The following is a 71,101-nucleotide window of genomic DNA, read 5'->3' as shown; positions in this document are numbered from 1 at the left end:
GCCTTGGTCCAGTATATCTGAAGGAGCGTCTCCACCCCCATCGTTCTGCCTGGACACTGAGGTCCAGCTCCAAGGGCCTTCTGGCGGTTCCCTCACTGCGAGAGGTCAAGTTACAGGGAACCAGGCAGAGGGCCTTCTCGGTAGTGGCGCCCGTCCTGTGGAACGCCCTCCCATCAGATGTCAAAGCGATAAACAACTACCTGACATTCAGAAGACATCTGAAGGCAGCCCTGTTCAGGGAAGTTTTTAATATGTGACATTTTAGTGTATTTTTTATCTTTGTTGGAAGCCGCCCAGAGTGGCTGGGGAAACCCAGCCAGATGGGCGGGGTACAAATAATAAATTATTATTATTATTATTATTATTATTATTATTATTATTATTATTATTATTATTACCTTGGGACACGTCCACCACATGTGAAAAAAGGTACCTTCTTTCTCTCTACATTTCCAACATGTTAAACCCAGCATCTTAAGGAACAACCATCATTTTGTTTTGAATCATCTCGGAGAGCAGAGGGGGAAGAAGTAAGACCTAAACATGCAGGCGCACACCGGTAGACAGAAGGTCCCTCCCAAATGCTTGTAGTTGTTTTGTTCTCTCCAGGCTGAGGCTGTGTTCGCGTTAAAGGCAATCTCAGTCCAGCAAAGCCTTAACATGCGCCAAAACGGCTGGACCATTCTCACATAGACTGGACACCCAGCGCGATGAATCCAGCGTCGTTTCAGCCAACCTGGACTAAGGTGGCTTCCCACAGGGACCAGAAATGTACCCACCCATCGCAAAAATGACATTTCATATGAAAACGCACACAACCATCTCTGAGCTGCGGTCAGGTGGGTCATTACATACAAGCCCCTTTGAAAAGTTGTGGCGTTACTGGGTGGAATATCTCTCGCAAATTCTCTGCTGGTTTCTGCAGGAAGCTCTCACTTCCTGGCAACATCATCATCATCATCATCATCATCATTATTATTATTATTATTACTATTATTTTATATATATGTCACCCACCTGACTGGGTTACCGCAGCCGCTTTGGGCAGCTTCCAACAAACTGAAACACAATACAACATTAAACATAATAATAATAATAATAATAATAATAATAATAATAATAATAATAATAATAATAATTTATTATTTATACCCCACCCATCTGACTGGGTTTCCCCAGCCACTCAGGGCAGCTTCCAGCAGAATATTAAAATACAATGATTCATCCAGTATTAAAAGCTTCCCTAAACGGGGGGACGCAGGTGGCGCTGTGGGTAAATGCCTCAGCGCCTAGGGCTTGCCGGTCGAAAGGTCGGCGGTTCGAATCCCTGCGGCGGGGTGCGCTCCCGTCGTTCGGTCCCAGCGCCTGCCAACCTAGCAGTTCGAAAGCACCTCCGGGTGCTAGTAGATAAATAGGGACCGCTTACAAGCGGGAAGGTAAACAGCGTTTCCGTGTGTGGCTCTGGCTCACCAGAGCAGCGATGTCACGCTGGCCACGTGACCCGGAAGTGTCTCCGGACAGCGCTGGCCCCCGGCCTCTTGAGTGAGATGGGCGCACAACCCTAGAGTCTGGCAAGACTGGCCCGTACAGGCAGGGGTACCTTTACCTTAAACAGGGCTGCCTTCAGATGTCTTCTAAAAGTCTGATAGTTGTTTATTTCTTTGACATCTGAGGGTGTTCCACATGACCCGGAAAGCTCTCTGTGGACAAATGCAGGCTCCCTCGGCCTGAAAGCGAGATGAGCACCACAATCCCATAGTTGCCTTTGACTGGACTTGACCGTCCAGGGGTCCTTTACCCAGGACTGTCTTAAGCATGCGTGGCGTCGTGGTGCAAAGATCCGCCCGGTGCCCCTCCTAGGTTGCCCAGTCCCAGGTGCGCAGAAGGACGGAGCCAGCCGGCTGCCTCAGCATCTCGCTGGCTTGGTCGCCCCTGAACTCGTGGTGCAGAGCCGCCCACAGCAGAAGAGTCCGCTGCGGTGCTCTGACCAACAGGCAGGCTCTTCCCTGGACTCAACTCTCAGGCCCCGGACTCTCGGCCTGGCGCCCCTGAGAGCCCGGCACCCAGGTGCCCTGCACCCCTAGCACCTATGGGTAAGACGGCCCTGCCTTTACCTTTACCTTTTTTAGCTCTCCCTTGCCTGTTGAAGACTTCCATCCCACCCAAACAGCCTTTTAAGTGGAGATCGTTATCCCAACCTTTCTCTGTATTGGACTGGAAACAGTTTTCACATAAGAGTGTGTTTTTGTGTATATGTATGTGTGTGTTGTTCCTTTACATATGGAATTGTTTTTCGTTGTTTTTACTGTTGGCACTTCTGCTGTGAAATCTTTCCGAGATGTTTTGTGGGAAGTGTTTCATAAATAAACTGAATCAAACAAATAAAAGCAAATTCCAACCAGCCGCAGGCGATGTGGTTGCGCTGGCGAGGGAACTGTAGTACAAAACATGGAGGGTGCCAGTTTGGTGGGAATTGTAGTACAAAACATGATGGGTGACTGTTTGGGAAAGGCAGGTATGTATCTATCATCTACATACCTAACTACCTATCTAGTGTCTCTACTAACAAAACGTTACATAAACTTATTTCATTCAACCCATTCTTTAAAACCCACAGCAGAAAAATTATATAAGTTGATAAGAACAGAAAAATTGAACCAGAGAGAGAGAGAGTTATGAGTTAGATCAGCCATATTATTAAAAAGCTGATAAGCAAATCATTCCTTGATTTAGAATGATCTCTATTAATTCAATCTGCAAAACAAAAACCTTGAAAAGAGAAAATATTTTTACAAGGAGGAAAAAAATTCGTTATAATAATAGTTTATTATTTATACCACACCCATCTGGCTGAGTTTCCCCAGCCACTTTGGGCGGCTGCCAATCGATTGTTAAAAACAATACAGCATTACATATTGAAAACTTCCCTAAACAGGGCTGCATTCAGATGTCTTTTAAAAATAGGATAGCTGCTTATTTCCTTGACATGTGATGGGATGGCGTTCCACGGGGCAGGTGCCACTACCGAGAAGGCCCTCTGTCTGGTTCCCTGTAACCTCACTTCTCACAATAAGGGAACCGCCAGAAGGCACTGGATCTCAGAACAATAGAACAATAAAGTGCAATGCTCAGCTATAGACAAATATTGCTTTACTATCCCATTTACAACCCACAGCGACTTTATTTCCTGAAGCATCTTAGGATATAACGACTGCAATTCAGTCAGTAAAACGATAAAAAGTTCACCTTAGGTTAAACAACGTCAAAACATTGCGGAAGAGCTGCAGAGATTGCAAAGCACCGCTTGAAAACAGTCAGGCCGTTCATTGTTTCACAAGTCAAAAGAACTCTTGGAAACGACCAGTATAGTGGTACCTTGGTTCTCAAATGCCTTGGTACTCAAACAACTTGGAACCCAAGCACTGCAAACCTGGAAGGAAGTGTTCTGGTTTGCGAACTTTTTTCGGAAGCAAAACATGCCCTGTGTTTTGAGTGCCACACTTCCATTTTGAGTGTTATGCTGAGGTCTGCCTATTTTTGCTATTTATTTTGTGTTTTTGTGGCTCTTTGTGTGTGTGTGTGTGACTGTGTGGAACCCAGTTCAGCTACTGATTGATTGGCTGTGTGACTGCAGTACATTGTTTACTGCTTTCGTTTTATGGATCAATGGTCTCCTTAAACAGTAAAATTCATGTTAAATTGCAGTTTTAGGGCTTGTTTTTCCAAGTCTGGAACGGATGAATCCATTTTGCTTTCCTTTCTATGGGAAAGTGCGCCTTGGTTTGGGAACGCTTTGGTTTTGGAGCAGACTTCCGGAACAGATTAAGTTTGAGGACCAAGGTACCACTGTATTTGACACTTTCATCAAATCCGCAAGTTACCTGGGGCAGGTGACCCCATCTGAACAGAACTTAAGAAGAGCCTTGGTGCTGGGTCAGCCCAAATGTCCATCTAGTCTGGTGTCCTGTTTATAATAGTGGCCCAACACGTGTCTGGTTTAAAAGCGAAAATCTGATAAATGGATTACACGGGATACCATTCTTGTGGTGCAATGACCGCTCCCCGCTTAAAACGGGGGGCGCCCTTTGCGTGGACGCGTGCAGCCCTGGATCTGGAGTGGCCCCATCAGCATAGGCTTTGCCTTCCCTCAGGTGGGATACCTGGAGGTCCCCGCCTACCTCAGTGAGTTGTCCAATCCCACCTGGGGGGAGCGTTGCCAAGGTGACCAGGCCAGGTAGGGGAGGGATTACCTGCCCACACAATAGAGGGAGCATCTTACCTGGTAATCCTCACTTGGCTCCAGAGCTTCTCCCACCCTACCCACCCTCAGTTAATGTCTTCTTTTGCAGGTTAACTTTTCTTCATAGGTTTTGCAGGTTAACTTTTCTTCACAGGTATGCGGGCACTGCTACGATAAGGTCGCTGTTAAAGGGCCGGAAAGGAATTTCCCTGCATTGGCAGGTTTCGCCTTTCCCGTAGCAAAACGTCACAACTTTGGCGGTATCAGGCCTTGGGCGGAATCCTTTAGTCCATCTTCCTCTTTGCGGCGGCGATACCAGGGTTCCCCGTTAAAGGGGGTTTCTGAAGGGAGGCTTTGACCGTACGCCGAAAGGTCGTCATTGCTCTCCCCTGCGGCGGCGTAATGGGGGCGGCTATCTCTGCTTGAACATATGTTCTCCAGAGCCGGCCCATCCCCCCCACACACACTGGATAACCCTGAAGCTCCCTAGGTCCCCGGCTGGGGACTGGGGAGGGAGAACGCCCAATGCCTGAGCCAAGGTCTACCCACATTTGAAATTTAATAAAGTTGTGGCCAATTTAATCCCATAGCACGTTGTCTAGAGTCGTTATTCCACATGACGGGGGGGGGGGGACCACTCAGGATCTGGGGACTCCGCCTGTCCACGCAAAGGGATTCGAACTCAGGTCCTTCCAATCCAGCACAAAACCTCTCTGTGTTGGGCCACGGGGTCCCTTAGGCAGCTGTGTTTCTGCCTGGGAGGAATCACCATGAAACTTGGTGACTCAGTGCGATTTACTTCTGAGCAAATGCGCACAAGATTGCACTGTAAACTTATCACCATCATCGTGACTTGAGATTTCAAACAGTTGTGTGTCCTTTCCCCCTGCATTTAGTTGTGCAGCTCCTCTGAAATAAAATTCCTGCGTCTTTATTTGTGTCAGACTGCTTCACTTGTTGGCTTGTAGTTCCTCCTCGCTATCAGGGCTGGATTAACCATTAAGCCAAATAAGCTCACAGAAATTTCCCATTGCCGGATTTTGAACATTCATGGCCAGAGATTGCTCAGCTGAGCATCCATTTTCTCAGTCGAAGTATATTTAAAAAATCACAACAAAACAACTGTGCAACAAGGCAGGCTGGGCGCCTCCTCTCTACTAGGTATAGAAGCAGAAGAGTTATGTAAATTCAGTTTTCAGGATCTGATCAAATACCTGGCAATTAGAAAAAGGAGGAGAAAACATTTTCAAGTGCAAATATACAAAAATAAACTTTATTTTCCTTCTTACTTTTCTGTTTTTGCTTCATTTCGAAAATTAAAAGTTTATTTTACGGTTTATTGTTTATATTTTGAATTTGATATATATGGGGGCACCCAAAACTTTTAAGTGCATAGGGCCTATAAAGGTCTTAATCCGTCCCTATGCACTACAGTGGTACCTCGGGTTACATACGCTTTAGGTTACATACGCTTCAGGTTACAGACTCCGCTAACCCAGAATTAGTACCCCGGGTTAAGAACTTTGCTTCAGGATAAGAACAGAAATCGTGCTCCAGCAGCGCAACAGCAGCAGGAGGCCCCATTAGCTAAAGGGGTGCTTCAGGTTAAGAACAGTTTCAGGTTAAGAACGGACCTCCGGAACGAATTAAGTACTTAACCTGAGGTACCACTGTATCTAGAATGCAAATTTGCGTTCGGTTCACGTTCCCCCTTGAATTAAATTTCATTTGCTTTGACTTGATTCCCTGCTTTCTTTTTTGCAGGCAGCCCGCTGCAGATACCTTGTCCCTCTGAGTTCCATCACCCAGTACACTCGTATAATTTTCTTTCCCTCAATTTCTTCCCCAAGTACCGAAACCTGATTTCATTATTTACTGCTGTCTCTGTAGCCTAGGAGATAAATGAATGCCAATGTGATTTATGAACTGGGCATTCGGGATACTTTTTTTTTTTGGTAAGGGTTGTCCAAGTTTGGCGTAAACAAACAGAGAGGAAATTTAGGAAACGTAGGAAAATTCAGGAGCGGAAGTGGGAGGAATTAGATTGGGAGGCAGCTACTGTGTGGTTGGACCCAACTGCTACCAGCCCCAGACTGTGTGGCCAAAGGTCAGCGATGACATACCCTCCAACATTTCTCTGATGAAAATAGGGACGTCCTGTTCCATAATGATGATTTTACAATTTATACCCCACATATCTTACTGGGTTGCCCCAGCCACTCTGGGCAGCTTTCAACAGATATAGAAACATAATAAAACATTAAAACGTTTTTAAAAACTTCCCAATACAGGATTGCCTTCAGATGGCTCGGGGGTCGCATAACTTCATCCCCTCCAACATTTCTTCAAGGGGAAAAAAGGACGTCCTATTCCATCCCCTCCAACATTTCTCCAATGAAAATAGGGATGTCCTATTCCATCCCCTCCAACATTTCTCCAATGAAAATAAGGTAAAGGGACCCCTGACCATTAGGTCCAGTCGTGGCCGACTCTGGGGTTGCAGTGCTCATCTCGCTTTATTGGCCGAGGGAGCTTGCATACAGCTTCCGGGTCATGTGGCCAGCATGACTAAGCCGCTTCTGGTGAACCAGAGCAGCGCACAGAAATGCCGTTTACCTTCCTGTCAGAGCAGTACCTATTTATCTACTTGCACTTTGATGTGCTTTCGAACTGCTAGGTTGGCAGGAGCAGAGACCGAGCAACGGGAGCTCACCCCATCGCGGGGATTCGAACCGCCGACCTTCTGATTGGCAAGTCCTAGGCTCTGTGGTTTAACCCACAGCGCCACCTGTGTCCCTATTCCGTCCCCTCCAATATTTCTCCAAGGAAAATAGGGACGTCCTAAGGAAAATCGGGACATCCAGGATCAAATCAGAAACTGGGACGGCTTCTGTAGATCTGGGACTGTCCCTGGAAAATAGGGACACTTGGAGGGCCTGCAGTTTGAGGACTTATTTTTGCCCGTCAAAAGTATCTGAGGAAGGTGCAGGCCTCAGTTCACAGTGCCTGGTTTAGATGGTGATTCTTGTCTCTGAACCCATGCCTAAGAGTATGCTGGTGTGGCCGTAATCCTGTTTCCACATGGCCAAAATAATAATAATAATAATAATAATAATAATAATAATAATAATCTTTTTCACCTGTTCTACTTGCGTTCTCAGTAGTCCCTTGCTCCAAACCTGTAAGCAGAGGAGAAATGAAGTTGCATTTTTTACTTTTTATTTTTGGCCATGTGGAAGTGCCTATTTTTAATGCGAAAGCTCGGCTGTCAGGTTGAAAAGCTTGTCATGCAAATCGTCCGCAGAAGAGACTACGGCTAGATTAAAAGGACCAGAGCTCACAGCGCATGCAGAGAGACACAGATGAAAGAAGGCGCCGCAAAAATAGAGAGCTCCTGTTCTCCCCTGACTGCTTTCTTCCCGTCTCTCAGAATTGTTCTATCCCCGTCCCCGCTTTAAAATCCTTCTGCATCGTGAGTCCTGCCCTTGAGACAGAAAAATACGTTTCAGTCTTGCCTGAAATAAAGCCTTGAACTTATGGTTGATCGCACTCGGGTGACAATAACGGAGAGGGAAGGGAAGTTAAAAAGGGAAAGGGAAAAAATTAAAGCAAAATTATTAGTTCGCAGGCACAGAAGATAAAGCACAGAACTGTGTTGTGACACTTTGGGCTCGTGTGGGGCTTGAAAAGATCACATTTACAGGGTATTTACAAGGGTATTTTCAGTACAGTCCTAAAAGTGTCTGTTGTTGTTGTTTTGTCATTTAGTCGTGTCCGACTCTTCGTGACCCCCTGGACCAGAGCACGCCAGGCACTCCTGTCTTCCACTGCCTCCCGCAGTTTGGTCAAACTCATGCTGGTAGCTTCGAGAACACTGCCCAACCATCTCGTCCTCTGTCGTCCCCTTCTCCTTGTGCCCTCCATCTTCCCCAACATCAGGGTCTTTTCCAGGCAGTCTTCTCTTCTCATGAGGAGGCCAAAGTATTGGAGCCTCAGCTTCAGGATCTGTCCTTCCAGTGAGCACTCAGGGCTGATTTCCTTAGGAATGGAGAGGTTTGATCTTCTTGCAGTCCATGGGACTCTCAAGAGTCTCCTCCAGCACCAGAATTCAAAAGCATCCATTCTTCGGCGATCAGCCTTCTTTATGGTCCAGCTCTCACTTCCATACATCACTACTGGGAAAACCATAGCTTTAACTAAAAGTGTCTACTCAGAAGTAAATCCCATTTAGTTACACTTATGGAATGGCCTACAGAGATAAACCATAGAAATAAATTTGGATTCACACACCTGTTCACAAAGGCTGCACTAGTGGGGGTCAAGCCATTGTCTCTCCCTACATTTGTATATTTCTTATCTTTCCTGATAACTCGCAGGTGGTACTGAAATTGGTCACAGTCTTATTTTGAGAAAGCTAAGATATTATCTCTTATGTGTATAGGCATAAAACAACTGACAGACCAAAACCATTTCAAAGGTGCCTGAGCCTAAAACCATTAATTGGGGGTTGGTGTTTTAAATTAGTTTTAATATGCTCTGCAAGGCATTCACTGGGGGCGCAGGGAATAAAGAAAGGACCTTCAGCATTGCATCTTCGGATTTCCTGCATTAAAGAGAATTCAGATTTGAATTCATCGCCGTGTGTGAGAACTTGGAGGCCAGCCAGTTCTACTATTAGGCTGTGCTTCACCCACATCGTCAAAAAGACACCAAGAATGAGTAAAAGATTTACAGAGCAGAGTGCTCCTTCGAGCTGAACCCTCGGAGGATTGCTGCTAGACTACACACTTTATGGATTCCAGAGGTCCAACAAGACAAGGACATCGTTTGGGGTTGGACTTCAGGCTCCCCAGAGTTAGTTAATTATAGACTCTGGACTTCATACTTTTGAGGGAACTGCCATAACTCAGTGGCAGAGCAGTTGTTTGCATGCAGAAGGCTGCAGGTTGAATTCCCAGCATCTCTAGGTAGGTATGGGAGACCACCCTGCCTAAATTCCCAGAGAGACAATGCCAGTCAGGCAATACTAAGCTAGATGGTTTGACTCAGTAGAAAGCAGCTTCTTGTGCAAAGGGTCTTTAGATGGCACTGTGCATTTCTACTTTGCTTCAAAACATGGTGAGCCAGCCGGAGCTGCTGTACGGGATTTGGGGAGGGGGCTGCCATGAGGACTGGAGGTGCTGGTCAGAGCAGGATGACAGGTGGGAGGGGCTTGAGGAGCTGCCAGCGGATGATCCCAGGGTGGGTTCCAGCGGGTTGTCACTCTGCCCGTCTGCGCCGCCATCCCAGCAGTGAAAAGTCTTGTGCCAGCCACATACACACCTCTATGTCCACCTCCAGAGCCTGCCCCCCAGGTCCCGGGCCCTAACGAAGTCATATTATCCTCCACCAGGGCCAGGGCCTTCTCAGTGATGGCTCCAACCTGGTGGAATGCTCTGTCCCATGAGATCAGGGTCCTGCAGGGTTTAACTTCCTTCCACAGGGCCTGTAAGACAGAGCTATTCTGCCTGGCTTTCAATTTGAACTTAGCCTGATCTTTTATTCCCCTTCCTTCCCCCCTCCCCTTTTTTGAAGATTACCTGCTCTGGGATCCCACAGCTAATTCTCCCCTGGTCTCCTCGCTGGCCCAAATAGGACTAACTTAGCCAGCTAGCCCTGGTGATCATCTAATATTTATTGGATGGACTTTCCCCCTAAATTGATTTTTGAATTCTGAATTTATTCTTATTCACGTTTATGCTGTTTTTTGTTGCATCAATTAAGCGTTTTAAATTTGTTGTTAGCTGCCCTGAGCCCTGTTTTCTGAACTGGGAAGGGCGGGGTATAAATAAAAATTATTATTATTATTATTATTATTATTATTATTATTATTATTATTATTATTTCCAGCTGCCCACAAAGGACACACCAGATAGCCAGTTGAATTCTGAGCTGGTGTTGACATCTCCTCCTCCACTTAGGGCACAAAGATGCCAGCACTGGCTCAACCATAGAGCCATAGACTTGAAGAGCTGGAAGGGAGCCCAAGGTTCCAAACCCCTGCAATCTCAGCTAGATCATCCATAACAGATGGCCATCCAACCTCTACTTGAAAGCCTCCAATGAAGGAGAGTCCACCACCTCTCGAGGAGACCATTCCATGGTTGAACAGCTCTTATCACCAAGAAGTTCTTCCTGATGTTTAGTCGGAATCTCCCTTCTTGTAACTTGAAGCCATTGGCTTGCGTCCTACCCTCTGGAGCAGGAGAAAAACTGCCCTTTAGATATTTGAAAATGGCTATCACATCACCTCCCAGTCTCCTCTTCTCAACATACCCAGCTCCCTCAACTGTGCCTCCTAAGGCTTGGTTTCCAGGTCCTTGATCATTTGGGTTGACCCCCTCTGCACATGTTCCAGCACAGACCCAGCACACCAGGAGTTTGTTTCTACACACTTTTGGCCTCTGGCTCCGCCTAGCAGGGCATGTGACCCTCAGCCAAAAAAAAAAAAAACCATTCTCCAGCTCTGCTCTCAATGGACAATTAAAGTAAAACGGCACAGTCATACCTCGGGTTACAGACGCTTCAGGTTGTGTTTTTTTGGGGTTATGGATGTGCCGAAACCCAGAAGTACCGGAACGGGTTACTTATGGGTTTCGGTGGTGGGGCATGTGTAGAAGCACTAAATCACGCTTTGCACATGTGCAGAAGCACCGAATTGCAACCTGCGCATGTGCAGATGCGGTGCTGAGGGTTGCAAATGCTGTGGGTTGCGAACGTGCCTCCCACACAGATCACGTTGACAACCCGAGCATCCACAATACCTCGGTTTAAGAACAGTCTGGTTTAAGAACGATTTGGTTTACATGCTCCGCAAAACTGGAAATAGTGTCTTGGTTTGAGAACTTTACCTCCGTCAAAGAATGGAATCCAAGCGGTGGAAGGGCACTGGCGGCAGGAGGCCTCGTTAGGGAAAGAGTGCCTCAGTTTAATAATGGTTTTGGTTTAAGAATGGACTTCCGGAACAGATTAAGTCCATAAACCGAGGTACCACTGTATAGGGGAATGGCCAGAGGGACTTTATTCATGCCCTGAACACCACAGATTTCACAGAAGCTTTTTGGTGCTCCTATGCAAACATGGAAGTGGTTGGAGAATTGCTCACCATCGTGCTTAAATGCACCACAGGTGTATAGGAGCCCCGAGAGTCACCAACTGGAACTGTAGAGGTTGTCTGGTTGGACTATGATTCATGTCATTAGGATTGCAGCTGAGTTGGAGGAATGTGGGTTCAGATCCGCTGCTGGTGACATCATTTTTGGGGAGGGAAAGTCTAGCTCACAGCAGAAGCCGAATCTGGATTTCATTTGGAAAACGGATTTGAGTTTTGATCTTCAGTGGACCAAAGCATTAGAACATAAATTACCAAGTTTTCATCAGATGTCCAGAACTTCTCACCGGGAGCTCGTTCTTACCATTAAAAGCAGCTGGTCGAGAGTCAAAGCTTTAAGGTAGAGGCTGAACATTCCTCTGTTCCATAAGGCCTTGGCGAAAAGCCTGGGGAATCTGTTTGTGAGCCAACCCCTCCATTCTTGGCAAAGGCCTTCATTTCAGCACAGGGTAGTCCACCGCTGTGTGTAAACATAACAGTTTGATTATGATTCTGCAGCCTGCCCTATGGCTAGGCTTGATGGAAGTTGTAGTCTGATACATCTGGAGAGATGCAGTAGTCAAGGCAGTGCAAGTATGATGACGGACAACTGTCAAGAGTAAATCCAGATGAAATATACTCGGAGTCGAGAGTGGATTTCATGCTCTTTATTCAGCTCATAGTGGTGAGGAGGAATGGGAGTTCCCCCAGAATGTCTGCTTTATAGACATTATTTACACAATAGGCCCCATGTGATTGGCTAATTCTGGGATTCTCCTGTAGGCCAATCAGGTTGTGGATTTAAAGGGAGATGGGAAAGGTTTCTCTCAATATTTTCTAAGCTCTGTACTTTGTGAATACTATCTGCAGTAAATTCCTAAGTAAATCTCTGAGCTAATCTTACTTCTGCAAATTTCGGCCAGACAGTTAGCAAAGACAGCAGTTGCTTGCTATTTCTAATCAGACAGGTCAGGAGGTCATTTCCTGCCTAGTCAGCTAGCAAGAAGGTCAGGAGGTCGTTTCCTGCCTAGTCAGCTAGCAAGAAACCGCTGCTGTTAGCAGTAACTAACCAGACCTACTAAATTTGGCGGGCAGGTCAAAAGTTCATTTCCTACCCAGCTGCTTAAAGAGGCCCTTTTCCTGCCTTATGCTTACTAATGCAAAGATGAAGACACGTGTACGAAGGAAAGGGGAGGAAATGCTTAGCTAGCAGAAAGACGGGAATGTTTAGCAAGCAATAAAATGTGTTTAGCAAGCAATATAGATGTGCTATGTAAGGGAATAATTTGAGAAGGTATGGGAGGGGGGAGAGTGTTCAGAAGAGTATAAGAAGTCTGTAGATGCGTATTTCTTTACAGCCAGTGTATTTTCAGGAGCTATCTAGCTGGCTGTCTCTGTGTACAGAATGTTTCTGTGGACAGATTTCAATAAACTTTTTCTCCAAAGAAGATTTTGCTTTCCTGGTACTTTTGTTCCCTCCAAGGTCCGGGGATGGCGTGGCTGATGGATCCCTAGGTAAATAAGGCTTCATTTCTTTGGGGGCTCGTGCCGGGATCAGCCCTCTCCCCAATACGGACCGGAGGGCCAGGCTCAACCAAGGTGAACAGCTCAGCAGCGTTTGCAGGCTTCAGCGCGCACCCCACCTGTTTCGTGGGGGAAGCCGGCCACACTGTCCTGCAGTGGAGACATCTTGTTGAGGGAGAAAAACAAAGAGGACGGCGCCAAGGGGACAGGTCCGCAGCGGAAAACGGTAAGCCCAAGGGAAAGGGCGTGGGCCCCCAAGGAAAAGGGGGGCGAGGTCTGATCAAGCCTCACCTGGTTGTGCAGAGGGCCACCAGGAAGGGAAAAAAGGGCGTGGCAGTGTTATGCCACCAGTAAGGTTTGGTAAAAAGGGGACTGGTTGTGCAGGAGAGTGCCACCAGCAAAAATTTGGAACAGAAGAAGGAGGGGAAATTATTTTGGTGTGTTTTGTGTATTGCATGCTGAAGTTATTTTGGTGTGTTTTGTGTATTGCATGCTGAAGTTATTTTGGTGTGTTTAGTGTGTTACATGTTGAAATTATATTGATGTGATTTGTATGTTGTATGTTGCATGTCAAGATACTCCAGTGGCTGAATTGTTAAGTGTGGGCCAGGGCTTAGCGTTCCCCTTGGGTGATTGCAGGGTTGTGCATTTTCTGGCAGGTCTGTTGTGTGAGAGAATTTTTACTGTGAATAGTAGCGAAGGATCTGGAAGAAATGGGTTCTGGCCAAAGTAAAAGTACCCCTTTGAAATGCTTTTGGAGATTCAAGCTGATGAGAGGGGAAGATGAGGACATTGTGAATTAGATTGGCCCATCCCAAAATAACAAATTGGCCGTCCACCGGGACCCTTGATTTGCAACTCATTAATCCATTATATCAGAACATTTTGAATGTCCACCCTGATCAAATCCATGGAAGACCAATGTGGAAAAGAACCCCCCCCCCCTCCTGGCTGAAGTCATGCTGCCAAAAAGTCTCAGGCAGCCGTATTTGCTCAGTCAGGAAGACAGGAGGACAACCCCCCAGTCCTCCAGGATTCAGAGATGGAAGAAGATAAAGTTTTGATGCCCCACCGCCTTATGCCCTGGCAACAGCCCTGGCACCACCCCCGCCACAGGGAGCAGATGGCCCAGCCCCCAATCCCGTGGACAATGCATTGTTAAGACCTGGGCGAAGATGGAGAAAGGGAGGAACGAGAAGAGGATGATGAGGATGAGGCATTTGTAGGAAGATTGATTAAGTTGACAAGTGATGGAAAGATATGAACAGAGGAACAGGCAAAACGTTTGAAAAAGTATGTGGAACTTTATGAGAAGTGGATGTTAGTCCCCATATGTTAAAAACAGCGGGATGTATAGGGGAACAGAGAAGAAAGTGGCAGAAAAAGTGGGGAAAGGCAGTGAAAAGAGTGACCCTCCATAGGGCACATAAAGCACAGGAGAAGGGCGCGGCCAGAGTGATGCCTCTCCATAGAGTGTATGACCCTCCGACCCCCGCGGGACCTAATGGGGTGGTGCCCAATAGAACTCATACAGTTCAACATGTCCCCTTCTTTAGTGCAGATGTTTGTAATTGGAAGAACCAAAACCCTTCATTTGAAGAAAACCCTGCCAAAATAATTAAGCTGTTTGAGGAAATTTTTAAAACATACAACCCCACTTTTTATGATGTGTAATATTTGATGGATGCCCTGCTAGCTACAGAGGAGGATAGGCAATTTCATGCTGAAGCCCGAGCACACATGAGAGCGCAGGGGGCAGGAGATCAAGCTGTTGCAACAGGATATCCTGAAACTACACCGAATTGGGATTATCAGATCATAGAAGGGCAAAATACCCTCACCACTTATCGCCAGAATGTCTTAAATGGCATGAGGAGGGCAGCCAGAAAACTCACCAACTTCGTGAAGGCCAGAGAAATAGTACAAGGGACAGAGGAGGCCCCTGGAGCCTACTTAAAGAGGCTGAAGGAAGCCTACCGCCAGTATATCCCTGTGGACCCAGATGAGGCTGCCAATGCCCCTATCATAAAAACTGCCTTTGTAGCCCAAGCGGCGCCCGATATCCACCAAGAAAAATGAAGGTTTTTATGGGCCACACCCTTGAATGGATGTTAGAAATAGCCCAAACCACTTATAATCAGAGGGAAAAAGAGACCCAGAAGAAAAAAGGAGAAGTACCAGGCAGAGAAGTTGATGGCCCTGAAGACGGGAAGTCCACCGTTAGGAGAAGAAGAGGAGGGCAAGGCTGCTTAGGAAAGAGCAACAGCATGCCTTCAAGGATTTGAAAAAGGCATTGCAGCAAGCACCAGCGCTGGGCATCCCAAATCCTGAGAAGCCTTTCTCCCTGTTTGTGGATGAAGACCAGGGAACAGCAAAGGGAGTGCTATGCCAAAAATTGGGAAGCTGGCAGCAGCCCGTGGCATACCTATCTGAACGCCTGACGCCTACAGAACAAGGTTTACCGCCATGCATGAGAGCAGTTGTGGCAGTAGCTACCCTACTGAACAAAGCAGACAAATTTACTTTTGGCCAAGACACTGTTTGTGTAACCCCGCATGCAGTCCCAGCTCTGCTTGACATGAAGGGTACCTATTTCCTCTCCTAGGCTAGAATGAGGAAATGTCAGATGCTACTACTACATCCGCGTTAAAAATTCCAAGTCACCACAGCCCTCAACCCAGCTGCCCTATTACCGGTAGGAGTAGGTGAGGAGCCCACGCATGACTGCATTGAAGTAATGGATGAGGTGTACTCTAGCAGACCTGACCTTAAAGATGAAGCAGACCCCTAGTGGCCATCATGGTTTATGGATGGAAGCAGCTTCATTGAGGTTGGACACCGGAAAGCAGGCTATGCAGTGGTAGCCCTGGAAGACCAGGTGGTCGAAGCAAAGTCACTCCCGCCTGGAACATCGGCCCAGCTGGCAGAGCTAACTGCGCTTACCAGAGCCCTGAGCCTGGCAAAGGGACAGAAGATAAACATTTATACAGACTCTAAGTATGCATTCCTGACTTTACATGCCCATGGAGCCTTATGGAAAGAAAGAGGTTTGCTTACCTCCAGAGGAAGCCAGGTGGCCCACCCACAAGCCTTATTGAACCTTCTGGATGCTGTATGGGAGCCCGAGGCAGTGGCAGTTATCCATTGTTATGGACACAAGACTGGACCAGGAGAAGTGGCCAGAGGAAATCGATTGGCAGACAAAGTGGCCAAAGAAGCAGCCCGGGAACTGGCCCCCGCCTTGGTTATTGGAGCACTGGTCCCAGAAGAGATCTTAAGCACCACTGACAAGCCAGCTTACACGAAGCAGGAAAGGGACACTGCCGATGCTCAGGAGCTGACATTGTCCAAAGAAGGATGGTACCTTACCCCTGATGACAGGATATGGATTCCAGAGTCTCTTTCTCGGCAGGTAATTCAGAGATACCATGATTCAACCCACATAGGACCAGATGCTACAACCAAGCAGCTGGAGAAGTGCTTCTATATAGCCCACCTCTATCAACTGGCAGCCCAGATTTCCAGGAAATGCCTGCTGTGTCAAAAGAATAATCCCAGAGCCGGACCACTGGCTCCCCCAGGGATTCAGCATAGTGGAACTGCACCTATGGAAGATCTTGTCGTGGACTTCACTGAATTACCCCGTTGTGGACTACACCGCTACCTGCTGGTGGCAGTGTGCACCTACACCGGAGGGCCGAAGCATGGCCAACAAAGACTGAAAAGGCATTTGAAGTAACCAGGTGCCTGCTTAGGGAAATCATCCCTCGCTATGGATTGCCAAGGTCCATAGGATCTGACAATGGACCAGCATTTGTTCATGCGGTCCTACAGGGACTGGCAAAAGCGCTCCAGATCAACTGGAAGCTGCATACTGCTTATAGACCCCAGAGTTCTGGAAAGGTAGAGAGAATGAACAGGACTCTAAAGAATCAGCTGTCCAAGCTGACGCAGGAAACCAGGTCTAATTGGGTGACCATGTTACCTCTGGCATTACTCAGGGTCCGCAGTCTCCCGTCAAAGCGAACCCACCTGTCACCTTTTGAAATTCTGTTTGGAAGACCAGTTCCATATGTTAGAATGTTAACTCCATATGCTAGCCAAGATGTGCAATTGAATAACTATGTACAGTCACTCTCCCAAGTTTTCTTTTGTCTCGACAGGTGGACCCAGGCTCGCAACCCCTGTGTGTTGGCTGCATCAGTTCGAGCCAGGTGATGAAGTGTGGGTAAACGATTAGGCACGGACGCAGCTACAACCGTGCTGGAACCTTATATCGTCCTGCTCTCCACACCCACCGCCGTGAAATTCGCCGGCATCACCCCTTGGGTCCACCACACCAGAGTGACCACTACAGATTGGACTGTGCAGTTAAATCCTGATTAACCCCTTCGGCTGACCATCTCTAGACCCTCCGCTGACGACCGCCCTGCTGGTATCACTCCGGAGGCTGATACCTCCGGCTGAAGAATTGGATGGGAGGGGCGCCCGCAGGCAGCGCTCCCAACGTACCTGTTCTACGAACTCACCCACCTGAGAATATCCTACCACAATATAGGGACAGAGCGAGACTTACAATAATTTGGGAAGAGGACCACCCCATTGGGCATTTGACTCCTCACCAGGCTAGAGTTTTAGCAGCAGTCTATTCTTGTGGGTGTGTTGCTTTTTATTTCTCACCAAACCCCCCTCCAGGAGGTGCTTCTCTTTCTCCCACTCATCGAAGTACCATACACCCAGTGGGCCTTAGAGGTAGTTACACACATACCCTTGAGTGACTGACACGATACCCACCATGACTGAATATTGGTGGGAGGAACCATGGAGATATTGGGGATGGTGGGTAGGACTGATATGTACCGGCCTGCTTGTTTGGATGCTCCTGTATTTTTGTTGGCATGAACGGTACCGTATTTGTGGGAGGAAACGTAATCCATCTATACCTTTGATGATTCTCCTTTTCTTTTTAGTTGGAGAGCCCACATGTGTATTGGCACAGCCAAGGAAAAGTCCCCCGACCTCCCTTGCCGACATTTCCCGTTTGATGACTGAGTGGGGTGCCCATAACCCCTACAATAGGTGGTTACAAATGGCTGAAATGGAGCATGTTGCTTCAACATTTCAGACCATGGCGAGGCTATCCGTGATCTGGCAGCAAGCATTGAAAAGGTAGCACATGTCCCTGTACAAACTTGGGAGGGCTGGGATATGTCTTGGTTGGATAGCATCTTCCCAGGTGGATGGATGGGGAGGATATTTACTATGGTGATAGGCCCAATAATGCTTCTATTGCTTTTCTGCTTTTGTATTCCCTGCTTGATGCAATGCTTGCAGAATATGATGGGAAAGATGATGTCTCGCATGATGGGACCTCACGTGACTGCTGTAATGAGAAACTATAGACCCCTACCCCAGAACGAATCTAAGTAATAGATTGTTCAAAAGAAGAGGAGGGAGTAAAGGGAGATGGGAAAGGTTTCTCTCAATATTTTCTAAGCTCTGTACTTTGTGAATACTATCTGCAGTAAATTCCTAAGTAAATCTCTGAGCTAATCTTACTTCTGCAAATTTCGGCCAGACAGTTAGCAAAGACAGCAGTTGCTTGCTATTTCTAATCAGACAGGTCAGGAGGTCATTTCCTGCCTAGTCAGCTAGCAAGAAGGTCAGGAGGTCGTTTCCTGCCTAGTCAGCTAGCAAGAAACCGCTGCTGTTAGCAGTAACTAACCAGACCTACTAAATTTGGCGGGCAGGTCAAAAGTTCATTTCCTACCCAGCTGCTTAAAGAGGCCCTTTTCCTGCCTTATGCTTACTAATGCAAAGATGAAGACACGTGTACGAAGGAAAGGGGAGGAAATGCTTAGCTAGCAGAAAGACGGGAATGTTTAGCAAGCAATAAAATGTGTTTAGCAAGCAATATAGATGTGCTATGTAAGGGAATAATTTGAGAAGGTATGGGAGGGGGGAGAGTGTTCAGAAGAGTATAAGAAGTCTGTAGATGCGTATTTCTTTACAGCCAGTGTATTTTCAGGAGCTATCTAGCTGGCTGTCTCTGTGTACAGAATGTTTCTGTGGACAGATTTCAATAAACTTTTTCTCCAAAGAAGATTTTGCTTTCCTGGTACTTTTGTTCCCTCCAAGGTCCGGGGATGGCGTGGCTGATGGATCCCTAGGTAAATAAGGCTTCAGATTCACTTCCACCTGGAGTTGGATTGGGTGGCTCCTGTGGACCAATCAGACTGCTGTATTCTGAAGCCTATTGTTCTAGGACCAATCAGAATGCTGCATTTTGGATCCTATTCAACTCAGTACATAACACCAGGAGTGATGTCAGATCTGATCTGATCATCAGAACAGGGAGAGTCAGAAGCAGAAGAAGAGCGCCGACTGGATGAGGTCAATGGCCCATTCAGTCCAGCATTCTGTTCTGACAGTGGCCAAGCCAGGAGTCACCACTGATTGGCATGTGAGTCAGGAAGAGGATTGCCCCCAGTGTTCCAGCTCAAACAGGAAGCCAGTCTTAGTGGATGGAGCAAGGCTGAAGCCTAAGGACACTACTCAAGGATCTGCACCCAACTACAGCCCTGGGGGGCAACCATGAGGGTTAGAGGATCCCCACATCTCTGGGCCTGATAACTCCTGATGTATACTACCAGATAAAGAGTCAATAAGATAACCCTCCTTCTCTCTTTCCTTTAATATATATTTTTATTAATTTTTACATATCATTCCCAACAACCATATAACATAATTTCTTATATTATACAATTGTTTTGGATTTCCATCAACCACACCTGAAGATTTTTCAGTCTTTATCACTTAATCTACATTTCTTAATTTCCTTATTACTTTTAATTGTCCTTAACTAACAATTCTCTTTATAATCTTCTCAGCAATATTTCGCCTAATCCTCCTTACAAAACTTCTTGCAGTCCTACTAGCGTAATCTGTTTATTACAATTGCTTTTCAAATAGTTCAAATATTTACTCCAGTCCTCTGAGAATCTCTGGTCCCGCAGGTTTTGGATCCTTGCTGTCATCTTATCTAGTTCTGCATAGTCCATTAATTTCGTCTGCCATTCTTCTTTTGTCCGCCATTCTTCTTGTTTCCATTTCTGGGCCAATAATACTCTTGCTGCCGTTGTTGCATATAAAAACAATTGACTATCCTGTCTGTTAATATCCTCCCCTACAATGCCAAGTAAAAATGCTTCTGTTTTTTTCTTCTAAATGTATATTTCAACATCTTTTTCATCTCATTATATATCATTTCCCAGAAGCTTTTCACTTTCTTACATTCCCACCATATGTGGTAAAAATATCCTTCTTTTTCTTTACATTTCCAACATTTATTACTTGTTTTGTACATTGTGGCTAATTTCACTGGTGTAATATACCATCTATACATCATTTTCACCACATTTTCTTTCAAAGCATTGCATGCTGTAAATTTTAATCCTTCTTTCCACAGTTTTCCCCAATCTTTTAATTGTATAAAAGGACCCCTGACCATTAGGTCCAGTCATGACCGACTCTGGGGTTGAGGCGCTCATCTCGCTTTATTGGCCGAGGGAGCCGGCGTACAGCTTCCGGGTCATGTGGCCAGCATGACTAAGCCACTTCTGGTGAACCAGAGCAGCGCACGGAAATGCTGTTTACCTTCCCGCCAGAGCGGTACCTATTTATCTACTTGCACTTTTACGTGCTTTCGAACTGCTAGGTTGGCAGGAGCAGGGACCGAGTAATGGGAGCTGACCCCGTTGCAGGGATTCGAACCGCCGACCTTCTGATCGGCAAGTCCTAGGCTCTGTGGTTTAACCCACAGCGCCACCCGCGTCCCTGCGAGGGGTTATATGGGACTCACTGCCCCCGTCAGCCACGAAGCTCACTAGGTGTCCTTGGGCTGGTCACTGCCTCTCAGCCTAACCTGTCAGGAGCTGAGCCTACACTCGAGTAGGACCCTGGCAGAGACACATGCCCGACTGGCATGTTCTCTCCCTCCTGGTCGACCGTTCGGGAGCTTCAAAAGCATTCTTCAGCCCGAACATCACAGCGACCAATGCCAACAGACACCGGCACACCTAGGGATCCGCAGAGTTTGTGCAAATTGCGTAACAGACCTCAGCAACTCAGCGTTTTGGCTAATCTACTTTATTTACATATAAACACACATGGAGCACTGCAACATGGCTCCCTCTCTCTCTAGCATCAGATAGCAAAGAGAAAAAGAACAAAGGACAATAGTCCTACTTCACGGAACACAGTAACACAAACATCCTGTCTCCGTCACTTCCCACTCTGTGGAGCCAAAACATACACTGTCATGTGATAGACAACAATCCCATGACTGCAATCATGGAGCAGGAATTCTAACATAACCTACCTTACAGGGTCCTTGTGAGGGGTTGAATCAGGACGGGGAGAACCATGTATACTGCCTTGAGTGAATTAAAGAAAATAAAAATGGTATATAAATGCAATAGATGAATAAAATTAAACGTTGCTAAGAGTTGCTAGGAGGACCCCATTCCCCACCGAGAGCTACAATTCCCAGCATGGTTAAACCATCAATCTCTCACCGCAGGGACCTCTGGGAATTGTAGCTCTGGGAGGAGGAATAACAAACCCGTCAGCTGCCCAGGGAAAAATGGGACATCCCATTTGCCCCCGTGAGGGGACAGTGGCCAAAATGGCTGCAGCAATCTTGTGGAATTTCGGGTTGCACTTTTTTCAGGCACAGTGCCCCCAAAACACACGTGCAAAATCAGTGTCCTGAAAAAACAATTTGGGGGGTGCTGTGATCTTGCATGGGTTACGTGTCTCATGCGGAAATGCAGCCCTGGAAGATGGTGTTGTGGTTTTGGGCCACTGAGAGCCAGTGTGGTGTAGTGGTTAAGAGCGGTAGTCTTGTAATCTGGGGAACCGGGTTCGCGTCTCCGCTCCTCCACATGCAGCTGCTGGGTGACCTTGGGCCAGTCACACTTCTCTGAAGTCTCTCAGCCCCACTCTCCTCACAGGGTGTTTGTTGTGGGGGAGAAAGGGAAAGGAGAATGTTAGCCGCTTTGAGACTCCTTAAAGGGAGTGAAAGGCGGGATATCAAATCCAAACTCTTCTTCTTCTTCTCTTCTACTTCATATTAGAATAGCAGCTCCTAGCACGCTTAGCAAACTACAGTTCCCAGAATCCTTCAGGGGGTGGGGGTGGGGAAAGCCATGACTGTTTAAAGTGGTATCGTAGTGCTTTTAAATGTATGGTGTTAGTTTGATCCCAATGCTATGTGTGCAAAACCACACAAATTCCCCACCCTTCCAAAAACGAAGAAGTGGAAATAGGGGGCAGCGAGGCATCCGAAGTACTTTCCAAGAACTGCCACAATCCATTTTGGATGCATTTGGGGTGTTTTCTGTTGCAAGGGCCACTCCTCCTGTGAGGCACCCTAGCGCGGAAACTCTGGTATGTGCTGTAGATTCTGTGCAAAGTGGGGTGGGGAGCAAAACCAAGCCAGATGAAATTTCAAAACCCAAAGAGGCCTCATTAAAGGGGGAGTGGAGTTTGTGTGTATGGTTTGTGTGTGGGGAAAAGGGAGAGCAGGAAGAATACATCCGAAAAAGAAAGAGGGAAGGAGAAGGCCTGCCATCTAGCGGCCTCGACTAGCCGCTTCACATCAACAGTTACATAACCCCTCTTCGGTAAGGGATTATTTTTAATGCAAATCAAGCGAGGGAGTTGAAACACAAAGGAATTTTCCTACATTGTGCGGAACGACAAGTTCTTTCCATTTTTAATTCCCCCCCCTCCCAGCTGTTTTAATGGTTAGGAAGCTGCACTCGCACAAGCTCTTCGAAGCAGGACAAGCTGTGGTCTCGAAACCCTTAGAAAACAAACTTCAGAGTTGCGTAGTGCGGGAGAGTTATTTGGACAGGACGGTGGGGGGCAGGTGCTGGTCCACAGGAAATTCAGGACTTCAGCATTGTTTTGGGATTCTCCTGACGGCGACAGTTTGCTGAGGACTGGGGACTCTGCCCATTGTGGAATGTGGCCCCGTTATTGTCTACCATGTTGTTGTTGTTTAGTTGTTTAGTCGTGTCCGACTCTTCGTGACCCCATGGACCAGAGCATGCCAGGCACTCCTGTCTTCCACTGCCTCCTGCAGTTTGGTCAGACTCATGCTGGTAGCTTCGAGAACACTGTCCAACCATCTCGTCCTCTGTCGTCCCCTTCTCCTTGTGCCCTCCATCTTTCCCAACATCAGGGTCTTTTCCAGGGAGTCTTCTCTTCTCATGAGGTGGCGAAAGTATTGGAGCCTCAGCTTCAGGATCTGTCCTTCCAGTGAGCACTCAGGGCTGATTTCCTTCAGAATGGATAGGTTTGATCTTCTTGCAGTCCATGGGAGTCTCCTCCAGCACCTTAACTCAAAAGCATCAATTATTTGGCGATCAGCCTTCTTTATGGGCCAGCTTTCACTTCCATACATATTGTCTACCATAGCAGTCAGCAACTAGGGGCCATGTAGCCAAATCCGTCCCACCCGAAGAGTACCAGTTGGCCAACCAGTATCTCATGATCCGGTTCTCATGAACCTGAACATCGGAGGGGGAGATATTGGAGACCTCTGGAGGGTCCCAGTATGGAGAAAGACCCCATAAGTAGACCTCCTGGAGACTACAGTTCCCACCATCCCTGACCATTGGGCCATGCTGGCTGGGGATGATGGGAGTTCAATGAGTTCTGGAGGTCTGCAGGTCACCCATTCCTGAGCTAGGATTTGTTGTGTGGACCCTTGACCAGGCTTCCTCAACCTCGGCCCTCCAGATGTTTTGAGACTACAATAACCCACCATTCCTGACCACTGGTTCTGCTAGCTAGGGATCATGGGAGTTGTAGGCCAAAAACATCTGGAGGGCCGAGGTTGAGGAAGCCTGCCCTAGACCTTCCCAAACCACAAACCCTTGAGTAACTAACTGTACTGGTTCAGGCACACTTCATAAAATGGGGGCAACATTCATGCCTCTGGAAAGAGCATTGCTGCTTTGCTGTGTAATAGTCGGCATGTCTGATCTGAACACTGTGCCAGGTAACACGTCGGGTAGCCCTAAAAGAGCACACCCTCCAACATTTCACAGGTGAAACACAGATCTTGTTGTATACAGAAACAGGGGGCCATCACAAAAAAGTCCCTGCCATGGCTCGACACCAGCTGGGCAGCCCCCAGTGGCAGCATTACCATTCATTCATTCATTTAAATTGTAAATCTCAGATTGTAAATTACAATATAAAAAACACAAAATACCAAAAGATATCTACTTATCTCTACTTTTGTACAAGCCAAGTAATCCATACCCAATGGCTGCATATCCCAAACGAGGAAAACTCTAGCTTTGACAAATTCCTCCCCACCCCCAATAAATGAGATTTTCTCTACTGACTTTCTCAAACTGTTTTTAGTTTTTGTTTTGGTCACTTATCTGTACAATGTCTGGGAATCTTAAGCTACGGTACTCTGATTAAAGTAGGTCCCAGTGCTGAATTGCTTGCACTACCGTAGCAATATGCCAAAAGAGGAAAGTTACTTTTGAACCTCAGGAAGAGGCAGGATAGAGGCTTATAAAACTCTTTGTGATGAGAGTGAAATTTATCTCCATCACTTATAATTCAAGAACCCATTGGCAGCACAGTCAGGGGAGACAAAAGGAAAGTACTTCTTTGTACAATGCATAATTTACTTATGTAATTTGCTGCAAGGCACAGCAAATTTTGACAGCTTCTTGCTTAGATCCCTTCAAAAGATTAGAGAAATTCAAGGATAGTAAGTCCACCAGCTGGATTTGATTGTCACCAGGAAATCAGCACTGAACTGTATTCGTGTCACATGGAGATACCACATGGATGACTCCCTGGTGGCAAGCAAGGTCCATCTCAGGTTAAGGAGAGCCCATAGCACAAAGGAGAAAGAGAGACCTCAAATCAACAGTGCCATCAACTCTCAGGCATGTGGGAAAGACCCAGGACAGGCCAAAATCCCAACAGAAGTGCAGAAATTCCTTCAATTCCTCCCTTACGCCACACCTCCACAGCCTCCTTTTACGGCATTGAGAACAAGGATCTGTGCCACAATGCGATTTTTTGATTGACTTGCCTAGGATCCAGGACAAAGCGCCGCCTTTCAGAAATCCCCCGACGTCAATTCTGCCTTTGAAATCCCGCTAATGTCTGGGAAAATCCAGACATATGACAGCCCTAGTACATGACTTTCATAGACCTGCCGAAGGCCTTTGACCTTGTGAGCCGAAAAGGACTCTTCACACTGCTCAACAAGATAGGATGCCCACCTAAACTTCACAAGATGATTGTGTTGCTCCACAAGAACGTGCTCAGCACTCTCCAGTATGATGGCTCATCTTCAGACGCCTTTCCTACAGAGACGTGTGAAACAGGGCTGCTTTCTTGCCCCAACTCTCTTTGGCACATTCTTCTTGATGGTGCTTTCAGATGCCTTCAGCTTGACTGAAGGTGTGAGGAGTGTGTGCAGGAGCCAGGCTCTGTGTCTGGTAGGGATTTGCAGGACTGGGGCTTTCCTAAGTTTGTTCTCAAAAGGCAAGGTGCGGCCGCACAGGTAAGGCCGATTGGTAACTCACAGCACCTGGTGGCAAGAGCCCGGAAGGGATATAAGGGCAGCATTTCCCTTTGGCTCTTTGACACAGCAACACGCTTCCTGCCTTGCTGCGTTTGGCTTCTTGACTCCTTGCTTCTTGATCCTTGGACCCTTGGCTTCCTGACTCCTGGACTCTCGTTCCTGCTCCCACCCCGCCGTCTTGCCCCAGGTCCCGCCATCCTCCGCCAGGACTTTGACCGCCCGTAAACTGGACCGTGGCAGAAGGTGGTCCATACTTCCATTCAAGGAGTGATGGGGGTCTGTTCAACCTGGCAAGTCTCCACACCAACACAAAAGTGTGGTGGGTCCTTACCTGAGAGATGTTGTTTGCAGATGACGCTGTCTTGACTGTACACTCTGAGGAAGCTCTCCAGAGACTCATCAGCTGTTTTGCTCAAGCCTGCAGGGAGCTCAGCCATACCATCAGCCTCATGAAGACCAACAAATTGGGTCAGGACGTCGCTGGCACTCCACACATCAGCATTGACGACCATATGCTTGAGGTGGAAGGCCATTCTGTCTACCTGGGTTCCACCATAACCAGAAACCTCTCCATCAACGCTGAGCTGGACAAGCCTCTCCAAAAGGGTGTGAGAGAATGACATGCCCAACAACAAGATGGTCTGCCAGTCTTGTGTGATGAGCACGCTGCTTTATGGAAGTGAGTTGTGGGCAACTTAAAACTGCCAGGATTTGTGCCACTGCATAGATTGGATGGTGGTTAACAATGAGGGGAAACTGAACCATGATTGCACGCACCTGTTGAGTACACGCATTTGATCACCTTTGCCCTGCAACATGGACTTTGTAGTATTTAAGGAGGAGACCAGCGGTGTTGGTAGCAGCTGTCATGCGCCTGACCTCCCAGGAGTGGAGTCTCTGCAGTTTTCCGAGAGGGAGATGGGGAGTGACGAAGCACCAAAGACTTTGGCATTGTGCATCTGCCAGTTTTGCATGCTCCTTTATTGTCAAAAGGGACGCGGGTGGTGCTGTGGGTAAAACCTCAGTGCCTAGGACTTGCTGATCGCAAGGTTGGCGGTTCGAATCCCTGCGGCGGGGTGAGCTCCCGTTGCTCGGTCCCAGCTCCTGCCCACCTAGCAGTTCAAAAGCACCCTTAAGTGCAAGTATATAAATAGGTACCGCTTTATAGCGGGAACGTAAACGGCGTTTCCATGTGCGGCGCTGGTGCTGGCTCGTCAGATGCCGCTTAGTCACGCTGGCCATGTGACCCAGAAGTGTCTCCGGACAGCGCTGGCCCCCGGCTTCTTAAGCGAGATGGGCGCGCAACCCCAGAGTCGGACATGACTGACCCGTACGGGCAGGGGTACCTTTACCTTTTTTTATTGACAAAGAATATTTGCGCGAGGCTGCACTGCAGCATGGGATCTGTGGTCTTTGAAATGTGTTTGAATTCTTAAATCTGGGACTCATTCAGACCCGGGTTTCTTGCATTGGGTGAACATATGTGGTACAAGGTCATGCATCTCCTCTGTGGTGTTTACTCCTGTCCTCCTGCAGTGTTTTTCACTGTCATCAGTGTTTGTCAAACTTGGCTCCCCTGCTGTTCTGAAGACTACAACTCCCATCATCCCTAGCTACCAGGGCCCGTGATCAGCGATGCTGGGAGTTGTAGTCCAACAACCTCTGTGGGCCTAAGTTTGAGAAAGGCTGAACGAGGCCTGGCTTCAAAAAACAACACCCCACCCCATAATATTTCCCCCTCCTCCCCAACATTTCCAGGTAGCAAGTGATACTGCTTCCCCGCCAACAGTCCGTTTATTTTTATTTTATTCCGTTCCCTCGGCCTCGCAGCGCCCCGACGCGGCCTCTGAGGCGGCGGGAGGCCTGGCCGTTGCCCTAGCAACCGTCGCGGCCTACTCCGGCCCAGGGGAAAGGCGAGGCCTGCGTGGATTAGATCCCGCCCGCTGGCCCGTGTCGAATCTGCGCCTGCCACTCCGCGGCCGGAGAAGGAGCGAAAGTGCCGCGGCGGAGCGGGCGCCGCGTCCGCCTGGTTCGAGGCGGGGCGAGCGGAGAGGGCGGCCTCGCCGGCCGGGGATTTCATCATGCTGGGGGCCGGGCCTCGCCGCCTCCGCCTCCGCCGCCCTCCTGCGCTCCATGCCGTGGCCCCTTAGCGTCCTCCGCGCCGCCTCGCTCGGCCGCCTCAGAAGCAGCAGCAGCACCCGCAGCCTCCTCCTCAGCCCCCTCGGCCTCCAGCCCAGCCCCGCCGGCCGGACCCTGGTCACCAGGCGCCCCAGGTCCCCCTCCGCCGTCCCTGCCTCCTCGCCCTCCCAGTGGACCAGCAACCCCGGCGCCGGCATGGACGGGCCCGCCGCCGAGGCGCTGCTCGCCCCGCTCAGGCAGGCGGTGCGGCAGCAGGTGAGGCTGGACGGGGGGCGGAGAGAGGGGGGCTTGTTTGGAGGGGGGGTCCTTTGTCCATCAGTGGGGGGGGGGTGTCTGCCTGTGTTACAAAGAGGGGGGCTTCTCTCCTTTTCATTCCAGGATCTTGCCCGCACCCCCCCATTTGGATGAGGGCCTCTAAAATCTGTGCATTTCTCTCTCTCTGTGTGTGTATATATATATGTATATGTATATATATGTACACACATATACAGTGGTACCTCAGGTTACAGATGCTTCAGGTTACAGACTCGGCTAACCCAGAAATAGTACCTCGGGTTAAGAACTTTGCCCCAGGATGAGAACAGAAATCGTGCGGCGGCAGCAGGAGGCCCCATTAGCTAAAGTAGTGCTTCAGGTTAAGAACAGTTTCAGGTTAAGAACGGACCTCGGGAATGAATTAAGTACTTAACCCGAGGTACCACTGTACACACATATAAACATAATACACATATATACACACAGACTTATATACCCATACACACACACACACACACATATCTATATATATATATGCACATAACACATAGGGATAGATGCACATACATATAAATAGGGATGCACACATATATCAGGAGATACACACACACACACACACACACAGAGAGAGAGAGAGAGAGAGAGAGACAGAGACATATATAGTTACAAACACACAGGGATATGTCTATAGAGGACTTCTCTCCCCCCCCTTTCAATAGGCTTCCCCTTGCAGTCTGGATCTGTGTAGTGCGAAAGAGGTGAATAATCGCACCTGACAGCAATACTGTCAGGCTTCAAAGACGCTTTACGCAAATGTAAGGCCCCGCTGGGTGCAGTGGGGCTCGATTCCGAACAACCACATGTATTGCCCTGGGAGCCTTCTGATCTGAGGATACCCAGTGACAAGATGCAGTTGCCCCTGGTTGTCCTTTACGCCTGGAACTCTGGGTGGGATTTGCTTGGGATTCTGGGGGGATCCTAATCAACCCTTGATTTGCATGTGGTGCTATGGTGTCCTTTCAAAAGGTGCTTCCTCTGGATCCGTCCTTTGTTTGAAGCTTTCTAATCCTAGTCATCCTCCTCTGTTCCAACTCGCGTGTCACTCATTGCATGCCCCCATTCATGGTGTAGCTGTAGAATTAAGAGATACATACAAATGCTTAATTCCTGGTTATTCTCCAAGGCTTTCCACTGTAGCTTTGAGGTGTGTAGGAAGTCACCATTGCTTTAGAATAACCCCCTTTAGTTACAGATCTGTATCTACCTAAAGATGAATTCATACAGACATTCCTTAATTCTGTTTGAGGAAAGTCCTCATGTACATTTGAATTAAAGTGCTGTGTCTTTTTGTGGCATTCCTATTCTCATAGCGAGCCTGTTGTGTGTGTATGTATGGCAATGGGTCCTTTCCCCGGGTTCCTGAGAATTGTTACAGCTAATTTTTCTGCTGCATTTTCTTTCATATAACTAGGTTCCCATATTCCGTTTGGGTGGGTGAGATTTACCTGAACATAGATCTGGGTCTTCTGTGAGATTCCTGCCTTCCTCTTTATAAACTCCCATGCTTCTCTGCAGTTCCTCTCCCACTGTGATAAGCTGAGCTGAGAACAAGATAGATATGAACCCTTTCCCCCTGCTGTCCCATATACTGTGGATGGTCTTTCCTCTCATTTTCTTCAGCTGGATTGCTCCAGCTGTTTACTCTCTAGAGGAATGTGTTTAAGGTCCCCTTTCCCCCCTACAGTGTGAAATGGTGATTCAAACCCATTTTTAGCAGAGTGGAGTCCACACGCAGAGCATCGTTTTCTTCTCCCGCATGTCTTACACAGCACAATGCTCTGTACATATCTATTAAGAAGTAAGCCCCATTGGGTTCAGTGGTCCTAGGTCAGTGGGGGATTGCAGCCTTAGCTTTCTACAGAGTTGTTTCACTTGGAATGCATTATTCCTAATGAACCTTTACCCTGCCCCTTATGACACTCCTTTTGTAGACAGATGTGATACCTTGCAGTAAAGAATTGAATCTCTGCGCTCTCTGATTCAAAGATCTGTAGCCACTTTTGTTCATTTGAAAAGAATCAAATTAAGCATTTTCTCATGACCTTTTGGGTAAGATCAAGCATAATATATGTTCTTATCAGTTTAATAGGCTGTTCACTGCTTTGGGGGCCTTTAGGCTGAAAAGCAGTTTATATAAACAAATTGTAGTCGTAATAATACAATGGTTGTAAGGATTTGGGGATACATTCAGACTCCCAGTAGGGATGAATGCCTATTGATAGACAGTGCTGCTTTAAAGCACTGTACTGTTAAATTTCCTTAACTTTTTGTGTGGGGGATTTCACAAGGTGGGGATGAGCTTTGCTTCCCCACATACCATCTGACTCTCAGATCTGCTTGGTTCCTGCAATACTCTTTTTTATCTTTGCATCCTGGAGGGTGTATGTCTATATATTCCAGTCTAATGCAAAATTGGGTTTGTTTGGTTGTTTCACAACTGAGCAGAATGCCCTGCATACCCAGATTATTTATATACCTGATCTTTAGATACATGGTTATTTCTGTGTAAATTCCCCATTATGCCACTAAGTTCACAGTCTATTCTTGCTTAGCTAGTCATGTAAAATGGACTCAGATGGGTGTCTTTACATAACTGGATGGGTAGCATCTTAATTAGTGTATGCTTCAGCTTTGTTTTTCTTGTGAATCATCATACACCATCCCAAATTAACTGGTTATAAGGAGATCTTGCTGAATCAGGTTCTGGTGGCTTGATGCAAGAGTCGGAGGTTATCCTTTTAAAAGGAGTCTCTGTAGCTGACACACAAACACAGAACGTTTTCTTAAGCAGGAATCTTCCTGCTTTCTCATATTTGCAATAAGGAAATGCTGAAAGTAAAGCTTGGTGTGAGAAGGGAGTTTTGCCAGGCACAGAGAGTGTGCTGTGTGATGTGAAATTAGCCTGGCAGAGATTAAGATCTGGTGAATGAAGAGGAGGTTGTATGGACTGTTGGCTTGTCCCTGTCATTAGGGAAGGAAGAAACACTTTAATTACACCTCTGGACAGATCTCCTTGAGTGAGAAATCAGTCCTGGGCTGGGTTAATGTTTTCCTCCTGCAGCAGTGCCTGATGCAATAGGCTTCTGTGTTAGAGGGGTGGATCCCTTTCCCTGCCATAAGGGACAAAGCTGCAGTGAAATCTGCCACATCAGTCTAGCTCCGTTGCACTTTCTTTGGGTTGGGCAGGTTCTCTCAAATAAATAAATCCTGTCGGCATTTCCTTCCTCTCCCTCCCCCCCCCGCCTCCCCCCGCCTCAATTTCTGCCTTTTTCCTGTGTGCTCTGGACTTTCTCTTTCTTGACATGCGAAACTGCAAATGCTGCTGCCTTTTTAAAAATGCATGCTCCCCCCCCCCTTTCATTACTGGTGACTGCAGATTTCAAATGTCTTTTTAATATTGCTTTCCTGAGGTTTTATCTCTCAGCCGACCCCCTCTTCCTCCCTTCTTCTCGCTCCCTTCTTTTCTAGCTTAAAAAAACAACCTTCAGTTCCCTCCCTTCTGCCACGTTAGCCTGCAACTGCAGTGACTTCGAGTCAAACTTTCACATTCAGAATCAAGCTCCTTGTTAGTCTGGCTGCAGCAATGGACGCTGTCGGGTTTCTCTTTCGCTTCCTCCCTGATGAGTTTGTGGTCTGTCATGCTTGGCGTGCCTGCCTCTTTTTTGATTAATCTCATAAGGATGGAGATTTCTTTCCACATCTGAAGCTCTTTCCCTACTGCTCATATTTTCCTTTGCCCTCGACTTCTGCGCTTCCTGCCAGCTGCTTGTCGGTGGAGCGAACGGTTTACCAGTGTAGAAAGAACTTATTATAAAAAATGCAGTCCCATTTGAGACCTTCAATAAGGGAAATCTATTTAGGGGGAAGATTGATGCTAAACTGTGATGTGCGAAACTAGGAAGGTGATGGAGTTTATAGTCTTTTTTAAAAAAATGAATCTAATCCTTAAGGCATTCTGCTAGTCCGGTGCCCTCCAGATGTTTTGGACAACAACTGGCTGGGGCTGATGGGAGTTATAGTCCAAAACATCTGGAGGGCACTAGGTTGGCAAAGGCTGTTGTAGGATATATCCAGCTAAGCCCTTGCATTGGTTTGTCCAGCTCCATACAATCTCACTTGCTGGGAGCAGTCAAGACAGTAGACTTATTGAGTGTCGACTTTTGTGTATGCCCCTCCCCATATATGCATTTACCCACACCCCAAATCTGGGGAACTGTGATTGTGACTCACCAGGGTTTGTACCCTTTGTGTATATATTCACTGCAAGACTCCATATGCATAATTTGTGACAAACTACTTGGGAATTCTGAGTCGGCGTTCCAAGGTTCTACACAGACTCTATGGATTGAACCTGGGACTTTTGGAGTTCTATCCACCTAAGTTTCACAGTAACGTTGCCCTGCTCTGTTTTCCATATAAGGAAAAACTAGTATTGAATTTTGTGTGGAAACTGAAGTGTGGGATATAAGACCTATGGTGGTTCTTAGCCATGGGACCCAGTAGATACCATGTGGAAGGGACATTTGTCATAGCCTATCCTCCCAGGACTGTTGTGAATGTGAGATGAGAAATCCTAGTAAGAATGACTTTTCTAACCTACATTCTTATCAACCCACGGTGAAACCATCCTTAAGCCTTTATCAAGATGTCTGCAGTCAGTTGCATTGCTGTCTTTCAAAATCATATGGCTTTTATTGAAATGCCGTAATAACTTGCTTCTGTCAATTTTTTTTTCTTGTTTACTGTCACATCTTTCAGAAAATCAATGATACCGAAATGCTGGACACACTTCCTAGAAAGTAAATTGCGTTCACACAGTGGGACTTGACTTCTTGGTAAACGTACATAGACTGTGACGCACCACACACTTGTGCATTTCTTTGTGAGAGCTCACCTCCCCACCGCCTTCAAAAGGCAATTGTACTGGTTTAAACATCATTGTGGGTCAGGTATCGCTTGTCCCTCAAATCCATGTGTATGTTGTGAGTTTAAGTGGCAGAAAAGTGCTGTTTCTGCTGGCAATTCCTCCCCGCCACCGGCTATGTTCATGGGATTTCTTCCAGAGCTGAACCTGTACTGACTGTTTGCAATTCTTTTTCTAGGGCGAACTTGTTCGAAAGTTGAAGGAAGAGAAGGCTCCCCAGGTGGATGTAGACAAAGCAGTAGCTGAACTCAAGGCTCGCAAAAGAATCCTCGAAGCAAAGGTGAGCCTTGGGGGTCAATTTTTTTGTTGACTTTTGGTTCCTGCCCGCCCCCCTTATGCCAGAGTAAATGACCAAGGTTTAGGGTTGCACTGACGAGTTACAATGAACTTCAGACTTGTGTGCTTCCTGTCCCCTTTTATTCTTCCATTGTGTCTCCAAGGAGGTGGCTGGAAGTTTCAGTGTCCATTTCCAGATTAACCATAGTTCAGCATTTCCTGCAAATGCCAAACTGTGGTTCTTCTTGATTATGGCTAGCGATGGCATGCCAGATTCAAAGTGTTGGTACTCATGGGCGGAGACTGTCATGTCTTGGGGGCCGTATAAACACCCATTTTTCTTCTTTCTTTTCAAACATCATTTAAGTTTTTGAAATTTGGCATCCCAGCTATGTTAGGCTTATTAAAATTTTGCATCGTTTCCCAATATGTAAGTCACACAGTGATCTGCAACCACAGTAAAGTACGGAAATATAATCACACGGAGATTATTAAAAGCATATTTAGCAATGTTGTTGGTGCTATATTATCTTTGAGGAGAGCTGGTCAGTTTCCTTCTGGTGCTAAATAAATGCATGTTAGTAATAGGACTAACACTGAGATCCCCTTTTTTCAGTAGCACCCGTGTTATCAGCAAATTTCTCGAAGGGTGTCTATTGATTGCACCATATCTATAGGCTTCTTTCTAAGCCATGTGTTTTTGTAAGCTATCCTCCCCCAAGCTGGTGCCCTCCAGATGTTTTGATCTGCAATTCTCATCAGCCCTGGGTAGTGCACCTGTGTTGGGTGGGACTGATGGTCTTGTAGTCCAAAACATCTGGCGAGCACCAGGTTGTGAGAAGCTTCCCTAAACACTTAACTGAGGACTTCAGCTACTTTTCTGGAGGTTTTTCCATCACTGGCTCCTTGTCATGTGCGCTTCAGAGTCCTGGCTCTGATGCAGCTGAAAGCAGCGTGCCCTATGACTGTGTTTAAAAATAGGTTTTACAGATGTGGGGCAACTTCAGATACAAGCAGAAGACATCCAGCACTATGCTGCTTTATGCAGGGCAATGTATCTCTAAAGAGGGAGGTGTGTGTGCTACAGAGAGAGAGAGAAAGAGAATGAATCAGATCAGGGAAGATCTATTTTAGTTGAAATCTATCATTCGTTTTTTTACAGGAGCTGGCTTTGCAGCCAAAGGATGATATCGTGGACAGAGCTAAAATGGAAGATACTCTGAAGCGAAGGTTTTTCTATGACCAGGCTTTTTCTATTTATGGAGGTACCCAATTTATAATTGTAATTGTGGGCTCTTTAGAGCATGATTTCCTGTGTTCTTCACCATTTGTTTATTTTTGCAGTCTTAGGCCATGATAGAATGCAAAATACAGGATGTAATGGTCAGTTTTAAACATAAGGCAAGCAGTAACATAGAAATCAGATTTAACAATAAAAACATTGAAAAATGTCAGAGATCTAGCTTACCATCTGCGTTAAGCTGAATGGTGCTAAAAATTCTAGGTGGGTGTATGATACTGTCAGGGGACGCGGGTGGCACTGTGGTATAAACCACTGAGCCTCTTGGGCTTGCTGATCAGAAGGTCAGCGGTTCAAATCCCCGCGACGGGGTGAGCTCCCGTTGCTCGATCTCAGCACCTGCCAACCTAGCAGTTCGAAAGCACACCAAAAAGTGCAAGTAGACAAATAGGTACCACTTCGGCGGGAAGGTAAACGGCGTTTCTGTGCGCTGCTCTGGTTTTGGTGTTCCGTTGCGCCAGAAGCGGCTTAGTCATGCTGGCCACATGACCTGGAAAAACTGCAGACAAATGCCAGCTCCCTCGGCCTGTAAAGCGAGATGAGCGCCACAACCCTAGAGTCGTTTGCGACTGGACTTAACTGTCAGGGGTCCTTTACCTTTTACCTTTTATGATACTGTCACTCAGTGCAATTTATTGCTTGGGTCTAATTCTAACACTGCTCCATAGTACATCATGAGCAAATTATTTTTATGGGTTTAAATTTATAGGAATTTTATAGGAATTTGTAAATTCCCCTCGGGGAGAGCCTTTGCTTTACTTAAATCTATACAAATGTTATATCTGGTTTTTGAAGGTTATTTTAGACAGGTATTACTGTCACAGACCTTTTAATCTCTACTAGTGGAGCAAAATACTTGCTATGCACACTTACATGGAGTGTGTCTAACTGATCTTGAGCTCAGTGGTGCTTGCATCCTAGTAAAAATTGCCAGGAGATGCTTCTCCATGTCAAAAGGAAGTTTCTCACGGTTATTGGTAGGATGAGTTAATTACCTTAATCCTCAAAAATTGAACTGTGTAATTGCCAGCAGTAGTAAGGAGATAGTAGTAAGGAGAACATAATTGTTATGTTCTATATTATGGCACTAATAAAATGTTGCAAAACTTTTTATAATACTCATGTTGTAGATTGCAGGCTGGAATTTTGTTTTTTTACTTATTTATTTGGAAGTGTGTGTGTGTGTGTGTGTGTGTGTGTGTGTGTGTTTTCACAGCTTGTCTCTCTTGCAGGTGTGAGTGGCCTGTATGATTTTGGTCCTGTGGGTTGTGCTTTGAAGAACAACGTAGTTCATGCCTGGAGGCAGCACTTCATCCAGGAAGAGCAGATTCTTGAGATAGACTGCACCATGCTCACGCCAGAGCCTGTTCTGAAGTAAGTAGCATGTCATCCTACTGTGTGCTTTATTATTATTAATATTTTATTTGAAGTTTTTTCAGTTCTACAAAATAAAGTGGAAAAAGAGAGTGCTATATATGGTACCTTGGTTTACGAACTTAATGTGTTCCTGAAGTCGGTTCTTAAAACGAATCTGTTCTTAAACCAAGGTGCACTTTCCCTAATGAGGCCTCCTGCCGCCGGTACCCTTCCACCATTCAGTTTCTGTTTGTAGACCGAGGTAAAGTTCGCAAACTGGAACACTACTTCTGGTTTTGCGGAGTTCGCAAACCGAATTGTTCGTAAACAGGACTGTTTTTAAACCGAGGTACCTCTGTGTGTGTGTGTGTGTGTGTGTGTGTATGCATGCGCTTGCGCTTATATAGGTACCGCTGTCACTGTTTGGGTAGCTTTGCATTGTGAATCGGTTTATAAATCCACCAATGAATAAAATAAATCTTGACGCCATGCACGATGACGCTACTCTTGACCATTGCAGGACCTCCGGCCACGTAGACAAATTTGCAGACTTCATGGTGAAGGATGTGAAAAATGGGGAATGTTTTCGAGCCGATCACCTCCTGAAAGGTATGCTGTGCTGCGAGAGCAGGACTGGTTTCGCGTGCCCCCTCCCTTGCCTCAGCATTGATTTTAGATTGAAAGTTATAATCTCTCTCCTCTCCCAAGCGAAAGCCAAGTTAGTATAATCCATGCATTATGCTGGGCTGGCATATCTTCAGCACCGTATTTTCAATATCCTCCCTCCTTTCTCTGCAGCTGTCAGGGCTAGAAATTTGCCTGGAAACGGAATGCCGTCTTAAGAGTGACTTAGAGAGTTTCTAATCCCTTTTTTAAGTCATCCAGGTTGGTTGCCATCCCTGCCTCTTGTGGGAGTGAATGCCACAGTTTAACTATGTGCTGTGAAAAGACGGTGCTTCTTCACACAGCACATAAACTCTAGAATTCACTCCCACGAGAAATAGTGACGGTCACCATGATGGTCACCATCTTGGGTGTCTTTCAAAGAGGATTAGACAAATTCATGGAGAGTAAGGCAATCAGTGGCTACTAGCCACGACAGCTACACTCTATGTTCACTGTATGCCTCACAATACCAGCTGCTGGAAATTGCAGGTTTGGTGAATTTCTGTTGCATCTGGTTGGCTGCTGTGAAAACAGGATGCTAGACTACATGGGCCTTTGGCACAAACCCTGCAGCTTCTATTTTTTTGTTGTTGTTCTGTGAAAATGATACTAGAAACATTAAATTGTGCCAGCTCTGGGTGGGCTGAGGATCTTCTCTCCCTGAACATGTTGGGAGAAAGGGCAGAGCCAAATTGGTTTTCCTGATTCGGTTGCTTTCAGACATTTATCTTCAAAAACTCTTTTCTACATTGACACTTGAGTTGAGAAATGCTCTATGCACTATAGAGAAGCCTGGAGGGTATTTGAGTCAGACTGGTTGGGCCTCAGGCTCACCTTGAACTGGGAGCATGGAACTCTCTCCTATAGCTGTGCTTTGCAGAAGGAAGTCACTAATGATGGACATGATAGACATGTTTCTCTGAGAAACCTATCATTACTGATCTCTGCTTTGGGGATTTTGGGGGCTCCTCAGAGACCTATTTTTGGAAACTGCCCATCTAGTTCTTAGAATCTGCATTCTGGTGAGCTTTGTGGTAGGCCACGAACGCTTCTTTCTGCCTTCTCTTGTAGCTCACTTACAGAAGCTGATGTCGGACAAGAAATGTACAGCTGAGAAGAAGGCTGAAATGGAGAATGTTCTGACGCAGGTCAGTATGTGGCTGTGCAAACGGAAATGGAGGCACAAGCTTTCAATTACTTACTTTGGGTTCCCTGGGAAGAATTAAGACACCAGACGAACTTGGAAGTTAACATCTCACAAATGAGTTTTCTGCAGGTCATAGATCAGTGGCGAATTCATTTGGTGGGGTGTCTGTTTGCTTTGCGTTGCGATGTATAGATTGTAAAGGTTTGTTCCACATACCTGCTGGGAATCTATTACAATTGCACAGTGGCGGGCAATTGGTTCCCTGGTTCCATTACAGGCAAATTCAGAGCTCCACATGTAGCGTGAAGCCTATCAAGTACGAAACTTCCTCCTCCCCTGTTTCTGACCTTTGAATAATTTCTAGTCCTGCTTGTCCAAATCTGTGCAGCTGACATTTGTGAAACTTGTTTCCCCGTAGATTGAGCAAGGCTGAAAGGGAGCTCTTAGCTGATCCGTGCCTATATATGTTTTCTTTTGCTTTGGATAAAGCAAGGCGGATGCTGGGATAATAATAACAACAACCTGGTGGGGGAACTGAGATTTGGCAAGCTGTAGCTGTGACACCTGCCTGTGCTGAGGGTGGCCCAAGATGCAGTTGGCTTGTGGCACTCGGCTCAGGCTCACTTGGCGGGAGTTGGTCTATTCATTTTTTCATTGACCCAATGTGAATAAGGAGGGGAAGGAATGGAAATAAGCAGGTGGAGCCCCTGCAGCCATGTCTGCTTCCCCAAAGAGAACTCCCCATTTCTCAAAGCAGGTGCAAGAGGGGTGTGTGGCGGAAACACACAGCGGGACTTGATAGCTGCAGTGTAGGCAGTCTGCGCTTGCACTGCTGTCGCCCATCCTCTCCTGACTGGGTCCTCCTGTAGAAGTAGCTGTTGGCCAGAGAAAGGGAAAGACGGACCACCCTCCTTCCTAGGAGGCATTTGCAGCAGTTCATAAGCTCACAAGAGAATGAAAAGGGGTTGTTCCTCCTTCTACCCATTGTGCACTTAACTCAGCCTCCTTCAACTTGCAGATTTGGTTTCCTGATCCTCACAAACAGCTGACATTGGGTTGGGGCATGAAAATATAGAAGGATTGCGGGCTTTTTAATTTACTTTCTGAGGTAGGGAGAGGGGGAACCTGTGACAACATAGTCAGCAGTGAAGGATGATGGGATTTGTAGTCTGGCAGCATCCGAAGGGCCACAGCTTCCCCAGCCCGGCTCTTTTCCTGCCAGCCGTCTTCATAGCACGCTTTGGGAAACATGTGACAGTGTTTCTGTTTGTCTGTGTTGCTCTGGCCCCTTATCCCATCACCAGAATACCCTTGTAAGAGGCTGTGCTGGCAAATCCATGCTTGTTGCTTCCCCCAGTAAAATGCCAGGATTAATGCTTTGCAGTTTCTCATAAGGGGCTGGTGTCTTTTTAGAGACAGGGTGGATAGAGTTAAGCCTTTGCTTCAGTTTCCTGTGTTAAATGGATCTGCCTTTCATGTTTTGCTCCCAGTTGGACAACTACGGCCAGGAAGAGCTTGCGGATCTGTTTGTGAACTACAACGTGAAGTCTCCCATTACTGGAAATGACCTCAGTCCTCCGGTGTCCTTCAATCTTATGTTCAAGACCTCTATCGGGCCTGGAGGAAACATGCCAGGGTAAATTAAGCATGGATGTTGACATATTTCTTGTGACCTACTGGGCTTGACGGGGGTGACTGGCTCGTACTACAGCTGAATAGATTCCATTGTGTTCTGCTTATAGTCAGCTAACCCTCCCCGGGAGGAGGTCTTGGGGATCTTCAATTTGTTTGGGGTGGTGTGTGTGTGTTGCTGAACCTACCAGTGATGGAGGAGGGACTGGGGTAGTGAAGTATAAAACAATTAAGACTACTCCCCTCACCCCAAACCCGCAGATTCTCAAGGGTAGTGGTGTTTTCCCACATGTGATTTGGGAATTCTGGGGTAGGAAGATTTAGCAAGGGCTAGGAGTCATGGAGCTAGGAATGAGCTAAATTCAAAAAAATGGCTTGGGAATCGATCCTGAGCCTTCGGCAAGAAATATTTGCACCAGGCCATGGTAGCCAACTCAGGTTAACGAGGGGTGTTTTTGTTCTTATCCTAATTTAACATAGATAAAGGTAAAGGTACCCCTGCCCGTACGGGCCAGTCTTGACAGACTCTAGGGTTGTGCGCCCATCTCACTTAAGAGGCCGGGGGCCAGCGCTGTCCGGAGACACTTTCCGGGTCACGTGGCCAGCGTGACAAAGCTGCATGTGGCGAGCCAGCGCAGCACATGGAAACGCCGTTTACCTTCCCGCCAGTAAGCGGTCCCTGTTTATCTACTTGCACCCAGGAGTGCTTTCGTACTGCTAGGTTGGCAGGCGCTGGGACCGAGCAACGGGAGCGCACCCCGCCGCGGGGATTCGAACCACCGACCTTTCGATCGGCAAGCCCTAGGCACTGAGGCTTTTACCCACAGCGCACCCGCGTCCCTTTAATTTAACATAAAGGTGACCAAATTTACTGCTGTGTGCGTTATTTGCAGCAGATTATCTCTTTGACCAGACCAGCCTTGCAGTCTTTAATTTTATAAGCTTAGAAAAGTATCGGAAGGGGTTCTGAGGGTCATCTAGTCCAGCCCCCTTCAATTCAGGAATTTCAGCTAAAGCATCCATGACAAACGACCATCCAACCTTTGCTCAGAAACCTCCAAGGAAGGAGAGTCCACCGCCTCCCGAGGGAATCCGTTCCACTGTTGAACAGCTCTTGCTGTTAGAAAGGTCTTCCCGGTGTTTAATTATGTGGCCATAAGACAGATAAGCAGCAATGATGCCTCAGGCTGTCAGCTACTTGTATCATAGGGTGCAGTAAAGCAATAAAGTGAAAATTGGTTTAAAATCGAACAGTATTTAGTGTTCCTGTTCCTAGAAAAACAAGCACAGGAGCAGGAAGACGCTGAGACTATGGAACCAGATGCAAGCCTTGATAATAAATTTGGGGGTGGGTCAGGGGGAATTATTGAGGCTCAGAACCTTTCCCCCCTTGAGGCAGCAAAGGGAGTCTGAGCAGTCAGGGGAGAGATGCTGGTTGTACTTTTTGATTGCAAGACAATTTGCCCCCATATAAAAAGTTGGGGAACCAGGCCCGTCTGCTCTCAGGAGAGTTATTTTCCTGCTTCTCAGCTGCTTTCATTGTTGGATTTTATTTGTGTCTTTTTAAAGTTACCTGAGACCGGAAACTGCACAGGGGATCTTCCTGAACTTTAAACGCCTCTTGGAATTTAACCAAGGCAAACTTCCTTTTGCTGCTGCTCAGATTGGGAATTCCTTCCGGAATGAGATCTCTCCTCGCTCAGGCCTCATTAGAGTCAGGTACTGTAAGCATTCTTCTGTGACAGAGAGTTTGTGAACACTACACACAGACTTTCTCTCAACTTATAAGGGAATGGAACCATGGGTGTGCCTTCCTAAAATGTTCCCCATGCAGTCACCTCTCTACATGTTGATTTCTAAAAAGACCCTGTTGCATAATCATTGGAAATATCAACAGCACTGTCTGTGGTCATATCATAAATTTGTGAATATTTGCCATTTTTACTTTGCTTTACCGCATTGACTTTAACTGGATCCTCAGAAGTAGAAAATTCCACAATTCAGATATTTGGCGTGGGTTTTTTGCGAGGGAGGGGAAGTGGTTTTAGGTAGACCGGTTACTGTTGCAACTGTCTTAAGATTTTCACTGCACTTATTTGTTCTTTGGGTGGCTAAAAAGTGGTGGACCTTTTATATATTCTCTGTTCTCTGTTTGTTCTCTTTACAATTGAATATATAATTGTATAATTTATAATTTATAATTGTATAATTTATAATTGAATATATGGTGCCAAATGCTCGTAGCTTTAGCCTGAACTTTGCCCTTGGGTTCCCTATCCACTGGGTGACTGGGGACGCCACGAGACATTGAGATGCCTTGACCTGTGTACGTGGTGTTGTGCAGAGCTTGTGGGTTATCCCACCTTTATCGGAGATGCTATAATGGCTCTCAAACAGAATAGCTACTAAACCGAGGGCATGCCTTTGTCTTTTAGAGAATTCACAATGGCAGAAATTGAGCATTTTGTGGATCCCAGTGAGAAGCACCACCCTAAGTTCCAGAATGTAGCAGACCTTCACATCCTCTTGTACTCTTCCAAAGCCCAGACCAGCGGGCAGTCGGCTCATTCCATGCGTCTGGGGGATGCTGTTGAGCAGGTACTGAAAGTGTGTTTTGCAGTAGAAGCGTGTGAAGGAAATGTGGAAGAGAACACCATGAATTCTGCTAGATACTCACCTTTGTGGAGAACTAGATGAGGTCTGCATATTGAAATTTCTGAACAAGAAGCAACACAGATTAATTCCGTATTCACTCTACAAGTTTAGCCTTAACTATGATGGAAAGTATCTGGTATCTGAAGAAGTGTGCATGCACACGAAAGCTCATACCAATAACAAACTTAAAGGTAAAGGGACCCCTGACCATTGGGTCCAGCCGCGGACAACTCTGGGGTTGCGGCACTCATCTCGCTTTATTGGCTGAGGGAGCCAGCGTACAGCTTCCGGGTCATGTGGCCAGCATGACTAAGCCGCTTCTGGCGAACCAGAGCAGCGCACGGAAACGCCATTTACCTTCCCGCTGGAGCTGTACCTATTTATCTACTTGCACTTTGACGTGCTTTCGAACTGCTAGGTTGGCAGGGGCAGGGACCAAGCAATGGGAGCTCACCCCGTCACGGGGTTTCGAACTGCCAACCTTCTGATTGGCAAGTCCTAGGCTCTAGGCTCTTAGAGACAAACTTAGTTGGTCTCTAAGGTGCTACTGGAAGGAATTTATTTTATTTTGTTTCGACTATGGCAGACCAACACAGCTACCTACCTGTAACTATGATGGAAAGTCTCAGCACCTTTCCAGTACTAAAATCCTCTGATTTTCCAAGGCAGAGACATGTTGGGTTTGCCGTTACTACACGCAGGAATCTTCATGTTGACAAAAAAATGCGCTTCTGATAACCATTGTTGAGATTTGGTTGTGGGCCTGCTGCCCAGCTGTGAACAAGCCCTTAAACACCTCAGCATCAAAATCCTGTGGAATTGATAGATTGGTCCTAACTTAACTTTCCTTATTCAATACATGGAGGATGCTGTTGATATTTCATGGGAAAGGGCCCGGTATTTTGTACCACAACTCAAGCAGTGTTCGAAACTCCCTAGGCACCAGGCAGGATTTGCGACTGGCGCAGGTCCAGTTGCGACCACGTGGAGATCTCTGGTTGGTGACTGTGGAAAGCAAAATGCCACTCAGGAGGATCTGAAATATTTTCCTTGAAGCTTGAATTTGTTTTATTCTGGACCGTTCGATTTGAAGTTTGAATGTGTTATATTCCGCTTTGAGGTTTGTTTTTTTAAAATATAAAGTGGTATAGAAATTAAATAACAGCCACAATAACAACTGCAATAGAAAAAACTCTGTTGTAAAAAAAGAGGCACCTAGACATTCCATTGTGGCAACCGCAACCTAGGTTTAAGGTGCCATTTGGCGATTAGCTTATACAGTTTATCTGAGCTTCTAACACTGAACACAAGGTGTGCAGCACTGTTGTTGTTGTTGTTTAGTCGTTTAGTCGTGTCCGACTCTTCGTGACCCCATGAACCAGAGCACGCCAGGCACTTCTGTCTTCCACTGCCTCCCGCAGTTTGGTCAAAGTCATTTTTGTAGCTTCGAGAACACTATCCAACCATCTCATCCTCTGTCGTCCCCTTCTCCTTGTGCCCTCCATCTTTCCCAACATCAGGGTCTTTTCCAGGGAGCCTTCTCTTCTCATGAGGTGGCCAAAGTATTGGAGCCTCAGCTTCACGATCTGTCCTTCCAGTGAGCACTCAGGGCTGATTTCCTTCAGAATGGATCGGTTTGATCTTCTTGCAGTCCATGGGACTCTCAAGAGTCTCCTCCAGCACCAGAATTCAGAAGCATCCATTCTTCAGTGCATATTTACTTGAGGAAGCAGTTTTTGGCTTTGGGCATCCCATCTCTCTCTCTCCTTTCAGGGTGTAATCAATAACTCGGTGCTCGGTTACTTCATTGGCCGCATCTACCTCTACCTTGTCAAAGTCGGCATCTCTCCAAACAAGCTGCGCTTCCGACAACACATGGAGAACGAAATGGCCCACTACGCCTGCGACTGCTGGGATGCAGAGTCCAAAACATCCTACGTAAGTGATCTGATAGCTGCAGAGGCTTCTGTATTAACCAAGGGGAGGTGGGGAGAGGAGAGAGTTTGGCTAACTCACGCGGCGGTGTGCTGCACAGAGGCGAATCCTTTTTTCTTCTTTCAGGGGTGGATTGAAATTGTTGGCTGTGCTGACCGCTCTTGCTACGACCTCTCTTGCCACGCCAGAGCCACCAAAGTTCCTCTCGTAGCTGAAAAGCCTCTGAAGGAACCCATATCCTTTCAGAAATAAAAGAGTTCTAACTGACTGGGAATCTGGCTGGGAGGATGTGCGGGTTCACCTAATGGTTTTCTGTTTGTGAGGCTGCTGGGAGTAAATTCAGGAAGCTCTCTTGAAGCCAGGATGGGTAAAAATCAATGATACTTTACATACACACACAACACACACAGATATGATTCTTTTTATTCAAAACAGATTTTTAAAAATTTAAATCGGATTTTTAAAATAAAATGCTTTTGGGGGAAACGTCTTTCTAAAGATAGTTTTCTATTTCAGTTACATTAGAGTCCAAAGCCTATTCATCTGGAAATAAGGATTTAAGTTTTTCATGTTCCTCCTGTTCCCTTGGGATTTCTTAACGTAACTTGCACAAAACAGCCAACGTCGTTCAGTTCGAAGCAAATAAGGGAGCCATTGGCAAGGCTTACAAGAAGGATGCCAAACTGGTGCTGGAATACCTTTCCATCTGCGATGAGTGCTACATCAATGAGATGGAGAAACTGTTGAACGAAAAAGGGTAAGTGTTTGAGCCTGAGGGAGGTGAATCAGGAACTTTCTGCCCACCAATTTGTGCCGCGATGCTCAGATTGGAGCACAAATAACTTGCAACTAAAATGTCACCCAGAGAGTGCTTTGGTTCTGGGGCTTCGCTTTCTGATCTCAGACTATCTCGGGTTTTGTTGACTGTGCAGTTGGCAAACTCATTTGTGTCAACTCTGTAGTGTGTCTGCAGGAATCTTGGGGGGTTTTTTTGTGGATGAAATTTGCTCTTGGATCCCAAGAACCAGTAGTACATATATCCTCTTCCAGCACACCCAAGAGCTTTGGCAAGGGCAAAAGAGCATGTGAAAGATCTGAAAAAGCCTGAGCAATTTTTACTTAAAAATTGGGATTAGAAGATGAAAGGAGACTGAATCGGCCGCCAATCAGCAAAGGCTCCCAGTTGACACTCCTTTTCCTTCATTAAAAAAATAAATCACAAAATCCACAGAAGTATCAGGAAATGCTCATTTGCCAAGGGGTCAGCAAACTTTTTCAGCAGGGGGCTGGTCCCCTGCCCCATAGACCTTGTGGGGTGCCGGACTATATTTTGAAAATAAATAAAAATGATTCAAGAGCACCACGAGCCCGGGTGGCTGCTTACCTGTGTCCTGTGAGCGACAGGGGCTGGCGGTGGTGGTGGAGGGATGATGAGCAGCGCGTGAAAGGGCTCCAGAGAGGGGCTGCTTAAAATGGCGGCCGCTCGAGCGCTGCTGCTGCTGGCACCAACAGAGCCCAGCCCCCTTCCTCCCTTAGGCAGGGCGTGGAGAAACCAGCAGGAGGGAGGGAGGGGGTGCCGCTGCTGCCGCTGCTGTGTAAGGGAGAGGGAAAGAATGCGTGTGCTGGTGATCCACATGGTGATTCCTGGACCGTTCGCGGGCCAGATCCAGAAGGCAATTGGGCCCGCGGTCCTTAGTTTGCCTACTCATGGCCTACATCCGCATTACAGCAATACCTTTATTTTATTTTTATTTTTTGAGTTTTTTTATTTTCAATGCAGAATCATAACAAAAATTACAAACATTGAATCCAAAATAATACTATCCAAACAAAAATCCCGGGAACATATAGAAAAAAAAACAGAAAAGGAAAAGGAGAAAAAAAAGAAAGCAAAGGAAACGAAACTAAACTAAACAAAAAAGCACACATCTACAGAACAAAACCATATCATTACGTACATAAACACAAAATTTGTAATTAGAGCAATACCTTTATTAGGCTAATCAGTATGTTGCAATATTGATAAGACCGAGTCTTTCCCCCTCTATGTTCTCCATCTGCAATACTTTCCTCCAATTCCCATAATCCCCTTCATTTCATGGATTGCATTTCCCTACTAGTGCCTTTTAAAAAAGGGAACAAATTTCTCCCCAAACACTCTCAGAACAAAAGGGAGAAATAATTTGATTTGGCCTTGGCTCTGTATTTTATGAGACGTTAATGATTTTATTGTACACCACCGTAATATTTTGAGTTGGAGGTTTATAGTAATTCCTATAGATAAATACGTAACCACCATTTTTGATAGCATTTGCTATACTTACTGAATTTCTATAATCCCTAATCGCAAGATGCAGTATTCTAAACTTCCTGAGCATAGTGATCGTAGAGGTTAGGGGTTGGCAACCAAGCGCCAAGCCTGTGAAGGTCATGTTGGACTGTCTAAATCCATTGAATGAAGCTTGCAGAGAAGGATTACCTGCTCGTCCTCAGCTGTTTACTTTCAGGAAGTATAAACCTAGTCAGGATGTTGTTAGGAATACTTGAGCTGACCTGCTTGTTCATTCATAACTACTTTTTTGGAATTTTGGAATACTTTTGATGACCTTCAACTTCTCCTGGCTCTGCTGGACCTGCTTTTTGGGCTGGAATGGCACTGCTGCTGCTGTTTTCTTTTAACTCCACACTGTCCTCTGGAAGGAAAAGAGCCTGGTATTGATTCTGAGTCCCCTTTTCTTCTTTTCAGGGAATTTACCTTTGAAACGGAAGGGAAAACTTTTCAACTAACAAAGGACATGGTCGGCGTGAAGAGGTTTCAGAAAACCTTACATGGTAGGTCTCCCTGTACCTGCTGCTATAAAATAGTAAAGATCACAACCATAAGACTGTCCCCTGCCCCAAATCAGTGGGACACTTCCTTCCCATTCACTGTAGCACATCTAATTGCAGCCTTATGCAGTGTTTCTTAAATTTGGGTCCTGCAGCTGTAGTTGGACTACAACTCCCATCTTCCCTAGCTACCAGGACCCAAGTGATCAGGGATGATGGGAGTTGTAGTCCATCAACAGCAGGGGACCCAAGTTTGAGAAACGCTGGAATGGCTGTTTTTCATTGGCAGCATGACAAGCACTGAAATGGCTTCCTTATGGTCAGGGGGACAAGCTACCATTATAAATGTGTTCACTTGGTTTGACTGGGATGCACAGTTCCCATGTGGCCTTACCTCTGCTGAGGCCACTAGCATTTCTAGTTATCTCCTGCTTGGACTACTGCAATGCACTCTATGTGGGGCTACCTTTGAAGGTGACCTGGAAACTACAACTAATCCAGAATGTGGCAGCCAGACTGATGACTGGGAGTGGCCGCCGAGACCACATAACACTGGTCTTGAAAGACCTACATTGGCTCCCAGTACGTTTCCAAGCACAATTCAAAGTGTTGGTGCTGACCTTTAAAGCCCTAAACGGTCTTGGCCCAGTATACCTGAAGGAGCCTCTCCACCCCCATCATTCTGCCCAGACGTGAGGTCCAGCTCTGAGGGCCTTCTGGCGGTTCCCTCATTGAGAGCAGCAAACCTACAGGGAACCAGGCAGAGGGCCTTCTCGGTAGTGGTGCCCGCCCTGTGGAACGCCCTCCCATCAGATGTCAAGGAAATAAACAACTACCTGACATTTAGAAAACATCTGAAGGCTTCAGGGAAGTTTTTAATGTGTGACATTTTGATGTATTTTTAATCTTTGTTGGAAGTCGCCCAGAGTGGCTGGGGAAACCCAGCCAGAAGGGCGAGGTACAAGTAATAAATTACTATTACTATTACTACTATAATTCAGGCTTCCTCAACCTCTGCCCTCCACATGTTTTAAGACTACAGTTCCCATCATCCCTGGCCACTGGTCCTGCTAGCGAGGGATCATGGGAGTTGTAGGCCAGAAACATCTGGAAGGCCAAGTTGAGGAAGCCTGATATAATTGCTCCGTACGGTCAAATTGAGGGAATAATGTTTGTGGGCATTACAGCGGCAACCTTGGAGCCCTGTTGCTGTTGGGCAGAATGGCTATGAACGCGAAAAGCTTCCATGCCTTCCAACCTGAGTTGGCCTAGCAAAACATACCCCTTTCTTGCCTGTTTTCTAGTGGAAGAGATTGTGCCCAATGTGATTGAGCCTTCGTTTGGTATTGGAAGAATCATGTACACAATATTTGAACACACGTTCCGCATCCGGGAGGGAGATGAGCAACGGACGGTAGGATTTCCCCCCCTGTGGCTTTGGTTTGGTTTCAGAGTTGATGTATGTCGGTGGCTTCCTATGAGAGGCTCCGCGGATTTTGTAGCTCCAGCATTGTATGCTGGATTTGGGCACTGCAGACTTGGTTTAGAGCCCTGCTCAGCCCCCAGCGGCCTTGAGTCATAGCTCTTTCTCTCTGTTCCCTTTCTCCGCCTGTAAAATGGGAGTAATAGTAACCTCATAGACAAACAGCTACCTGACACATTATGACTTTCTGCACGCAACTCATTTCCAGGAATGCAATTCATGTTTCTTGTAGTGTGTGGAGTATGCAAACAAGTGTGACAGCTGCAAGCACATGGGCAGCTGATGTATGCACTGACTACCTGATCAGTTTGCTTGAGGCACGTGAAACACTTGCACCCCCACTCCACACTCCACATGTCATGATAAGCATTTTCCTACTCGGAATATTTCTCTGTAGGAAATCTGAAATGTATGAAATAGCTCTCTAACTCTGGAGTGTGTGTGTGTGTTGTAAAAAAAGTTAGGCTTCCAACCTTATTTTTGAAGGTAGAAAACATATAATTTGTTGTCTGTTAAATGGGCATATGTTTCTATGCACTTATCCAATATTTGTATATATGGAAAGAACAATTTGGTCACCTGGAGTAGATTGTATGAACACAAACCTAGGTTCTAGCTTTCTGTATTTAATTCCCCCCGATCCTCAGTAGCTTCCATTCTGCCTATTTTTCTGTGCCCTTTGCCCCTCTTAAGATTGAGGTTCGGCTTTTCCTTTCCCATTAATTTGCGTGGGTGGAGGAATCTGGACTTGGCAAAAAAGAAAGAAAGAAAAGATAAGCATCTGCAGCCGAAGGTCCAAATTGCAAGATCAAAATGAATGTTCTTTTCACTACTTAATCAGAGCACAAAATCGGAGTCTTCTGGTCAGATAATTCATAGCATATGTAGATCAGAGTTGGTGGTGGTGGGGAACCTTCCAATTTCCCCCCTAGTTCCCATCAAATTCAGATGAAGACTCTTCCACTCTGGATCTGTCGGTTTCCCCTGCCTGATCACCTGTCTCGCTTTTCTCTCTCCCCAGTACTTCAGTTTCCCTGCCGTGGTGGCGCCGTTCAAGTGCTCTGTCCTTCCTCTGAGCCAAAACCAGGAATTCATTCCGTTCGTGAAGGAACTATGTGAGTAGCTCCTGATGCTTCCGGGCTGCCCTGTGTTAACAAAGCTGCAATTGCATCAATCAATTGGGGGTGTTCAGTAGGAAAGGGGATTGACAAGGTTTTTTTTTACACTATTTGTTTCACTGATGCGACTTCATTGTGCTAGAGCAGAGGTGGGGAACCTCAGGGGCAGGATCTGAATGCAACCCTTTGGGACTCTTTTATCTCTCAGGACTCTTCATCCCAGACCTTGCCCCTCACTGGCCTTGCCTTGCCCTATCCTGGAGTGCTTTCAGCCAGCGTGGTGTACTGGTTAAGAGCGGTGGACTCATAATCTGGTGAACCGGGTTCGCTTCCCCGCTCCTCCACATGCAGCTGCTGGGTGACCTTGGGCTAGTCACGCTTCTTTGAAGTCTCTCAGCCTCACTCACCTCACAGAGTGTTTGTTGTGGGGGAGGGAGGGAAAGGAGAATGTTAGCTGCTTTGAGACTCCTTAGGGTAGTGATAAAGCGGGGTATCAAATCCAAACTCCTCTTCTTCAGCTGACCAGCATGCATGCTTGAACTGTGATCGTGCCTCTTGCTTGCTGGATAGAGAGATGTATGGATGCAGAAACCACTGGCACAAGTGTGGAATGTAGCCTGCAGTTGCACCTGTTGCTCTGCTTGCTTTTGCCTCTGGCTACATCCATCTGCAGGGACGCGGGTGGCACTGTGGGTTAAACCACAGAGCCTAGGACTTGCCGATCAGAAGGTCGCCGGTTTGAATCCCTGCGACAGGGTGAGCTCCCATTGTTCGGTCCCTGCTCCTGCCAACCTAGCAGTTTGAAAGCACATCAAAGTGCAAATAGATAAATAGGTACCGCTCTGGCGGGAAGCTAAACGGCGTTTCCGTGCGCTGCTCTGGTTCACCAGAAGTGACTTAGTCATGCTGGCCACATGACCCGGAAGCTGTACGCTGGCTCCCTCGGCCACTAAAGCAAGATGAGTGCTGCAACCCCAGAGTCTGCCACGACTGGACCTAATGGTCAGGGGTCCCTTTACCCTTTACCCTACATCCATCTGCTGGCATGTGGCCCTCAGGAGGTTAACCCAGAGGGAATGTGGCCCCCGGGCTTGAAAGAGTTCCCCACGCCTGTGGTTGAGCATTCCCCGACAGGAAAAAACCACAACTGGCTGTGGAAACTGGTTCATATTTAGGATATACGCTTCCCTTTTGGCTTCAGGTGTCCTTTGCTCAGTTATTAGAGCACGAGACTTCTAATCTCAGGGGTTGTGGGTTCGAGTCCCACATTGGGCTAATGATTCCTGCACTGCAGGACCAGATGAGCCTCGGAGTCCCTTCCAGCTCTACAATTCTATGATTTTTCCTTTTGGTATTAGGGAAGGCATAATGCATCCAAAGGGCTTCATGGTCTCATATATTGTACGCTGCAGTACAGTGGTACCTTGGTTTGCAAACAGTCTGGCTTGCATACGTTTTGGATTACAAACACATCAAACCCGGAAGTGCGTGTCCCGGTTTGCAAACTTTTTTTGGATTACAACCCATTTTGTTTTGTATTACGAACAAATTTTTTTGGAGGCCCCCATTGCCAAAAGCGCACCTTGGGTTACAACCTGTTTTGGTTTACAAACAGACCTCTGGAACGGATTATGGTTGTAAACCAAGGTACCACTGTATTCTAGTTCATGGCAATGTTGCTGAATTTAGTTTGCAGTTGCAGCTCTCTCTCTGGGTATATGTGGTTTAAATTAGACAATCCACCCAATTATCAAGGGCTGCGCAAATATCCAACCCTTTAAATAAAACAAACTTGGGCTTGCCTTTGATCAGCTGAGGTTTCCAGTCATCCTTCTGGCAATCTTTGGGGGATGCCCATTTCTTCTCTGCGCCCACTTAAATTCTCTATAAAGCCGGCCGACTCAATAAAACAATGCGCACCTCTGTTTCCTCTCGCAGCCGAAGCCCTCACAAGAAACGGGGTCTCCCACAAGGTGGACGACTCCTCCGGATCCATCGGCCGGCGCTACGCCAGGACGGATGAGATCGGCGTGGCTTTTGGGATCACGATTGACTTTGACACGGTTAACCGGTCGCCGCACACCGCCACCTTGCGAGACCGCGACTCCATGCGCCAGATACGAGCTGAGGTAGGCTGTGCCCTTTGCGTTGGGGGGGGCGGGGGGCAAGTTGGAGGTTCGAGACAAGCAACCAGAAGAGAAAGATGTGGAAAGCCCTGCTTGCTTTGAACTGTGGCCCGATTGGCGCCAGGATCTGTGTGGCTGCAGGTAGAAGCAGAAGGACCTAAAAACACGCCACGTTGAATGCAGAGAATGAGACAAGTCCCCTCTTATAACCACTGATGGTGGGGAGACAGTATAAGGCAGCTATCCTGTGTTGTCATCCTAAGTCAGGTCATTAGTCCATCTAGTCCAGTATTGCTTACACTGGCTGGCAGCAGCTCTGTAGGGTTTCTGGCTGCGTCCATTTCTGGACCAGCCTGGAAATGCTGGGGTCCTTGGTCCTTCTGCATGCACAGTGTCTGGAGGTGGTTGGAGGATGGATGGCAGCTGACCGATTGAGGTTGAATCCTGTCAAGACAGAAGTATTGTCTTTGGGGGACAGGGGGCGGGCAGGTGTGGAGGACTCCCTGGTCCTGAATGGAGTAACTGTGCCCTGAAGGACCAGGTGCGCAGCCTGGGAGTCATTTTGGACGTGCAACTGTCCATGGAGGCACAGGTCAATTCTGTGTCCAGGGCAGCTGTCTACCAGCTCCATCTGGTATGCAGGCTAAGACCCTACCTGCCCGCGGACTGTCTTGCCAGAGTGGTGCATGCTCTGGTTATCTCCCGCTTGGACTACTGCCATGCGCTCTGCATGGGGCTACCTTTGACGGTGACTCAGAAACTGCAACTAATCCAGAATGCGGCAGCTAGACTGGTGATTGGGAACGTCCGCCGAGACCACATAACACTGGTCTTGAAAGACCTACATTGGCTCCCAGTACGTTTCCGAGCACAATTCAAAGTGTTGGTGCTAACCTTTAAAACCCTAAATGACCTCGGCCCAATATACCTGAAGGAGCATCTCCACCCCCATTGTTCAGCCTGGACACTGAGGTCCAGCTCTGAGGGCCTTCTGGCAGTTCCCTCTGTGAGAAGTGAGGTTGTAGGGAACCAGGCAAAGGGCCTTCTCGGTGGTGGCGCCCACCCTGTGGAACGCCCTCCCAACAGATGTTAAGGAAATAAACTACCATCTGACTTTTAGAAGACACCTGAAAGCAGCCCTGTTTAGGGTAGTTTTTAATGTTTGCTGTTTTATTGTGTTTATTATTCTGTAGAGAACTGTCCATAGTGGCTGGGGAAACCCAGCCAGATGGGCAGGGTATTATTATTATTTCTTATTATTAATACCTATGAACCATGACCCTTCTGTGTTCATGGGGGAGCAAATACCAGATGCAACATGCCTATAACTTGAGCCTCAATAGATACCTTTATTTCAAGGGTAAGGATAGGATTTTCCTGGGCTCCTTATTGTAATCCAGAAATATGCTGAGAAAAAGGAAGCAGTGCCCACGCAGTGAGACTGATGGGAGTTTTGCCTAGTGAAGTAGAGAATGCACACAAGAATCTTAACTTGTGGTCTGGTGTGTTTATCCTGTCCAATGCGCCTTTGAAGGCGTAGATCAGTCGGTAGAGCACGAGACTCTTAATCTCAGGGAGGTGGGTTCAAGCCCCACATTGGGCAAAAGATTCCTGCATTGCAGGGGGTTGGACTAAATGACCCCAGTGGTTCCTTCCAACTTTACAGTTCTAAGAAGGAGCTCACCTGTTGCTGGGTGCAACTGGCTGCCTACATTCTGCAACAGTGCCGTCTCAAGGGGACTGAGCCCGGCGGTTCTTCGGAGAAAGTTGATTAGCTCTGTGTTGATCCTGGAGTCTGAAAGTGCACTTTCTTTTTCCTGCTTCCAGATCTCTGAGCTTCCCACCATAGTTCGGGACCTTGCAAACGGCAACATAACCTGGGCTGACGTGGAGGCCAAGTATCCACTCTTCGAGGGACAAGAGACTGGCAAAAAGGAGACAATAGAGGAATGAAACAAACTCCCTGGAAACTTAACAAGAAGTCGACTTTTTACTGTTCATGTTAATATGAAATTTATCATGTGTATTATTCAAAACAGGGACTGTCTGGTTATCTCCCCTTCACTTCCAATTGCTGCCTAATTTTAACTCCCAGCTCCAATAAACACAGTTAAAAGACTAAAAATACTGCCGCCTTAAGCTTGCTTTCTATCTCCTTTCTCCTTGGTGCTGTCACCATCAGATATTCAGTGGCCTGGTTTGCAGATAATATTAAACCTTGGTTTATATTACTTTATGGTTCATTAAACCGTGGCTTACCATGATGAATGAGCCCTGGTTAGCAGCTCAGCTATGGTTTGTTTACTGCCAACAATCCATGTTCTGAAGCTGTGGTTTGTTACTGGCTCGCAAAACCTTGGTTTGTTGTAACAAAGGCTTGACATGATGTGTGAACCCATAGTTTATTTGGTCACTCCACCCCAGAACCTGACCAAGCTACAAAGGCCAGAAGGTAAGAGCAGATGGGGGAAAAACCCAAGCTTTGGAGAAGCCATACTTTGTTCATCTGTGGGAGAACTCCATGGTTAACTCGTGACTTGATAAACTAACCATAGCCGTGGAAAAAACCTAGTGGCATAGTGCTACGTGTTAACCAGGCCAGTCTGGTTTTGGACTGTTTTCTCTGAACTATAAAGAATTGGGAGCAATAATGTGTGCTCCTTTGCTCAACCATCCCTTTACCCAGTCTTATGGAAACATCGATTTAATTATTTTACAGATAGGATACCCAAAATAGAGCTCATCTCATTACCTCACAGGGTCACTGGTTGAACTGATGCGTAAATCTAGGGTTTGTTGTGTTTATGCTGTGTACTGGGGTCAGTGCATTTATCATGTAAAGGTGAAGGGACCCCTGACCATTAGGTCCAGTCGTGGCCGACTCTCGGGTTGCGGCGCTCATCTCGCTTTATTGGCCGAGGGAGCCGGTGTACAGCTTCCGGGTCATGTGGTCAGCATGACTAAGCCGCTTCTGGGGAACCAGGGCAGTGCACGGAAACACTGTTTACCTTCCCGCCGGAGCGGTACCTATTTATCTACTTGCACTTTGACGTGCTTTCGAACTGCTAGGTTGGCAGGAGCAGGGACTGAGCAACGGGAGCTCACCCCGTCATGGGGATTTGAACCGCCGACCTTCTGATCAAGTCCTAGGCTCTGGTTTAACCCACAGCGCCACCCACTGTCCCAAACTCTTTAACACACTTTCTGAAGCCGGTACCATGGTTACTGTGTGTTTTAATCATAGTTTCTGATTCCTCTGTCTCCTTTCCTTTCTAAACTCATCACACCCTCCACACTGATTCTTTCTGCTCAGGAAGCCCAAATGACTGTTTCAGATCTGCAGATGTAGCAGATAATAGAGGGCTATATTCTTCAGTTTCCAGTGGCTCACTGAAACTGGAATGGATCTTAACACATAGGTTTTGAGTTTTGAGCGTGTCAAACTTTGCAAAAACAGTTTCAGTGCAAATGTCCTTCAAACTCACACTAGAGCTTTGATAGGTCTTGAGTTTGCACCTCGAGATTTTGAGATGGGTTTCAAGCAGGTAAATGCCATAATTTGGGGGAGATTTTCCTTCACTCTTGGGAGTGATACCAGCTACAGATTAAAACATGGGTCTCGATCCACCTTGACTAGATGGCACAAACCACCTTGAACCTCTCAATAGCTTAGTCCTCATTCTTGGTGATTTCACACTCAGGTTTGTTCTTGTCCTAGTCCAGGGGTCAGCAAACTTTTTCAACCGTGGGCTAGTCCACCATCCCTCAGACCATGTGGTGGGCCGGTCAATATTTAGAGAGGGGAAAAAAAAAAGAACGAATTCCTATGCCACAAGTAACCCAGAGATACAATTTAAATAAAAGGACACATTCTCCTCATTTAAAAACACGCTGATTCCCAGACTGTCCATGGGCCATATTGAGAAGGCGATTGGGCTGCATCCGGCCTTAGGTTAAATCCTAGTCCATTAATGGGGCAAAATACTACATTGTGTGCAGTTCTGAGTTGCAATTGGCTAACAAGCTGTTTTTGGGGAAATGTAAGTTCTGGATGTAATCACGCAATTTAAGTTGATTACTTACAGTACATTCTTCAGCAACAGTTTCTCATTTATCCCAGCAATCAGCCCAATGGCTATGTTATTTATTATCTATTTTATTCATTTCATAAAATTTATACACTGCTTGAGTGTAAAAACAGGCAAACATTCAAGTGGCTCATAAAAAAACGATAAAATGATCAATAAGAAAAGTATCAATGAGAAAAATAACAATCTAAGACTTTCAGAAAGTTTGAATAACAATGGACTAAAAGCAGACAAAAACTTTCATTGACTTTCTAAATATCTGGGTAGGCTGGTCTAAACAAAAATGTTTTAGGTGCCTCGTAGCAATAGGCAGGGGACGCGGGTGGCGCTGTGGGTAAAAGCCTCAGCGCCTAGGGCTTGCCGATTGTAAGGTCGGCGGTTCGAATCCCTGTGGCGGGGTGCGCTCCCGTTGCTCGGTCCCAGCGCCTGCCAACCTAGCAGTTCGAAAGCACTCCCGGGTGCAAGTAGATAAATAGGGACCGCTTACTAGCGGGAAGGTAAACGGCGTTTCCGTGTGCGGCTCTGGCTCGCCAGATGCAGCTTTGTCACGCTGGCCACGTGACCCGGAAGTGTCTCCGGACAGCGCTGGCCCCTGGCCTCTTGAGTGAGATGGGCGCACAACCCTAGAGTCTGGCAAGACTGGCCCATACGGGCAGGGGTACCTAGCAATAGGCAGGGCGTTCCCAAATGTAAGTGCTGACACAAACTCCAAAACAGGAATTTGCCAGAAACTCAACCTCATCAGCCTCTTATTTCTGCAAAATCGTGAAACTGAGCCTTTCACTTATGTGCCGACATCAATTATATGCCAACTTCCTATTGCCCATTTACTTCTGGGGGAAATTCAATGCTCCTCTGGTTGCAATACAATTTCCACTAATGAACTGTTTTTCTGAGAAGTGAATTTCAAGTATTGGATAATGGACTCAAGGGCATCCTGATCAAATTTGCAGATGACACCAAACTGGGAGGGGTGGCTAACACCCCAGAGGACAGGATCACACTTCAAAACGACCTTGACAGATTAGAGAACTGGGCCAAAACAAACAAGATGAACTTTAACAGGGAGAAATGTAAAGTATTGCACTTGGGCAAAAAAAATGAGAGGCACAAATACAAGATGGGTGACACCTGGCTTGAGAGCAGTACATGTGAAAAGGATCTAGGAGTCTTGGTTGACCACACACTTGACATGAGCCAACAGTGTGACGCGGCAGCTAAAAAAGCCAATGCAATTCTGGGCTGCATCAATAGGAGTATAGCATCTAGATCAAGGGAAGTAATAGTGCCACTGTATTCTGCTCTGGTCAGACCTCACCTGGAGTACTGTGTCCAGTTCTGGGCACCACAGTTCAAGAAGGACACTGACAAACTGGAACGTGTCCAGAGGAGGGCAACCAAAATGGTCAAAGGCCTGGAAACGATGCCTTATGAGGAACAGCTAAGGGAGCTGGGCATGTTTAGCCTGGAGAAGAGGAGGTTAAGGGGTGATATGATAGCCATGTACAAATATATAAAAGGATGTCACATAGAGGAGGGAGAAAGGCTGTTTTCTGCTGCTCCAGAGAAGTGGACACGGAGCAATGGATCCAAACTACAAGAAAGAAGATTCCACCTAAACATTAGGAAGAACTTCCTGACAGTAAGAGCTGTTCGACAGTGGAATTTGCTGCCAAGGAGTGTGGTGGAGTCTCCGTCTTTGGAGGTCTTTAAGCAGAGGCTTGACAACCATATGTCAGGAGTGCTCTGATGGTGTTTCCTGCTTGGCAGGGGGTTGGACTCGATGGCCCTTGTGTTCTCTTCCAACTCTATGATTCTATGATTCTTCTATGATTCAAGTATATGCACAAACACGAAAATTAAAGACAGCCGACCAAACAAACAACAGTTGCACAAAGTGAAGCTGCGCCCAGCATTTATGAAGGGAAATCTCTATTTGTTTAGCATGCATAATTATTTATTTAAGAAGCAGCACACTCTGAAAAAACAAGGCTAAGCTAATAAACACTAGTTATCAGTAATAACTAGTAATATAAACTACTTGATTTTAAAAAGTGCCCTTGGATTTTTTTTAAAAAAACAAACGACTCAAAATTTTCAATTGACAAAGCAAGCAAACTAATTGTCTTAAAAGTTTCCATCCTATTTGACAAAGGATGCCTGAAGTTGAGAAGTGTATTAAATCTATATTTCCGGCAGAGGGAGCTGCAGACCTAAATGTATAACACTAAGCAATTTTTTAAAAATTACGGGAGTCCTGAATTTTGAATTTGAGAACATATACCCGAAGGCTGAATTTTGAATTTGAGAACATATACCCGAAGGCTGGACTTCCTATGGGGAATAAATCCTTAGGTTTTGGGTCCTTTCCCTGCACAAGCCTGGGCTCAATATTAAACATGAGCCAGTAACAAATATGTAAGTCTCTGAGCAGAGATGGCACATGCTGACAAGGTCTCACTCCTGTCAGGAACCATGCTGTGTCATTTTGCACTAACTGCAGTTTCCAGGAAGCCCCACGTAAAGTGTATATTGCATCAACCCTGTCTTGAAAACACCAATGCCCGAACTACTGTAGTCAAGCTATCTCCGCCAAGCAGTCAAAAGATAGACTGGGAGATGCTCTGGAAAAAAGATCTGAAATTTACAGCATGTTCTTTACTGAAAGAAAACTATATGAAAATGATGTACCCCAGTTAAATGAGCAAAAATGTGTAGAACATGTACAAATATATACTGGAAATGCAAAGAAAAATAAGGTACCTTTTATCATATGTGGTGGACCGGTAAAGTAATTAGAGACTTCTGGGAAATGATATGCAATGCAATGAAAAAAATGTTCAAAATAACTTTTGCTAAAAAAACCCCAGAAGCTTTTTTTATTAGGCTTTATAGGTATCGGGATCCCAAAGGATCAGAAAAAAACTGTTTATGTTCATGACAACAGCCACAGAGAAAGAACCCCAACCAGAGAAGAATGACAAACCAGGTTGATGGACTATGCTGAAATTAACTGGGAAGCTTAAGAACCAAGAAGACAAGAACTTTTAAAAAAATGGGAAAAGTTCATAATTTATACACAAGGACATTGCAAGCAGGTTAAAACATTGGCAGGATTTTTAACGCACTTGTAATGTAACAGAATGTACGGATATTTTAGAAAGATTAATAATTGGAGGAGTATTGATATGAAGTGGAAAACAGTATCAATAGGACCCATGAAAGCGATGGAGAGGAAGTAAGGAGATTCAGAGTAATCTCGATACAGTGGTACCTCTGGTTACGTACTTAATTCGTTCTGGGGGTCTGTTCTTAACCTGAAACTGTTCTTAACCTGAAGCACCACTTTAGCTAATGGGGCCTCGCGCTGCCGCCGCCGCGTGATTTCTGTTCTCATCCTGAACTCGAGGTACTATTTCTGGGTTAACGGAGTCTGTAACCTGAAGTGTATGTAACCTGAAGTGTATGTAACCCGAGGTACCACTGTATTTGGATTCGGAATTGATTTTGCTATATAGATTTTAGTTTCTTGGGCTCCGTGATCACTATTTTCTTGGCAGGGATACTGGAGTGGCTTGCTGGTTCCTCCTTCAGGTGGATCACATTTAGTCAAAACTCTCCACTATGACCTGTCCATCTTGGGTGGCCCTGCATGACATAGCTCATAGCTTCTCTGAGTTATTCAAGGCTCTTCACTACAACAAGGGAAGGGGAATTAAAGAACCTCTTAATGACAGTGAAAAAGGTGAGCGCAAAATATGGTCTGAAACTCAACATCAAAAAAACTAAGCTCATGGCCACTGGTCCCATCACCTCCTGGCAAATAGAAGGGGAAGAAATGGAGGCAGTGAGAGATTTTACTTTCTTGGGCTCCATGATCACTGCAGACGGTGAGAGCAGTCATGAAATTAAAAGACACCTGCTTCTTGTGAGAAAAGCGATGACAAACCTAGACAGCATCTTAAAAAGCAGAGGCATCACCTTGCCAACAAAGGTCCATATAGTTAAAGCTATGGTTTTCCCAGTAGTGATGTATGGAAGTGAGAGCTGGACCATAGAATCATAGAATCATAGAGTTGGAAGAGACCACAAGGGCCATCGAGTCCAACCCCCTGCCAAGCAGGAAACACCATCAGAGCACTCCTGACATATGGTTGTCAAGCCTCTGCTTAAAGACCTCCAAAGACGGAGACTCCACCACACTCCTTGGCAGCAAATTCCACTGTCGAACAGCTCTTACTGTCAGGAAGTTCTTCCTAATGTTTAGGTGGAATCTTCTTTCTTGTAGTTTGGATCCATTGCTCCGTGTCTGCTTCTCTGGAGCAGCAGAAAACAACCTTTCTCCCTCCTCTATATGACATCCTTTTATATATTTGAACATGGCTATCATATCACCCCTTAACCTCCTCTTCTCCAGGCTAAACATGCCCAGCTCCCTTAGCCGTTCCTCAGAAGGCATCGTTTCCAGGCCTTTGACCATTTTGGTTGCCCTCCTCTGGACACGTTCCAGTTTGTCAGTGTCCTTCTTGAACTGTGGTGCCCAGAACTGGACACAGTACTCCAGGTGAGGTCTGACCAGAGCAGAATACAGTGGCACTATTACTTCCCTTGATCTAGATGCTATACTCCTATTGATGCAGCCCAGAATTGCATTGGCTTTTTTAGCTGCCGCGTCACACTGTTGGCTCATGTCAAGTTTGTGGTCAACCAAGACTCCTAGAGTCTTGGTTGACCACAAAGAAGGCTGATCGCTGAAGAATTGATGCTTTTGAATTCTGGTGCTGGAGGAGACTCTTGAGAGTCCCATGGACTGCAAGATCAAACCTCGCCATTCTTAAGGAAATCAGCCCTGAGTGCTCACTGGAAGGACAGATCCTGAAGCTGAGGCTCCAATACTTTGGCCACCTCATGAGAAGACAAGACTCCCTGGAAAAAGACCCTAATGTTGGGAAAGATGGAGGGCACAAGGAGAAGGGGACGACAGAGGACGAGATGGTTGGGCAGTGTCCTCGAAGATACCAGCATGAGTTTGACCAAACTGCGGGAGGCAGTGGAGGACAGGAGTGTCTGGCGTGCTCTGGTCCATGGGGTCACGAAGAGTCGGACACGACTAAACAACTTTCTTGTAAATCAAAAATTTATTTCAAAAGAATGAAAGCCCCTCCAGAAAGGCAGGGGACCCCCATGAGTGGCATCTGATGCTCTCCCAGGCCATTGCAGAAGGAAATGAGCACCGACAATGTCCTGATGTGCTTGGCAGCGCATAAGAAGCATGCATTCCCGGGAAAGTGATAAGAGGCAAAGTCGGTGTATTTTTTGGTCCAGGGAGCATCGTTGGAGCCAGGGGATCAAATGCTACCGATCTCAAAGGGGAACATCGCAAAACAGGCAGCTGTACCTTGGAAATCCAGGTTTGCTCAACCGTAATCCCTTTTCAATTCCTTTATTTGCTCAGCCTGCTCCTGCCCCCGCTCAGGGGAGAGATGAACTCTTCCATATGCATAAGAGGCTCAAGACGGCGCAGTGCGCTCCTGTCAATGCGCTCCTTCTTTATTCATGCGCTGGGCGACTTTGTAGCATGTCTGCTGTCTCCTTTAATCCGCAGCTGGCTTCCCCTGGCAGTGCGTGCGACTGCGCCTGTTCAGTCCTCACCTCCTTCCTTTCGGAGAAAGCCGCGGAAGGATTAAATGTATCAACGGCCAAAAAGGACAGGCGCTCCTCCGAAAACAGGAGTGCGCTGCGCAGAAGGAAATGGCAATGGCTGAGTCAGGCAGCAGCCCATCTGTGTTAGGAAGCCTCAGGTGGCCTGTAGCAGCTCTTGGTGCTGGCTGTTGCTGCTTCACCCAGCAATCTTTAGTCACCAACACCAGCATCCACTCACGTTTCCTTCACCACAACGTGGCATTTTATGGAAGCCCGGAGGAATAAAAGAGCCAAAGAGGCAAAAGCTTTGGGGCGGGGGACATGTCACTTGCGTGACGCGTTGTACCATTGTTGCTTGAATGACATCAAGATGTTGGGAGGAGCCGAATGCGGTGACCACGTGCAGGTCCAGATTTAGCTTTGATGAGGCCCCAAGCTACTTAAGGAAATGGGGCCCTTTATATGTCCAGCTGTTCTTTGTCAACCACAGATTGTCGCTGTTTTTTGTGTTGAATATATGCTATATGGTAATTTATGGACCTAATAGGTATCTAAAGCCATTTGCACATAACAAAATATGTATTTTATCAAAGTAATTGTTGAACTGAAATACTAATAAAAAAAGAGAAAAGAAGTATATTAATAGTGAAATACAATTAAGAATACAACCTAGCAGTTCGAAAGCACGTCTAAGTGCAAGTAGATAAATAGGTATCACTCCGGCGGGAAGGTAAACAGCGTTTCCGTGCGCTGCTCTGGTTCGCCAGAAGCGGCTTAGTCATGCTGGCCACATGACCTGGAAGCTGTACGCTGGCTCCCTTGGCCAATAAAGTGGGATGAGTGCTGTAACCCTAGAGTCGGTCACGACTGGACCTAATGGTCAGGGGTCCCTTTACCCTTTACCTTTAAGAGGTCAACCCAAGTTGCTTTCTGTCCCCCAAGCCTTATGGACGTGCAATCTCTTCCATTGGCCACTAGACATCGTGAACTATGACTCCCGACAGAGTCGATTACAATTATCTACATGCTACTCAAATGCAGACTGCTAATATGGATTTATTCCACTTCATCTGCTCAATGACCATTCCAGATGTTGTTGGGACTCCCAGTTGCCCTCAACCTGAACTTTCAGGGCCAATGATGAGGAATTATGGGAGCTGTACTTGTCCAACCTCTCCATCCTTGATTTCATCAGACACCCTAGTTAATATGTGAAAGTTTGTAATCCTACTCAAACCGTAAAGTGACTGTGGCTCTAGAAGACTTGCGGGGAAAGCCAGCAAGATGTATTTGCTGTAGTAAAATATGACGAAATTCCAAACTGACAAGCGCCAAGGAAATAAGAGTTTTCTCTCTTCCTAGATAATGGATTATGATGTTCCCAACGTTAATCTAGTGTTAATCTTGTCCAACGTTCAAGCTCAGAGGACAAAATGTTTCTGAACAGTTTAGTCCTCTGCGTTATCTATATAACATGATTGAAGTTACATAAAGGCAACCTTTATTTTCAAACATGAGACTGTTTCCGTAAGCAAAGGAGCCAGAATGGGACAGAGCACGTCGCTCATCGAATATTCTCGGATAGGAGGGATTACACAACTGATCTGCTGGCATTAGCGATCCTGGGTTTTCACCCTCCATATTTATTTGCTTGATATCTGACTGCTTGCACCGCTCGCAGCAACCTGTTGCGCAGCCGATTTATTTTGCAAATCAGATGGGGAATTAGCAGACGAGATTCTCTCGACCCCCTTTGATTGAACAAGTCATCCATTTGCTGTGCTTTGGATGCTAATTAGTTCTCCCTGGGCCTTTTGCTAAACTATGCACAATCTTTACTATTCACAAACTGAACGCGCCCTTGAGGGATGAGTCAAACTTTTGCATAAGAACATTTTGGAAAGTGAAAAATGAAGTGCTTTGGGGGGGGGGGGAAAGGAATTATATTCACATTTTTTGCACACCAGGCTGAGATTTGTGCTGGGACTTATTTTGAGTTGGATTCTTTCTTCTTCTTCTTAAGTAACGGAAATGCCGTTTACCTTCCCACCGCAGCGGTACCTATTTATCTACTTGCACTGGCGTGCTTTTGAACTGCTAGGTTGGCAGGAGCTGGGACAGAGCAACGGGAACTCACTCTGTCGTGGGGATTCGAACCGCTGACCTTCTGATCGGAAAGGAGGGAGCCGGCGTACAGCTTCCAGGTCACATGGCCAGCATGACTAAACCGCTTCTGGCGAACCAGAGCAGCGCACAGAAACGCCGTTTACCTTCCCACTGGAGAAGTACCTATTTATCTACCTGCACTTTGACGTGCTTTCGAACTGCTAGGTTGGCAGGAGCAGGGACCGAGCAACGGGAACTCACCCTGTCACTGGGATTCGAACCGCCGACCTTCTGATCAGCAAGTCCTAGGCTCTATGGTTTAACCCACAGCGCCACCCGCATCCCTTAAATGAAATTTACTGCCACAGTATAAATGTAAGACACTTTCAAGATTCTTCAACTGACACTGGTTCCCAACACAGAAAGCTTGCGAACTATAGTTTTATGAAGGGACTAGGAATCCATGGCAGCCTTGCACAAGGGGTGCTCTGGAGACGTTCTTCATCTATATAAACATTTCCTAGAGGCGTTGTCTGTTGAAGCTCAAAGAACGGCCCTGTGGCCTTAAAGACATGTATAAGGGCACAAGATATTGTGGACTAAAGTCCCTTCCAGAGTCTATAATAATAAACCTGTTAAGGTTTCTTGCTGTTCAAATACAGTAATACTTTGGTTCTCAAACGCCTTAGTACTCAAACAATTTGGAACCCAAACGCTGCAAACCTGGAAGTGTTCCGGTTTGCAAACTTTTTTCAGAAGCTGAACGTGCCCCGTTCTGAGTGTTACACTTCCAATTTGAGTGCCATGCTTCCATTTTGAGTGCTATGCATCCAATTTGAGTGTTGCGCTTCCGTTTTGAGTGGCACACTTTTGTTTTGAGTGCCACACTTCTGTTTTGAGTGTTATACTGAGATCTGTCTGTTTTTGCTATTTTGTTTTTGTGGCTATTTCGTTTTCGTGACCATGTGGAACCCAGTTTAGCTACTGATTGATTGACTGTGTGACTGCAGTACATTGTTTATTGCGTTCATTCTATGGATCAATGGTCTCATTAGATAGTAAAATTCATGTGAAATTTCAGTTTTAGGGGGTGTTTTTAAAAGTCTGGAACGGATTAATCCATTTTGCATTACTTTCCATGGGAAAGCGCATCTTGGTTTTGGAACAGACTTCCGAAACGGATTAAGTTTGAAAACCAAGGTACCACTGTACATCGCACTGGTGAGCCTTTAGTTGGCTAAACAGAAGCATAAGGGTTCTCAATATAGAATCAGAGATGGTTTTCCCATGGTGGAAGCATGCATGACACTGAAAGTCTTTTCCCTGTTTCAGTCTAGGGCCTCCTTTGCACTTTACAGTGGTACCTCAGTTTTCAAACTTACCGTATTTTTTGCTCTATAAGACGCACCAGACCACAAGACACACCTAGTTTTTGGAGGAGGAAAACAAGAAAAAAAATATTCTGAATCTCAGAAGCCAGAACAGCAAGAGGGATTGCTGCGCAGTGAAAGCAGCAATCCCTCTTGCTGTTCTGGCTTCTGGGATAGCTGCGCAGCCTGCATTCGCTCCATAAGACGCACACACATTTCCCCTTACTTTTTAGGAGGGAAAAAGTGAGTCTTATAGAGCAAAAAATACGGTAATCTGTTCCGGAATACAATTCGAAAACCGAAAACTCAACAGCCTCAGGTTCTTGCACTCAGCAGAAGTTGCGTGGCATGTTCGACTTCTGAGGCGTGTTCGAAAACCGAAGCATTTACTTCCGGGTTTACAGCGTTCAAAAACCGAAATGTTCGTCAATGGAGATGTTCAAAAACTGAGGTACCACTGTACATTTAAAGCACCATGATACCACTTTAAACAGTTATGGTGTTCCCCTGGGAGGTGTAGCTTGTTAAGGGTCCTGAGAGATGTTTAGGAGACCCCTGTTTTCCTCACAAAGACGACGACGACAAGAATAATAATTTTATTATTTATATGCTGCCAATCTGACTGGGTTGCCCCAGTCGCCTTGGGCGGCTCCCAACAAAATATTAAAAAACACAATAAAACACCAGACATTAAAAACTTCCCTATACAGACACAAGATTTGCCCACACTGGAAGAATGGCAAACGCAACTGATGGACTACATGGAACTGGCTGAGATGACTGGCAGAATTCGAGACCTGGGAAAAGAGGAGGAGGAAGAGGACTGGAAGAAGTTTAAAGACTATTTACAAAAATTTTATAAATTGTATGAATGTTAAGAAAGTGCATGAATGGAAGGACTATGGCATCAGCTGCTTAGATGAGAAACGTAGGAAAATAAGTTGAAATATAAAGACGAGATTTGAAGTAAAGTTATGCCTAAACTAAGTAGTTAAATATTTGATGGAAACATTTAAAATCAGAGACATAACATATCAGAATTAGAATATAAGATTTGAAAGAAGGTAATAAATTGCTGAACATATCTGTTTAATGGAGAACGCAGGGAAGGGAAATGTGAGGAAGTCCAGATGGTCATGAAAAAAGTATATGAAAAATTGGGATTTTTTTCTTTTTTCTTTTTTTTCTTTCTATAGAGCTGTAAGTCATGATTTCTGTGTTTGATATATGCTTGGTTATCTTTCTTTTTTTCTTAAAATGCAATAAAATATTTTTAAAAAAACAAAACTTCCCTATACAGGGCTGCCTTCAGATGTCTTCTAAAAGCCATTGAGTTATTTATCTGTTTGACATCTGGTTCTTTAGGGGCACAATTACCCCATTCAGGACCAGGGAGTCCCACCCTCCTGCCTACTCCCCCAGAAACAGTAATTCTGTATTGTTGGGATTCAACCTCAATCCATTAAGCTACAATTCCGAGTTTGCTGGGAAGTGCGATTAACGGTTAAACCACTATGGGAATTGTTGCGCTGGGAGCGGAATGGTTATCTTTATTATATTTTTATTTTTAGACTCCTGGCTTTCTTCCTTGGCTCTGAGTCTCTGGCACAGATCCTGGTTCACCCGGACAGCTACCTGCAGCTCAGCCTTGGCACTGAATATTGCTGTCAATGGTCGAGGACCATTTTGCATTGAGGCAAACGAAATCCTCTTTGCCCCTTTAGCAGGACAACACAGGCAATCAGCTCCCCAAGTGGTTAGCACCATAGATACCACTTGGTAAATGGGCAGCAATGTTTGTGTATGCAGTAGTTCATCAATTTTTTTAAAAAAATGTAAATGCTGCATCTGTGCCATCCAAAGTGCGTGCCAAGAAAAATCAAATTCTGGCCAATCCTGTATAAATTATGCAAACGGGGCACATTTGTATAAAACATTTTGCATAATCTATTCAGTTCTTGCTAGCCATGGGGGGGAAGAGTTAAGAAGTTATGCAAGATGGTGAAGACACAGGTCCCCTAGCTGATGAAAGTCTAATCCAGTTGTTGTTTAGTCGTTTAGTCATGTCCGACTCTTTGTGACCCCATGGACCAGAGCACGCCAGGCACTCCTGTCTTCGACTGCCTCCCACAGTTTGGTCAAGCTCATGTTGGTAGCTTCGAGAACACTGTCCAGCCATCTCGTCCTCTGTCGTCCCCTTCTCCTTGTGCCCTCCATCTTTCCCAACATCAGGGTCTTTTCTAGGGAGTCTTCTCTTCTCATGAGGTGGCCAAAGTATTGGAGTCTCAGCTTCAGGATCTGTCCTTCCTGTGAGCACTCAGGGCTGATTTCCTTCAGAATGGATAGGTTTGTTCTTCTTGCAGTCCATGGGACTCTCAAGAGTCTCCTCCAATGCCATAATTCAAAAGCATCAATTCTTCGGTGATCAGCCTTCTTTATGGTCCAGGTCTCACTTCCATACATCACTACTGGGAAAAACATAGCTTTAACTATACGGACCTTTGTTGGCAAGGTGATGTCTCTGCTTTTTAAGATGCTAATACAGTAGGACCAGCCAACTGTTTTGGACGCCAACCCCCATCCTCCCTGACCACTGGCCAAGCTGGCTGAGGCTCATGGGAACTGGAGTCCAACATCTGGAAACCACTGTTGTGGCTACCCCAGCGGTATTGTAATAACCCCGCTTTGGCGAATTCATGTTCTGAAGGATCTCTTTGCAGTTAGAAAAAGGCAGGAAGTTCTAGCTGGAATCTGTGCCCAAGGCGAATTTCTGCATCCCTGCAGCAAACACTCAAAGCTGGGAGAATTTGCCCAACTGCAGCCTTCGGCAACATGGTTGGGTCTGATGGGAATTGTAGTCTGGAGGGCACCAGGTTGGGGAAGGCTGGTGTACTATCCAGCCCAAACCCACTCTTTCCCAAGTCCCAACACATTTCTCAACAGCAGATCTGAGCGATTTGGGCAGGGAACCTATGTCCCTCTAGCCAGTGTTTCCCAAACTTGGGTCTCCATCTGTTTTGGGACTGCAATACCCATCATCCCTGACCCACTGATCTTGCGAGTTAGGGATGATGGGTCTAGTAGTCCAAAAAGAGATGGAGACACTGCTCTAGATGTTGCGGGACTACAAGTCCCATCACCCACAGCCCAAAAGGCCAATGGCCAGAGATGATCCACTGTTGTGGGTACTATGCTTCTGAAAGTATGTGCTCCTGGTAACGGCAGGAGGGGAGAGGGCTCTTGTGTTCAAGTCCTGCTTGTGGATTTTCCATAGGCTTCTGGTTGGCCACCATGAGTAGAAGATGCTGGACTAGATAGGCCATTGTCCTGCTCTTAAGTTCTTATGATGGGAGCTAGAGAACCAAAGGTTCCTGATCCTTGATTCCAAATCAGAAATTTGGTCCATCTCTGCATTGTTAGAAATTGGGTTTGTACTGATATTGTACTGACATGCTGCCCAGTGGTGTTCACAGAAAGGGGGAGGATGTTAGTTTCTGTTTCCTCACTGTGCAGCTGCTTGTAGTCACAGGACTCTGTTTACATCCCACAGAGTCCAGATACTGTTGGATTCTCACGGGAAAGGGAGACGGGATGTGACGTTACTGGTTTCCTGTTTCTTTTGTTCCTTGTTTCCCATTGTTCAGTTGCTCTCTGCTTCTCACAGAGAGGAGATGTATATTTCTTTGCTCTCTGCATAGCTTAGTAATAAAGCATAGCAATGTAGCCCATACCTATCTCATCCTTCTGTTGTGGACTTTGTTGTTTTAATGTGCTGCTGGGAGGGCTCGGAGGAAGATGAGCCTTATCAGCTTGGACGAACGGAGCTGAAATCCCAATATGCATTACACTGGGAATTCATGTGTCTAGACACCTCCATGATAGTCTCAAGCTTCCCTGCTGTCTGCAGACGGAGATGCCCTCTGCTCTTTGTTAAGTACATGGAGACCTCCAGCGCTTCTCCTAAGACCAAAACCATCCCTGTGCCATTTACGGCTACACGGCGCTTCCTGGCTGTGGATCTTCTGATGTCGCCGGAGGTATTTTCTCAGCCGGAACCGCTTCCCGCACTCGCAGCACTTGTGGGCCCCGTCGCTCACGTGGAGTTTCTGGTGTTGGGTGAGGTTCCTCCTCTGGGAAAACGGCTTCCCGCATTTGGTACAGTTGCACGGCCCCATCCGGACGTGGATTGTGCGGTGTCGGAAAAGGCTCCCCCTTTGGTTGAAGGTTTTTTCACATTCCGGGCACTGGTAAGGGGCCTCCTGAGTGTGGATCCTCTGATGTCTAACAAGGTTGGACCTCTGTTTGAAGCTTCTCCCACACGCTGTGCACTTGAAAGGCTCGCTCACGTGTGTCCTCTGGTGCCTGAGAAGCTTCCGGTTCATCCGGAAGCTTTCTCCACACTCACCGCATTTATAAAGCCCTTCCGTGGTGTGGATTTTATGGTGCCTGGTAAGGTTGGATTTCTGATTAAACCCTTCCCACACACAGGGCACGAGAATAGCCTCTCGCTCTTCCTTACGGAGATACCTTTCTCGCCTCTTGCAAGGTCGTTGGCGAACTCAAGAACAGCTGTGTCTTTACCGCTGAAAAATGGGGTTGGCGGTGAGCTAACGTTTTCCTCCTGTTGAGTTTCCAAAGGATATTCGTTCCCTGGACCCATCTCATCCTTGACCGAGTCTCTCTGGGCTTTCACCAGAGTGGGATGTGGGTTGCAGATGCTCTTGTATCCAGAACCCTCCAGAGCTTCTGCTTTGATGCACATTTTCCGAACATCCCCAAAATGATCTGCAGAAGTCATGGGACCTTCCAATCTGCACCCTGTCTGAATTTCCAGAGGCGTGGGAGACATATCTGGTCTTTGGTGGTAGCTTTGATAGGCAGGTTCTGGTGGTCCATCTTCGCAAGGAGACTCAAAGTCCTCTGCCATGGCCACCCTCCATTTATTAGTCTCCTCAAGTTCCTCTTTCACCTGATTTCCCCAAGATGAATGGAAAACCCTCTTTGGACCACCTACATCTCCACAAACAATCTTCTTCTGTGACCTTGTTTGGACAGGACTTCTTAGTACCTTACCCACCTTCGGGAGGGTTGCACCCGCTTCCAGAGCCAAGCCCGCTTCTCTTTTCTGAGCCATTTGAAACAGACGCGGCCGGCTAGTCCCGTTTACATGGCTTTGTTAGTTTCTGTTTGTGCCACTGTGCAATGCTTTGGAGTCACAAGAGTCTGTTTATATCCTACACATTCCAGACTGTTGGAAGTCTCACAGAAGACAGGAGACGGATGTGACGTTACTGGTTTCCTGTTCCTTTGTTTGTTTCAGTTGCTCTCTGTCTTTCACAGAGAGAGGATGTTTTCTTTTCTGTCTGCGTAGCTAGAAAATAAAACCTGGGGATGTAGCTCAGAAATCTCGTCACTTCTGCTGCTTTGAAACTCTGCGGAATGGGAACGTGCTTGGAGCCTTATCAGAGGCTCAGGTCGTTAATTATCGTTGGAGGGCGATTCCAGAGGAGTTCGGAGGAGCTCGGTTGAACGCAGGTTCCGACATTTTTGGTTCCGGGCCCAGAAGAACGGAATGCAACTTATCTTCTCTGCGTGTCAAGACGGGCTTCCAACAGGCTTCCTGTCTTACATTGCCCGTTTTTCATGCGGTTTTTCCTATGCCCCACAAATAACCCAGAGATGCATTTTAGATAAAGGGACACATTCTACACATGTAAAAACACGTTGATTCCTGGGCCATCCGCGGGCCGGATTTAGAAGGCGATTGGGCCGGATCCGGCCCCCGGGCCTTAGTTTGCCTACCCATGGACTTCGGTAAGCCGCTTCCTCACACTCATAGGGTCACAGGAAGGTGCCTTTCACCAGACCTTTGGTCTACCCAGTTCAGTATTCCCTACACTGACTGGCAGCATTCTTCAGAATTTTAAGGAAGGGCTCTTTCCCAGAGCTACCTAGAAATGTCCTCAGGGATTGAAAGTGGGACTTTCTGCAAAAAAAAAAAAAAAAAGAAAAAAAAAGAAAAAGGGGGGGGGGGGAGATGCTCCACTGCTGAGTGACAGCTTCCCTCCGCTGCCAAAATGCTAGGGATTGGCCAGTGTGTTGTCGTGGTTAAGAGTGTCAGACTAGGACCTGGGAGACCAGGGTTCAAATCCTCACTTGGCCATGAAGCTCACTGGGTGAGCCTGGGCCAGTCACTGCCTGTCTCAGCCTAAACTACCTCACAGGGCTGTTGTTGGGGATTGAATGGGGAGCAGAACCATTAACAAGGCCTTGCGCTCCACGGATGAAATGTTGGGATGTTAATGCAACACCGTAGGTAAATAGATAGATAGATAGATAGATAGATAGATAGATAGATAGATACCCACAAAGCACATTCTTTTTCTTTTTGTAGCAGTTTTTATTAATTTTTATTTTAAAAACATGGTTGCATTGAGATCTATGTTCTTTACTCCACATCCAAGCTACA

At 46.5% G+C, this 71,101-nt stretch overlaps 1 protein-coding gene, 2 long non-coding RNA genes and 2 pseudogenes across 4 annotated transcripts; 4 read left to right on the top strand and 1 right to left on the bottom strand.

Annotated features, from left to right (window-relative positions):
• Positions 1–12,175: 12,175 nt before the first annotated feature.
• LOC144329291 (uncharacterized) lies at positions 12,176–17,216 on the top strand. The gene is made up of 3 exons (XR_013394767.1): positions 12,176–12,345; positions 12,385–13,119; positions 17,057–17,216. It is a non-coding gene; the product is annotated as an uncharacterized LOC144329291 (long non-coding RNA).
• An 87-nt stretch (positions 17,217–17,303) lies between these two features.
• Positions 17,304–18,998, top strand: LOC144329290 (uncharacterized). Its single transcript, XR_013394766.1, has 2 exons — positions 17,304–18,524; positions 18,564–18,998. It is a non-coding gene; the product is annotated as an uncharacterized LOC144329290 (long non-coding RNA).
• Positions 18,999–27,553: 8,555 nt separating this feature from the next.
• On the top strand, positions 27,554–53,550 carry GARS1 (glycyl-tRNA synthetase 1). Of its 2 annotated transcripts, none has more exons than XM_077936698.1 (17): positions 27,554–27,918; positions 33,081–33,182; positions 34,341–34,443; positions 35,711–35,852; positions 36,355–36,443; positions 37,572–37,648; positions 39,138–39,283; positions 40,849–40,998; positions 41,715–41,877; positions 43,708–43,872; positions 43,996–44,104; positions 44,482–44,626; positions 46,616–46,701; positions 48,003–48,112; positions 49,203–49,296; positions 51,238–51,428; positions 53,253–53,550. In XM_077936698.1, exons 1-17 carry the CDS (start codon positions 27,658–27,660, stop codon positions 53,376–53,378), a joined length of 2,259 nt encoding a protein of 752 aa, XP_077792824.1. In that variant the 5' UTR covers positions 27,554–27,657; the 3' UTR covers positions 53,379–53,550. The 2 variants fall into 2 exon arrangements, with proteins under 2 accessions (XP_077792824.1, XP_077792825.1); XM_077936699.1 differs by having other exon boundaries at positions 43,996–44,108; positions 44,486–44,626.
• On the top strand, positions 30,008–30,236 carry LOC114607936 (U2 spliceosomal RNA; annotated as a pseudogene).
• Positions 53,551–68,516: 14,966 nt separating the features above from the next.
• On the bottom strand, positions 68,517–69,559 carry LOC114607706 (uncharacterized; annotated as a pseudogene).
• Positions 69,560–71,101: the final 1,542 nt, after the last annotated feature.

Source organism: Podarcis muralis, chromosome 12 (assembly GCF_964188315.1).
Source record: "Podarcis muralis chromosome 12, rPodMur119.hap1.1, whole genome shotgun sequence".
NCBI lineage: Eukaryota > Metazoa > Chordata > Lepidosauria > Squamata > Lacertidae > Podarcis > Podarcis muralis.
Note: the sequence above shows the minus strand (reverse complement) of the source record. Positions and strands in the feature narration are given on the sequence as shown.

Excerpts from the sequence above, each read along its gene's own strand:
- GARS1 (XM_077936698.1), top strand. The coding sequence starts at position 27,658 with ATGCCGTGGCCCCTTAGCGTCCTCCGCGCCGCCTCGCTCGGCCGCCTC. Across the intron at positions 35,853-36,354 it reads ACGCCAGAGCCTGTTCTGAA|GACCTCCGGCCACGTAGACA; the intron begins GTAAGTAGCATG and ends TGACCATTGCAG. Across the intron at positions 39,284-40,848 it reads CCTGGAGGAAACATGCCAGG|TTACCTGAGACCGGAAACTG; the intron begins GTAAATTAAGCA and ends GTCTTTTTAAAG.